Raw genomic sequence first — 69,397 nt, 5'->3', positions numbered from 1 at the left:
CCCCATTCTTTCTCCTCCATATATTTGGGCTTTTCTTCCTCAATGACAGGATCCATCGAATAACTCCACCGAGAAATTTGTATTTAACATCACCCTCCTCACCGGTCCAGATGAAGAGCTTGATGTCTCAACTGATCCGTATTTTGGCATTTTAATTATAACGAACAATATTCAATATCACGAACTGTATCTTTTCAGCAACGGAACCACCAGGATAACCTCAACCGAAGCTCTGATGCCAATTGTTGGGGAAATCGGGTTATTTCCCACACGAGCATAGTTTCAAAATTGACCTAAAATGTCAAGATCAAAACCACCAAAGGTTGCACAGCAGATAAATCTGTCAAACTATTGGATATTGAAACACAATGGAAAAACTGAATAAAAAACAATAAAGGAGAGAACACACCAAATTTACGAGGTTCGACGAGAATATCGTCTACTCTTCGGGCACCACACCGGATGATAACTTCACTATATCGCCAATATTACAACAAATGGAATTCTTTAGAATTCCCAAAGTGGGATAATGACGAATACAAGAGGAAGAGAAAACTTGTTTTTGGGATGATTTCTAATGGAAATACTTAGGCCTATTTATAGTTGAGTTTTAAGAACAATATGTTCAAAGTTTGGCCACCTACCAAAGAATTTTCCAATGTGTACAAGTTAGCCACCAAATATGAAATTCACATGTTCAAAGTTTGGCCACCAACCAAGATGAAATTTTCAACTTGTCAACTTAATTTCTAGACAAATCTAACAGTTACCTTACGCGGAGATAGCATAATTAGGGCTCCAGTAAAGTTGTATTGACTTTAAATTCCTTTTAACTTTTAGTTCCACGTTATTAACAAATAAAACCTTACATTCCACTTATATATCTATATAAATTAACACTATTTAACTTTTCAATTTATAGAGTCAATATATATTAAATTACATTTGAGATTCTTATAATTTATTTTTTTATGATTGATATGACGAGACAACCCTTATTAGAAAATATCTCATTAAAAAACCTCTCATAGTTATAATATCATCATCATCTTCAACTGATATTGCAGCATACGTGATTGGATTGTGACATATCATAAACTTGAACCTCATCCCATCAATTATAGCTTGTATTTTTCTTTCTATCATCTCCTTCATTTTTATAAATGTGATGTATATTTATAGGTCTTTTAGATTGAAAAACAACACCGACCTCATTTTTCATAATTTGTCCATTATAATAGACGATCATGAAGAATTTGTTGCTCATTTTTCTCTACATATGAAAAATATATATTTAGAACAAAAAATAAAATATTCTAATTGTTTTTTTATTTTAATCAAAATACTAAATTCTATTAAAAAATTATAGTAATGATTCAAAGTCAAATAAAAACTAAAAAATTACGAAACTGATATACACATAATAATAAATAGTAACACTTCAGATTTGATCTATTCATACTTACTTGAGAACTTTTCCCCCCAACTTGATTTTAAAAAAAAATATCTCGAAACAATTTTTTATTTACTCTTTAATATGCAAATGAACTCAACAATATCATTTAACAGAATATTATGAGGTAAAATATTAAACATTTATATAAATTATTTGAATACTTACTTTAGAAAAAAAAAAGAAAATTTTGTTAAAATTTTTCTCAAATGCACCACTGAATATTCCTTCCAATTTCTTGCTTCCTCTTTCAATCTCACTATTTTTCTTCCACTAAATACTCCTATGATTTCACTCTTTCACTCTTCGCTATTTTTTGTTCAATCTAACACCCCAATTCGTCCATATATACACCTAATTTATATTTTTTAATACAAAGTTGATTTGATTTCACACACATAGGGACATGGGCGTCTACCAGCATCGGGAATGAATGTTGAAGACGAATATAAATCATGGGGTTTTCATCTTCAAGACGCATCGAACACAGTGCATCTTCACCCATCGAATCCAGCCTTGAAGATGCACGGATTGCTCGGTGTGTTCACCCTCCACCCTTGAAGACTTATAGAGCTCTCGGCGTCTTCCACAAGCCACATGAATTACACGGCATCTTCAAGTTCCACTGTAGCAAACGGCCTATCCTGAGAAACAATTCAACAGGTACATTATTTGGGGAATTAAAAAATTGGGATACATTATCCCAGTAATTTGGCCATATATATTAAAAAAAATAAAGTTGCATGACTGAAAACAAAAGTGAGATACGCAATGAATGGGAGAAAACTATAATTCATGATAATGAACTACAAACCATCACACATATATAATTTAGTAGTGCCATAACTATATTTTGTTTGGGTTGAATTCGCAGGGTTAATTTGAATGTCATGATTGTTCAGGATAACTTTTGTATTTATTAAACTAACGAGTATTATGTTATTGTGAATCTCATTATCTAAAAAAAGGATATTGAAAATGACACGTGTCAGCCCATATGATCACCAGTAATTATTTGATCAGCCGTGAAAAACTAGTAAGTGGGTGAAATAGGGTTATAAAAGGAGGGGTCATTCATCCATAAGCTTCATCTTCACTACATTCTCCCGGCATTCCCATTTACCCTACAATCAATTCAATTCCACAAACCCCGAAATCAAATACCAACAAAATACCAAACGAAGCAGTCAAGCATTCGGGTAAACTGATCTTCACTCTTTGGGTAACTTCCCACTTTCATCCCACCTCTCAAGTTTTACTGTTCATTGATTCTTCTTACTTTCATTTGTTGATATGCTTATGTTTCACATGATACTCATGTTTTTCTGTTAATTAATTAGGATCTTAAGATTAGATTACAAATTGCTCGTCCAACACAGTTGGTAGAGCGCAAGCGCAAGGCTCTTAACCTTGTGGTCGTGGGATCGAGTCCCACGGTGAGTAATTCATAATTCTGATTGTCGGAGGTCTCCCACGGAAGTTGCTCTCAACCTGACGTTGGGGGTAACCTACTATCATACCTCCCTTTACCCCATTACACATGAGAATAGAGTCGGCTAAGTTTAAGATTAGATTACAAAATTAAAGCATACCTAACTGCCATCTCCCAAATTAGATTACGAGTCAAATCCGCCATGAAACTAAAACAATGCTTTTGATTTAATTAGTAATCTTTTATACGTATTTGTATTCCATTATAATTTATCATAATGATTTTGATTTTTTAAAAATTAAAATAATATTTTCGTATTAATAATATTAACGACATTACCAACGTGATTTCAATAATTTTTTTATAACGTGTGGATATTTTTTTTTCAAATTCGAGGGAAATATAGTGTTTTAAAATTTTAAAATAAATTTTATATTTTTCGATTTTAAAAATAGATTGACTCGTTCGTGTTTTATTTTTTTAAATTTATAATTTTCAAATTTTAAAACCACAAGTATTTAACAAAGTTGATTTTTTGACGCCGGGGTATTATAACCTTATCGTGTGCGTAATAATTTTTCAAGATTTTGTTTTTTTTTTTTTAATTTTATAGATAGATAATTTATAGGTGAAATTCTGAAAATGGGAAGATGCTATAAACCGCTCATAGTATAATAATTAATTATTATTTTGTATAGGCGAATTAAATATTTACTTTTAACCTTTTTAAAAATATTATTTGTTTTTACTTATGGTATATATATTACACAGTTTTTTATTTAACTTTTCTGCTTTGATCATTAAAATAAAAGAATTTTCAATTTCATCACTATTGTTTCCAATATGTTTTGATCAATCTCATTTATTTATTTATTTTCGTGAAAAACAATACAATTTGATTTTAGTTCTATATAATTCAATACATTTATAGATTTTATAAATTTTTAAATTTTAAAAATACATTTATTTTTCTTCTTGTTTTTGCAAACAACTTAAGCTCTGCTCTCAACTATCACTCCTTCTCGACAAACGACCGCCGCTTGCTTCGGAAGATCCAACGGTCCAAAAGTTATTAACTGATGTCTCCGGGAATTCCACCGTTGAAAAGTGGGATCAAAAGATTGGAAGTGATGCAATGAAGTAAGGCTCCGACGCGGTGGTCGACCACGGTTTTTATTTTTTTTGTAGTTGCTACCGTTTGAGCATCCTTGATTTTTTTTTTATATATATATATCTTGGGTGTTTGATAGGGATAATAACCCATTTTGCCAATGTTGGTTTCGAATCATAAATGATTGAAGTGATGGTTTTCCTTAGAACAGCACAACGCACAAATCGGGAAATAGAATGATCAGTACAATTGTTTCTCTGTTGCATTTTAAAGGCAATTAGTTAAAGGCAATTACAAAACGCTTCGTCCATCACTCAAATACAAATCAACCCAAAATTCAGAAAGGGTCGGATAAGGAGAAGCCTAAAAGATCGATGCTTGTTTCTAGGATTTTACCCCTTTTTTTCATACAAAATTATTCTCATACGTTCGAGGCAAAGCGACTGTTAAAATTAGGACTAAATCGATAGATAGAATATACAAGTGTTGAGTATCAAATATATTATTATATAAATTAAAAATGCATCGCATTAATCATTCTGTTAATTATGACCAAAATCAATTACTCTGTTAATTATGATTAAAATTATATTAATTTATGATATTTACTTTCATAGTTACAATAGAATTAACTATGTGTTTATTTTTTTAGAGTGATTACTGACTATTCTTAATATTATTGGGTAACAAATGAACTTAAGCACTAAAAGTTCTAGGTTGATTGAGCAGTAATTTTTTTTCTAGTAGTACATAAATTTAGAATATTAAAGATTTTATTATACGATCATTTTCATTAATTATTTAAAACTAATAGGTGATTAGAATTGAATTGATAAAAATAATATTAGTGACAAAATTGAAAGTTTTTCTAGTTCAGTGGCTAAAACATAAACAAGATAATAATTGGGTGATTAATGGTGTGGTTTAACGTTTTAATCAATTTTATAATTATATATTTATACTAGGGTCGGTATGCATTTAAATACTTCAATTTGAATTTAAAGATAAATTTGATATTGATTTGATTTTGTACAACTTCATACTATAATTTCCATCGAATCAAGGTTCATTTATAAAAGATTTATTCTCACAATTGAATAAATAATTTTGCAGAAGCAAACATGAGTTCACGGGCGATCAACTTGGTTTTGTTGCTGTCTCTAACCCTGCTTTCCGTTGCAACCGAAGCGAGTTTCTTGATACGTAAAGCCGATATACTAATCTACAATGACTTGAACGTCGGGATGGATCTCACCATCCATTGCAAATCGAAGAACGACGATCTCGGAGTCCACGTTCTAGCTTACCGCAACCACTTCGAGTTCAAGTTCCGCCCACACTTTTGGGGGAACACCTTGTTTTTCTGCAAGATGCAGTGGAACGGAGGGTCGCATTGGTTCGACATATACGAGCAGAACAGGGATTCCCGACACTGCAATCGTTGCTTGTGGAATATAACACCCAAAGGTCCCTGCATGTTCAATTCTAAAACCTCCCAGTTTGATATGTGTTACCCTTGGAACAGCGGTTCTTGATCGCTCACTGTCTACAATAACGCTTTTGTGTCTTGGAATAAGTTAGCCACATCTCCTATTGGTGCTGTATTTTATGCACCGGGATTGTTGTTTTGTTGTTCTATCGTTTTTAATAAAATTTGGTTACAATTTATTTGCATTTTTTTAACGTATTGTTTTGATTTCAACTAGTGCAAATTGAGGTTATGGATGGAACAAGAGAATGCTGCAGATTAGATGAGGCCGATGGGTACTTAACTAAGTAAATACTTCCTAATATCATGCAACTTTGTCAAGGTTTCTCTCATGGGTAAGCGATCTTTGGCTGATTGAGCTGCGCAACATAATCCAACTCCGATAACAGACGCTAAACATTCTTCATATTTCCGGTCGATGTGACCACCGTCGATGCTGCTATCACCGCCATTGCTGCTGTCTCTGGAGCTAGTGATGAACGAGCTTTGTACTGAACTTCCTTGGATCTTCGAAAGCCTCGGATCAGCTGTCTCAAAAACTTGATTTCTATCCATAGCTGAAGCCAGTATTTTTAGGCTTGATTCTTCTTTAAACATCCCATCAGTTGGTCTCTTGGCAATGAACATTTCGAGTAAAAGAATGCCAAAACTATAGACATCTCCACTGGTTGAAGCTTTGCTCCCTAGGCCGTACTCTACAGATAAATTCACCACAAAAGTTGACTGAACTTTTAATGTTGATAAATATGGGTTTTATAGTTTACTGACCTGGAGCAATGTAACCAACCGAGCCTTTCAATCCCATGGTGCTGTTCTCCCTTTGGGATGGACTTGGAGAAAGGAACCTTGCCAATCCGAAATCACCTACATGAGCTACCATATTTTCATCCAAAAGTACATTCGCAGGCTTCAGATCGCAGTGGACAACGGGTGGTTCGCAGTCATTATGCAAATAATCCATGGCAGAAGCTACATCTATGGCGATATTCAATCTTTGCTGTATGGTCAGAAAAGTCCCGGATTCCATGTCTTCTGGATACAGCCACTTGTCTAGGTTGCCGTTGGGCATGAATTCGAAAACCAGAGCTTTAAATTGATCTCCTTTATGATCGACACTCGAGCATGAGGTGATGATCTTCACAAGGTTCCAATGCCTAGCATTTCTCAAGGCCTCACATTCAGCAAGAAAACTTTGAACGGCTTTGGTTTGTTGCAGCTCAAGAACCTTAACTGCAAGTGTAAGGTTGTTGAATCTACCTTCGTAAACCAACCCGAAACCTCCCTTGCCGAGCAGATTTTTGGCTGCAAAATTGTTTGTAGCAAGCTGGATAGCAAAGTATGTTATCAATGGCGGCAACCCTTTCACCGAAAGCAATGATTTACCGCCTTTCACCCGATTTTTCTTCCTTCTGAATATCAAAGCCCACACAAAGCAGGAGACCAAACATATTAACAGACTAGCTCCAGCAATTGGAACTAAAATTCTGATCAAGTAATAATTCCTTTGTCTTCTCTCTGTCTTGCATTGAGGGAGTTCCAACTTCCTGGCAATTTCTCGATCGCTACTGCAGAGCTCACCGTTACCATGGATCGAGAAAAAGCTGCGGTTCGAAAGATGTTTCCTGTCGGAACTTCTCCTTCCAAATGATTGAAAGACAAATTCAGCATCTTGAGTGACTTAAGATTTTCCAAGTCATGTGGAATTGGCCCTGAAAGATTGTTGGAAGAGAGATCCAAGACCTCTAGTGGTATTAAACTTCCTAATGAATCCGGGATTTCACCAGTGATGTTGTTCATCGAAATGTTGAGATATAGCAAACTTGAACAGCCGCTGATCGATGAGGTTAATTCCCCGAACAAGTTATTCTCAGAAACATGAAGAACTTGAAGCTGCTTCAAGTTGCCAACTTCACTTGGGAGAGGACCCGAAAGCATATTATGCACCAAAATCAAGTAGTTTAAACCAGAAAGTTTGAAAATCTCTTCTGATATGCTTCCATTGAGTCGTTTCCAAGACAGGTCCAATGTTTGTAGCTGCTGAGAATCTCCAAGACTGATGGGAATTTTACCAGAAAACTGGTTATTTCCCATTGCAATCTCGGAAACTCCTGTTAAATTTGAAAAGATTTCTGGGATTTCTCCAGAGAACATGTTTTGGTAGACCAAAAGGCTCTGCAAGTTTCTGAGCGTACCTTTGCTCCTTGGAATATCACCTGGGAAAGAGTTGATCTCAACTGACAGAGATATCAGATTCTGCAACTTTTCAATCCCCTGAGGGAAGCCACCGGTTAACATGTTGTCAGAAATGCAAAAATGTTGGATATTGCTCGAGAGAGTCGCGACCGATGGAAATTCACTAGAAAGTCTGTTGGAATTGATCATCAGACGTTGAAGCTGACTACAGTTTGCAAGAGAACCAATGAACTGAAAATTCCGAGCAGTATCAGAAGAGAAGATTTTGACCAAGGTCCAGCCTTGTAAGATTCCTCATGTTGCCTAACGAAGGAATGGCACCATGAAATCTATTCCTAGACAGATCAAGAACTTCAATGCTCGAAGAATTAGATACATAACCAGGAACGGTTCCTTCAAACCTGTTCAGTGCCAAACACAATTCTCCGAGATTCGGGAAATGGTAATATCCTTCATTTGGAGGAATTGGAAGGTTTCCAGAAAGGTTATTTTGTGTTACAGACAAGAAAATCAAAGAGGACATGTTGAAAATGGAAGCAGGGATTTGGCCTGAGATTATTTTCAGAGAGCTGGATCTGTTGAAGGTTTCTAAGGTGACCAAGCTCACTGGGAATTTCACCGGTTAACATGTTTCGAGCAAGATTAAGATATGTTAAAGAGGAAATGTTTCCAAATGCAGAGGGGATTGAACCAGTGAGATTCTTGACAGCAATGAAAAGGGTTGTAAGTCTTTGGAGATTACCTAATTGAGGTGGAATATTTCCAGTAAATTTGTTGCCTTGTAATCTAAGTGTTTCGAGGTTATGGCAATGAGAAAGAGCAGCAGGAAGAGTTCCATTAATGGAGTTGTTTCTATGGTCAATATGTTGAAGGAGGGAAAGTCTGCTAAACTCCAATTGAAATTGGCCATGGAATGAGTTGTGGGAAAGATTGAGTGTGGTAAGGGAAGTGAGGTTTGGGAGAGGAGGAGGTAAGGTGCCAACAAGGCCGAGTGAACTGAGTTGGAGGGATTCAACTCGAGAACCATTTGTGGTGCAAGTGATACCAAACCAGTTGCAGTGAGACGAGTTGCTGGTCCAGCCTGAAATTGCAGTTTGGGGATCAGTGAGTTGGAGTTTGAATGAAGTGGTCAAAAGCATTCACTTTACAAAATTGATTGGATAGAAAATTCTTTGGAAGTGTTCTTTGCCATACAGATGTTGAATTATTCTTTGTCAAATTTTACGATTAATATTAAAAAAAGAATATAATAACCTTTATAAAAAAATTATTATCTTTGTTAAACGAAATACTTTACGGAGTAATAAATGAGTGATGAGCGAATCAAATTATCTCACAGACTGTTCCGTTACACAATTCTGATTATATCCTTAAATAATCTTTTACTAAAGAGGAGATCTGACCATACATGACTACTGACAAACCAATCAGAAAACAAATATCGTAAGAGTCTTTACACTCAATAAAGGATGAAACATTAAATCTCCTAAATAAGGTTTAGAGTTTAAATTATGACATAATGAACGGAACAAATTACGTTAAAAATTATCCTCATAATAGGTTCCTATAATATTCAATTAAGATTAATTAATCAATAAATCAAACATTGATGTTAATTGTGTTAATAAGTATTATCACCTTTGTGTTTGACTATTATTTTAATTTATATGAAATAAAAATAATGGTAAACTACACGTTTAATACCTCAACTATTAGTTTTATTTCGCTTTGATTATCTAATTATTTTTGTCAAAATCAAATTAAATATTTAGTTTTAATTTTATTCTAGTCATCTACCATTAAAAAAATAATAATGATGTTGACTATTTGAAGTTGACTGTTTTAAATATTATCTCAATTTATATATAATTTTTTAACAATAAATCACGATCAACCTTCGACTGTAAATTTCAACTAAGTGGGGTACGTTTGGATTTATGGGTGTTTGGATATGGGAATTAAATCCACATTCTTCCGTTTGGTTAGTCCGGGAATCCTATTTCCGGTAATATAAGATTACCAATAGTATATTTTTTGGGGTATATTATCGGGAATGTCATTACCTCCCTTTCTTTAGGTATTGTTGGATTACCGGCATTTTGGAATAAAATGCCCTTAATTTTTTTTCTTTCAAAAATATCATTCTTCTGTCATTGAATAATAAAAATTCTACAAAGGTTAAATTACAAATTTATCCTTAAACTATTTTAGATTTACAAAAAAAATCTATAATTAAAATTTAATATGAAGTTCAAGGGTTAAAATAAAATTTTACCCTTTCATTAAACATTTTTTATATTTTTAATTTTGTAAAAAAAATTATATAAATTTTATGAATTTAATTTTTTTAAAGAAAATATATAAATATTTTTCAACTTGTTAAAAAAATAAATATATAATAAGAACAATTTGATCAAATATACATTCCAATAATCTTTTATTCCTTTAACCAAACACGGTAATCTTACATTCCTGCTAAGCCAACCAAACAAAAAATACAACATTCTCAGTAATCATATTCTCTGATAATCTTACATTCTCACTGATAATCTTACATTCCGTGAACCAAACACACCCTTAAAATCAAAAAGTTGGCCTAAAAGTCAGCCTCTTAATTTTGTTTGTTTAACACATGTATAAGGTAAGACAATTTTAATATACAGTTGTTGTACATTAAAAAAATATCAATATTTTTTATATGACATTTCTTTAGTCTTATATTAAGATTTTCGTACAATACAACTACCCAAATATTTGATAATATTTTTAGTAAGTTTGGTAAATTGGTACGAAGTTGTATTTAATCATTATTTTCAATAAAAAAAATAAAGTTAGATCATACTAATATCTAAAGGTGAAGTGGTATATGATAATTTTTTTTTATTAATTTGGAGTAAATACAAGATATTATTTATCTGATAAATATTAATTTAATAAAAATAAAGTTTATTATACATTCATCTTAAATTATATTTGTATACTTTAAAATAATCTCGTCATTTTTTCCACTGGTTACGGTTCTACAACATGACTACTGTAAATATTATCATCAATTAAGGTCATGTTTAGTGTGATTTTTAAAAAACATTTTAAGTTAAAAAGTTCGTTTTGATCGCAAAATCAATGTCAAACAAGTTTATCTTATTTTTTATATAAAAGAATATCGTAAAAAGTATCCGGATCATAATTAAAAATTTGAGTTGTCATTTTCCAATTTCATTTCAAGAGTATTTTTGCACTAATTTACCTAAAAGATTAATTAAACCCAATCTCCATCCTACGATGAGAAAAAAAAACATAAAAATAATTTTATTAAATATGAAGAACGATGGATGGATATGCATCCGATCCATCACCAACCATATGTGAGCGCCCAATTCTGGAAATCAGAGCTAAAATAAATCCCCTCGGGAGCTGCTTTCCAGAGGCAATTACCTTTCTGTCCACTTTCCGCAACCTCATCCAGGACAGCGACATCTCTAAAAGCCTTGAATCCCCAGTAGAAGTTGCACACATTATGTGTTTTCTTAAACCATTGAGCGGTGAAGTTGAACTTGATTTCTTGGTCCTTCCAGAGAGTGTGGCGGCCGAGATCGTCTTCGTTCGACCGGCAACCGATCTCCAACGGCATAGCATTGTCCGGCATCCCGTTCAGGATGTGAACTTTGTATCTCCAGCGGAAAACTCTATCTACTATTGATTCTGTATGTGAAAATGGTGTTTCGGAAATCAAACTTGCAAGCAAAAGAATGCAGAGGAAAGCAGTGGTCTGGGCGTTATACCCGTAACACATTCTTGCTGGACTTTTGGTTTGATTGGATTAGATTTTTGGTAGCGTGAGATAAAGATGATAGCATCTAAAGGAATGAGAAAAAGAAGGATTTAAGGAATTAAATGACAACAACAAAAAAGGAAAGAGTGAATAATTATATATATATATATATATATATATATATATTGATTTCAATCTCATTTGCAGATCTGCTTAGGTTTATTATTTTGTTTTTGAGTTTTGAAATAGGAAATTTTCAATTTTGTTATAACCGTTTGATCGCGGAAAAATATTGTAAGATTTTAGTCGGATTAAGGATAAATTTTCGCCGTGAAATTTGAGCGGGTTAAACATTAAAAAGATTCGGGATATATATTTAATTTTTGGGTAAATTACATGTTTAATATATAAATTATTAATTTTGGTATGTTTTAGTATCTAAACTTTCAATTTTTTAAAATTATATCTAAAGTTTGGTTTTGGTTTTTTAGTATTTGTTCTAAATTTAACGATATGTTTTGAAATAAATTGAAAGTTTAGGTACTAAAACGGATCAAATTTGATAGTTTAAATACTAAACTTGTTAAGTTTTTTACAGTAGGGTACTAAAATAAAATAAAAACTAAATTTTTAGAATAATTTTTAAAAAATTAAGAATTTAACAGTGGGGTGGATGTGGGATACTCCTCCCTCTTTTAACTTCGCTATACTTGCATCGAATTCACTTTGTGTAATATATTTATAAGTATTAGTTTAATATATATTCTTTGAACTATCATCAAATATGTAATATTATTTTAATTATAACTTTTTTAAAAAAAGTTTAATATATATATAAGTGTTTTAAGTTATATTGTTTTTCTTAAAGTGGTGTTTAAGGTTTTTCAATCTATTCAGGTGTCTAACATTACAAACGTTATTACTTTAGATATTTTAACTTTAACGGCTCTTAAAAACTCATTAAGTGGCATATGTCATAATCTAGTAAATTTAAAATTTTATTTAAAAAACTTTAAAATATTTTATTTTCAAAAAGCCTATTTTTTTCTAAAATACCCAAAAAAATCTAAACTTTCTAAATCTCTGTTCCATCCCATATTAATATTTGGTTGACTGAAATCATTTTCGACGAATCCGATGACGACCGGAAAACGACATCATCGTCTATAGTGATGGATACAAGCCTCATTAGTGTTTCGATCACCGTCGCAGCACCCCTCACTGTTGCTTCTTCTTCTCCTTTATATTCCTCTCCCGTCACAACATTTACCCACCGGCTACTATATATTGTCGTCAAAGCTCACTCATCAATCGTCAAATTCTACTTCCGCCCACCAATTAACCTTTTACCTGATAGGGGGAGGGAGGAGTATGTGGAGGGAGAAGAGATGAGCATGTGAGGAATTATATTTTTTTTATTTATTTTTAAAATTAAAAAAAAAATGTGATACATTTCACTTAACAAGTTTTTTAACAGTTGTTACAGTTAAGGTACCTAAAGTGGTAACTTTTATAACATTACACATCTAGATGAATCGCAAAAACTTTTAGGCACCACTTCGAGAAAAATAATATAGGATATTGTTTTTATATTTAACAATTTTAAAAAGACATGGTGCCAAAAATGCTCACATTGTTTATCTAAATAATTACTTTAACATTTATTCTTTTTTTAACACTTTAAGTCTTTAATCCCTCAACATTTTATTTTGAGATAAAATAATATATATTTAAAGAAATTTTGTTAATTGATTAACTACAAATGTCTATAGTTGATGTGACACATTCACCTATACTAAAGTGTTAGACGTGATTTTCATGAGTTGATTTAGAAGTGTTAAAGATAAGTATTGAACCAAATTATATTTGTAACAACCCAAATTACGGGTTAGTAGTTTTGGATTTACATAAGCATCATAGGGAAAGATGAGAATTCTAAAGATGCTTAACATGGACTAACATAAACAATGCAGTAAAACTTTTGGATAAAAAATATAGAGAAGACCAATTAATAAGTCATGTCACTTGCAACAACCAACAGATTACTAAAAGCATATGACAACCAAAATGATGCACAAACAAGCATAAATGTTTCTCATAAACGTGCATGCACACAAAAGACCATTTTAAGTACTAAATACCTTCATTGAGATTTGTACAACCAACATGAATCAAGAGAGATCAATGAGGCATAATATGAAAACGTCAAACTGATCAAAAAAGGAGGGAGGAGATTTATTTACATTTCGTGTCTCAAAGGTTCAATTTCTACCCGAGGCAATGACATTACCATCCTTAACGAATATGCAGCTGGTCAACAGAGAGTACGCTGAAAAAAATGCATTTAATTTTGTATTAGGACCGAGTCATTGATTTAATAATAAAAAAAAGATAATTTAGTTTCAAACCAATAGTACAAACAAAGAGAATGAAGAACTATAGAAGTTAACCGACATCTGATAAACTATACAACAGGTTGAAATCTGAGTGTAGTAATAGAGGGATTGTGACATGGTTTGAAACTTGGTACTAAGTTACATGGGTGTTAAGAATTTCTTATGCTTCAATACACGCAACAATGAAGAACTTAATCAATGAGTCTATGACAAAGTGCAACCAACAAAAACCAAGCACTGGGTGATTATGTTTATTTACAAATCAGGTGAGACAAATTACGCTCTTGACAATGCTGTTTTCTTTTCATCTTAAGTTTATAGTTTATTCTTTTTAATGGTCAAATCATCATATTTAGTTTTACAAATTTTTAAGTAGAACTAATGCACCCAGTTAGAGAAGTCATATTACTTCTTTTCCTAATTGTTTAAATCTTTGAATTAGGTGAGCCTTTAAGGCAAAAATTGCAGTTCTATTGAAGTGGGCTTTTGTTTTGGCAAAGGTATCCCTCGAAGTTACTGAAGAATTGTTGCTATTGAGCTCGTTATCTCTAGCTTACTAGTCAGAATTCATGCTCAAGGAACAAAGAAATCAACTATCCCGAATTTTACTGCATAATTTCGATAGCTTTGAAGCAATTTTGAGTATAAGCAGCTACGTATATATTCAACTATTTTCTGTAATTTTTAGCTCTGATATGAAGTTAAGGATCATGGAAAACACAGCAATGTTCAATGGCGTTTTTGTTAAAAGGCAGGTCGGAGAGAGAGTACCTGGTTTGGCTGCGGCCGGTGAGTGACGGCGAGTAAAGAATGGAAAGTAAAACATATATCGATACTCTTCAATAATTTTCCGTCATCATTACAATCATCATGCAGAAATAATACCAATTTCACAACTTGTCCGATGAATCATTTATTTTGATGGAAACAAACATACAGTTCTATGAACCACAAAGTAATAACAAGAGAGCTTCAATGAAATTACTGAGCAAAACAGAAGTCTTAAATTCCCCACCTGCGACTCCTGCACAATGGAAAACCAAGAATGAAAGCTTTTCTTCACAAAGAACACCCTCCATACCAAATCAGATTTGTACAACAATACACTAAGTTCCCCAATTTCTACTAACAATTCCACAAGAATGTAACTCGGAAAACAAGAATCGAAAACATGAAATTCAGAACCTTGAAGAAAAGGAAAAAAGTACCCGAATTCACACAGAACCAATCAGGTCAGCGCCCCTCAGGAGAGGCTTCCTCTTACAAACAGGGATATCTTGGAACTGTTGGGCAGGCAAAGTCTTAGACAAAGATCCAACGAAGAACTGAACCGAATTCCCATCGACCTCAATCCCAGTAACAGGCAACCATAAAAATAACATCTTTGCCTGAATCCCAGATATACCGCGCACAGCCCCGTAACTCAGCTTCCCCGTGATGGTCTTGTCGTAGTAAACCAGCTCATCAAAGTGAACATAACAGGTGCTTTCCAGCTCTATCGTGAAGTCTCCAGTGGAGGAGAGGGTGTAGGACTTGACGTTGTCGGGAATGATGCCCTTTGGAAGATTGTACGACGGGAGCAGATCGTGGACATCTGAGGTTGAGCCGTGACCGGCGGTGAAAAAGGAAAGGAGGGTCAGGAGGAGAAGGTACAAGGAGATTGGAGATGCCATTTTTCTGCCTTGGGGAAGAAACAGACTTGGAATGAGTTGAAATTCACAAACTTGTCGGTACAAGAACAACGTGGAGAGTTGAAACTCGGTAAGGAACGTGGAAAAACCAATAATAAAGAAAATATTCTAAAAGATAATTCAAGTTGTCAATTTTATATAAATTAAGGGTAAATGTATATTTTGGTACCTGAAATTAGCTTTAGGTTTTAATTTAGTACCTTAACTTTTTTCTCTTCAATACTTGCACTTGGCTTCGGGGTTCAATTTAGTATCTAATTTCTTCAATCAAGGAGATACGTAAAATTGGTTTCTCGTTTTAAATTGATTTAAAAATTGTAAAAACAATTTTTTTACCAAAAAAAATAAATCCATGTATCAAATTGAACATTGAAATCACTTTTAGGTACTAAAATGAACCTTAAAACAAAGTTTAAGTGTATAATTGAACAAAAAAAATAAAATATCAATCTAAACATTGAAGCCACCTCGAAGTAGCAAAATTTACCCATAAATTTATTATCTTTTAAAATCATATTTAATATTATATATTTTTTTTATTTTTCAGTAATTCACCATTAAAAATATCAGGGATTTGAGTACAAGAAATGCATATATGTATGTATCAGAGCGAATTGTCCCACAAGAAAGCCTCCTCCATAGCTCTTATAATCGAGTTCATTTCTCTCTGGAGCAACTCATTTGCATTCAGGGTGTTGTTATCGGAAGACGGTGTCCTTCTAATACGATCGCTGAGCACGAATCTGCATACCGGACAGTGTCCGTGATCCTTCACCCACGGCAGGATACATTCCTCATGGAACATATGATTGCATGGAGTCACCATCACATTCTCTCTGGCCTCGAAATCTTCCAAGCAAACTGCACACCTTTTCCCATCTTCATCCATCTCTGTTCCCTTCTCATTACCCAGTTTTTTATCTCGGTAATTCGAATTCAATCTCTTCGTCATCTGCTTCTGCATCGGATTATAAATTTCCTTCTTCAGCTTACTTAATACTTTGTTTTCCTCCTCTTGATTCGATCTCGAATTCTCTTGCCGAGTACTCGAGGTCCTCGGAAGAGGCCCTGAAAACCTTGGATTAACTGATCTAGCGGGGAAAGCTTCGAACCAATATGTTTCTACCGGAGCAGGAGCACGTTGATAGTCTGTGAAACTAGAATATAATGTTTTTCTAGAGTTTATATTCAAGGCATCCATTTTATATATAGACAGTAAATTAGATAATGGCATATGTTTCGATTTCTAAGATGAGTGATAAATAAATGAATTTACCCTGGAAAACCGAGGGGTGGGTGTGGCATCTGCCATGGATGCCTTGAACCTCTAATAGGGTTCTGAAGGTACATCACAAAGATTAACAACCCAGTAAGATGATGCACCAAAGTGGGGGGGGGGGAATAACTATAAAGCAGTTCACGCAGGAAAAAATATCCAGGAAATCTTCCTAGAAATCTGAACAAATGAAACTTGGACAATTTAATACTGGCTAGACTAGAAAAGAAGCAACAGAAGTATGTACGCGTACCGCGGCGGCTTGGAAGGAAATGGGATGATTTAAAAAGGGTTCGAATCCGTCGGAACCGAAGTGGGGATAGGGAGCATCGAAGCGTCCATAGGGATTTACAGGACGCTGAGTCTGCCAAAACGGGGTGTTGTTCATGATATATTGGCTTCTTAGGGGGGTGAAACTGAAATTGGGAGTATGATTCATTTTATAGAATTGATTAAGTAATGAATATATCCTTGTGCTTTTATTTTGGTTTTCATGGAATATGATGTGAAGTATGATTCTTGCTCCATTCTGCAGATGCTTGGCCTCCTGGTTGATGAAAGATTGCAGCACTGGCTAAGAAAAGAATCATATTCACTAGTAATCTGAATACATACGCTTATGTTTTGATATTTCTAAACAAGCTCTGACTACATACGCTTATGTTTTGATATTTCTAAACAAGCACCTGTCATACATGGCTGCATCTCCATGTCATGCCACTAGTTGTTTGTATGTTGTGTTGGAGAATATCTTGATGTAACCTCCACCCTTAATGCTTGTTCCCGTTAATGCTTTATTTAATTTATGAAGTTATTGGTTTTATATTAATCATTCTAATTTATTTTTATTAATCTAGGGTAAGTACAAACTAATATCTATTCAAATATAACTCTTAATTTTTTGACATTGAATGCTCACATCCCTTACATCTATAATACTTAAACTCAAATCCTCAAAAAATAACAATCATTCATTATATCACACGGAAATGCAGTAGTGACTTTTTTTATGGGTCCCAAATGGCAAGTAGCGACTTTTTTATGGGGCCCAATTTTTTCTCTTCAAGTTTAATACAATAAGACATTTGATATTCAAGTTTACATTATTAATGGCACTAAAAAAATAGGGAAAAACCCTAAATGAAGTGGGCCGCGCTGCTTATCTCTGGAATTAGGATATCACATCATCGAAATGCCACGTGGAGCCTCCAAAAGTCGCTCGTGGGCTCATTTTATGAAACGCCACCTCATCGGATCCAGCCCACCTTTAGTGCCTCCTCTCTCCCGACTCCCGAGTCCCCGCCACCGCAACCATCTTTTATTCTCGTTCACAATTCACCGCAGAGACCATGACCGTCATTACACCCTCTGTACCACATGCGCCCTTTAGCGCCCCTCCCCTTCCCATGTCTATCCTGCGCCGACTCCCCTTCCGCTTCTTGACCCCCCGTCATCGCCTCCCTCGCCGTCGATTCGCTACTCTCGCCGCAGTTCGCCAAGACACCACTGTCTGGACCCCGTCACCGATCTCATCAATCGAGATAGCCGCCGAGTCCCTCTTCCACGTTAGCATCGACGTGTCGAACTCTCCTGACCTCGTGTCCTCGCATACCTTACCGGGACAGTACCTCCAGCTGCGACTCCCTGATGTGGAGAAACCATCTTTCCTGGCCATAGCGTCTCCTCCATCACTGGTGGCCTCAACTGGAGCTTTCGAGTTTTTGGTGAAGAGCGTGGAGGGGTCGACGGCGGAGCTCTTGTGCGGGTTAAAGAAAGGGGATGTGGTGGAGCTTACTCAAGCTATGGGAAACGGCTTTAATACTGATAAAATCGATCCGCCTGAGGATTATCCGACGGTTTTAATTTTCGCTACTGGGTCAGGAATCAGGTTAGGGTTTCTCTTTTATGTTTGTTTGGCTAAAAGGCATGTTTTATTCCGCGTTTACACTAATTAACTTTAAAGCTAAAGCTTTGTTCTGTTATCATGCTTTGTTTCTTGTAAAATTTGAACATATTGACATTGGAGTTTGCTCAATTAGGTGAAAATTTGTTGGAACATTTTGCAGTCCAGTTTTTGCTCTTATTCATACATTATATTCGAGCAAACCCCTGGTGATGCTTTTAAGGTTTAGAATGTACAATTGTGAGATGGGCATTCTCTGCGAAATGATTGTAACATTGTAAGTCTGTTGGCTTTCTGTGATAATTTGTGATGATGCTCTGTGGAGCTCAGAAGTTTGCACTTCTCTTCGCGCATAATCATGTATGGATCTTCGTTCAGTATATGGTCTCATATAATGTCCTTTGGACACTTCAAGGATGAACCGGTGTTTGTTGGCTACACAATTTTAAACTAGTATATTTTAATTGTTCAATTTTGTGTGGTTTTTGTGCTCAATATCCTTTATTCTTTTCGGTTTCATATTTTTAGTGGTAAAACCATCTGTTTGAATCTTCATAGTTTTCAGATTCAACAGCATGAGTATGATGATATCTGATAGGAAGTTTTCATGTCATGATAGCATATGATTGTTTAGTTTGTCAACTTCATCTGTGTTTTAAATAGAGATGGATGGAATAGCTGCCATGGATTTCTGGATTTGCATACTCATGAGATTTGTTTTATAGGTATGCTTTTCTTTTTGCAGTAACACCTTTCCCTTTCAATATAACAAAGCATAAAAAAAACCTAATTGGCTGATTTAGCTTGAATCGTTTTCAAAACCTAACCGAATTGGAAAATGAAGTTTGTTGTTTTATTATGGGCACACATGATGTGGAAATGTTATCATTCTTTATGGTGATTCTTATTTTGAAAGAAGTTTAATCCCATAACCATCTTTTTAGTTCAACATATCATGATAACATAGAGATTGTTAATTTAGAAGTATACTCCACCAGAAATCTCTTTTGCTTTAGCAACTGTAGCTTCTCATACAAATATATGCATAATTAGCTGGTAAGAATTGCTCTGGCAATTTTGCTTTCATATGTTCCCATATGCTGATTTTAAGTTTACCTTCAAGAATTTCCATCTGGGTACTGGTTCCTGGTGCCGCCTAGCATAAATTATATACAGCAACACTTCAATCACATGTAATATCACAGCCAGTGTTGTTTCTTGACCCCCCCTCTACGGTGTCCAACATGACATAAAAGCAAACTCTACTATTAACTCTTGGGTCTAGTTAGGCTCTAATACCAAAATTGGCGTGGATTAGGGGGAAATAGCTTTAAATCAATAGAATTGAGGCTGAAAAAGGAGTAAGATAGATGTTCAAATTCTTGAAAACACAGGATTATAAAAACTTCTACTTTCTGAAGAATATTAAGTGAAGAAAATAATAAGGTGGCTTAAATCTATAATACAGCTATTCATGTGAAGGATGTAAGTAAAGATTTGGTTGTAGCCCTTGATTAATACTCTAAAGATTTAATCCTTTCCTTATACCTAATAGTTCATAAACAAAACGGAAACAATTAATTAACATAAAAGAAAAATAATAGCTCCTGCATCACTTCCCTTTGTTGTGTATCCAAACGAGGTGATCCAGGTATAACTGATGTTTCTTGCCCTCTATGTGGGCTGCTTCCAGAATATGTTTCTCATTTGCTTTTAGAATGCAAAATTGCCTGGGGACTTTGGTCCCATTTTATTCTTTTCTGGGATATCTCCACTGCTCTTCCAAATGAGCTGTCTATTCTCTTGTCTGCTTGGGTTTCTTATGCTCCACAGTCTCGGATTTGGGCTTTCATCCCTGGGGTTATCTTCTGGTCATTATGGAAATTAAGGAATGCTATTGTATTCGAGGGTGACAGTGCTGATTTCCCGCCGACTTTGTTTTTTGGATAGGTGTCGTTTAGCTTATTGGTTCTCAGCTAAACATTCAAAGGTTCCACTTATGCTAGACTCCGTGATACAGGATCCTTCCATAGCCGATTACAGTGTAATATGCAAGAAGTATTCTCCGGCTATCTTGCCCTCTTCGAGGTGGTCTCCTCCTCCAGAAGGGTCCTTGAAATTGAATGTGGACGGAGCTGTTAGTAAGGACTGGAGCAAAGGAGGTATCGGGGGTTTAATTAGGAACTCTCGGGGTCAAACGCTTTCTTCTTTCTTGGAGTCCATTGATTTCGGCCCTCCAGCGTTGGCAGAACTTAAAGTGATAAGAGCTGGCCTCCTTCTGTTTTCCTCTTCGGATTTGGGTAATGAAGGTTCGTTAATTCTGGAAAGCGATTGCATGAACGCTATTGAGTGGATTGAGAATCCTATCGGATGCCCGGTGGCTTTGTTTCTATAGTCAAGGAGATTGTGGCTATGATTAGTAGGGATAAGATTTCTCTTCGTTACATTCCTAGGAGTGCAAATAGGGAGGCTGATGAGTTGGCTAAAGAAGGAATTGGTTGAATTAGGTTTTTCGAGGAGGTTTTTTGTAGTGCTCTGCTTTTGGTGTATGCTAATTTTCCTATTTGAAAAGTAGAGTTTTTTTCCATCTATTAATAAAACTTGAGGTACTCTTTTCCCCCTTCCACTTTTTGCCATGAATCTTTTGGTTTATGGCAATTATGAAGGGGGTTTAACGAGACCTCCAATTCTTATAAAAAATGTTGTTGATTGTAAAGATATATCCAAATGGGAATACAGGTCATATTACATGGCATTTAAAAGCCCTAAATTGTATACTTGTATGTTCCATGCAGCATTGTAGCTTACTTCTCTTCACTTTCTCATTTCCAGTCCAATTCGCTCTCTCATTGAATCAGGATTTGGTGCTGATAAGAGATCTGATGTGAGGCTCTATTATGGGGCTAGAAACCTTAGGAGAATGGCTTATCAGGTCTGGGGCTTACTTGTCCATTTGTTAGACTTTAGTTTTCTAGAATAAACTAATCCTATGTTTGGTTCTGAAGCTCTTGTTTGTGGTCTCCTATTAAAGGATAGGTTTAAAGACTGGGAATCTTCGGGTGTCAAGGTTGTGCCAGTATTATCACAGCCAGATGATGGTTGGACCGGTGAAAGTGGCTATGTACAGGTAGAGTGCTTATTCACAACTTCACATCCATGTCTTAAGATTGCTTGATGCCATAATAATCAAATTGTTGTAACCTGCTTTGACTTTTGCAGGCTGCCTTTGCTAGGGCCAAGCAAATTGATAGCCCTAAGGGCACTGGTGCCATGATTTGTGGACAAAGACAAATGACCGAGGTTTGTTGCTATTTTTTGCTAGTTGAACTATTTTCAGTAATTTCTTTGTTTAATATTTGTACTTATCTCGTGCGATTTTGCAGATGTCTATTAGTTGTTCGTTTCTAATTTTGTTTTTCCTTGAGATGCAAAGTTTTGAATGATTTCATTCATTAGAAATCAATTCATGCTTTCTCTGCTTTTAAAAATAGGAAAAAAAATTGCGTGACAATTAACTATAGCATGTGCTTTAAATGGTACTGCGGTCTACTAATCATTGTGTTGTATTTTTTTAATTTCTTGTAGAATATGAATTTTAAACCTTATTGAAATTATTCGAGTTGAACTTTAATCGATATATGCACTTGCCACTAAGCCAAATGCTTAGGGGCTGTTATATTCTTTCACATATAAAGACATATTTATGGAACATTTGGCCTGAGTTTTGCATTCTTTGGTTATTTCTAGCCTATGCGTTGAATGAAATAATCTTAACTGCTTAATGAAATTATGGCCGAGAGATGGAACTGAATGAGGTAACCATCTCTAAGGCTTTGCTTGGTTGGGTGGAAAATGAAAGGATGGAAGGAGGGCGTAGAAAAGTGGAAAGAAATAAGTTTTGAGTGTGCTTGGTAGGAAAAAGAAGTGAGAGGAATGATAATTTTTCATCTTTTTGTGTAGAAAACAAATCATTCGAATTTGGAAAGAAAATAGGAGAGGGATTTGAGTTAGTTCAAAATATGTATTTTCTAAAGCCTAATTTTCTTCCCTCATTTTTCAACTCTACTGAGTATTGAATGGAAAGAAAATTGCAAATTGAAACCTTCCTACTAAGTAAACTGATGGAAAGAAAACAAAATCACCTTTTCATTTTTTTACCCTTTTAATTTTCTATCCATCAAATTGTCTTTCCGCTCTACCAAGCAAAGCCCAAGGTTAGGGGGCTGACCTTGAATGAAAAGGTGAGCTGGCAAAGACCAAGGGAAGAATCTAATGAGACCCTGGCCTGAATGAAGAAGCTCAGTGCTTCTTGTAGGGTAAGTGATGCCATGCTATGAATCAGTCGAGCAGCAGCTGATGATAACTGAGGCTGTCCACTTTTTATGGCTCGAGACTGGTTTCTTCTATAATATCAGTTGTCATCACCAACATTTTTATACTCGAATACGCATCATCGTAAAGTAGTACTAGGGTGATCATTTACAGTTTACGGTATGGAGTTGGATAGGGTAACAGTTGGTGGTTTTTGCAGGAAGTGAGTTCAATACTTGTAGCAGATGGAGTATCCAAGGAGAAGATCCTAATGAACTTTTGAAGGCAAAATCAAACGCAACTTCTAATTATTTGTTGTATGATTGTGGAGGAATTGTTATTCTTTCTTACCATAAGCTAAGAGCGAAACCATGCTTGGCTAATAAACTCCTTATTTATTCTAGTTTCTAACGTTTTTGGTGAAAGCCAACTTTGACTTAAATTTTAGAGTTGAGAAAGAGGATACGTTTTCTTATGTCCATTTTTTTTATTAATTTGGTGTAATTACAAGGCAATATATGTTTTAAGATAACTTTTAACCTCTTAACATTGAACGTTTACACCTCTAACATTCTTAGTGCTCGATCTTGGGTCTCGAGGAACGATAATCGTTCTGTTATCATGATGACCATCCGCTTCATGCTTATGTCTATTTTTTTAATTAATTATTGGTATCAAATTTATTGATTGTTTACTTTAAATCGGATTTTTCATGGATCCATTGTGGGAGCGATACTTTCAATTCAATTTGTTTTATTTGCAATAGTCGGGATTTAAATCTCTGACTTTGTTTAAGAAATGTAGTGTGTCATTTTATTAGGTCGATCGATTGTTGATTTAACGATGGTTATAGATAAATTTTCTACTAATAACTATGGGTGAGTAAAACCCGATTCGACTCGAAAAATTGATTTTTTTCACTTAACTCGATTCGAAAAAACTCGACTCGAAATGACTTCGAGTTGTAATTTTATAAACTTGACTCGAAAAAGTTTGAAGTTTAAACCGAGTTGTAAATACAACTCAAATAACTAGTTTGAAATGATCTAATAATGGATAAATTGTGACAGTCGGCTTAACACAAAGAATTTGATGATAAAGAATTCGAAGTGGTTTTTGAAATGCTCTAATAAAATCAATGTCAATTACGTACATAATTCCTTAAAGAAAATATAATTTTGCCATTTTTGTTGAATTCAAGTATCATGAAACTTTAACGTCAGGATAATTAGTTTGAAATTGAACATGATAAATGTCGAGTTCGAGTGATCATTACACTCGTGAACTTTGAGAAGTATTCTTCTTCATAAATTTTGATCGGCATGATCAGTTTCAAAACGACCTCATTTTTATACGTATTTGATAAAAAGGGACTATTGAAATTGGACGTGGATAAAAGGAAAATTCCAAACATTAATATAAAAAACGGTCTTATTTTCTTAAAAAGATAACATATTTATTAAAAGGGATTATTAGTTTTTTAGCACGAACTTTGTGATTTTCGTGGTAAAAGAATTATTGTCATTTCTTTAGGATTTGGGTTCGAGGTGTGAACTATCAATATCAAAAGATTGAGGATTATCTTTGAATGAATATTGTCTTGTACTTACCCAAATTAATAAAAAAAACTATAAATTTTAAATTTAAAACTTTAATTCTTAAATATTAAAATATATAATTTTAAATTTTAAACATAAATCTTAAATTTCAAACATTAAAAATCAAAATTCTTAAACAATAATAAGACTTTAAATTCTAAAATAAATAAATAAAGGGACATGATCCAGTTACGCAATGTAAAATGAGTTTGAAGCAATTTAGAACCGTTGGATCAGTAAAAATAGATGACTCAGATTAACAGTAGGATATGTGAAGATATTCACTTAGAAAAAAACAAGGAATCAATCTAAGTCATCTATTTTCACTCATCTAATAGTCTTAAATATGTGTAAAACTAAAAAAAAGTTACATTGTGTAAGTGGATCTTAACTCATAAATAAATATAAATTCAAAATTGTACAAACTTATGCATCAAATAATTTTTGTTATAGCACGAACCAAGAGACTTTAACGATTAAGGGATTGTTGATATTTTTTTAGATTTCGAGTTTCAACACCACTTCTGTAATAATATACGAGTGTTTATCATCAAATAATTTAGAGTATTTTAAATAGATGGTTCAGTCTCAAGACTAATTAAAAAATAATAATTTTTATTATATAATTAAAAATGTGAATGATTTTAAAAAAATGGTAATAAAAGAATTTCCATAAAATTGTTGTTACTGTAATTTTTCCCAAATATACCGCATAATAAGCCCTAGAAAAGGGTTTTCATAACCAGAAGAGCCTAAAGGATCAGAGTACAGTGATGGGAAAAGCAGAGAAAGAACAGCTGAATCGGGCACTCACAGCCCATCTCAATTCCATCCATGAAACCTTACAGGTTCTTTCTTCTTCTTCTTTCCTTTTTCATAATTTTGTATGGTTATTTTGAATCTTTTTTTTATGCACTATTATAACTAGATGTTGGATCAAACTCCTTCTTCCATGGAGAAAGTGGCATGGGCTCAGGCTATCCAGATTGGTGACTAAGTTTCCAAGCAAGCTACTATCGGTGCGCCATATTTCTTTTCTTTATGAATTTTCTGTTTTGGGTCTGGGTTTTCCCCGCATTATTATGATCTGCAAATCATCAACCTATAACTATGATATAAGCCTGAGAAGACGGTATTTTTTTTGCTTCTTATTTGTTAGTGATTTCCAAGGTTATATTTTGTTTCATTCTGAAATGAATTGCTTGGCATACGGGTTTCTTTTGTTTTCCACCATAATTCTGCGTGGCACTTTGGATTGACTGAGATTAGGGATTGCTGCTTCTATTTGTTTAACAGCTGGAATGCTTTGGAATGGGGAATCACCTGATGCTAAACAAGTAGAGGAGACCACGAATTCATTTTTCAATGCGCTGCAGGGCTTCCTTTTACTCTCCCATGGAAGCAGTGTTGGTGCTGGCCCAACTCTCTCTTCAAGCATCCACGAATCCGTTAAGCACGTTGTTGATTGCAGTTTTAGGTTAATGAAGGAACATGTCTCGTTATATGGTAAACAGGTTCTCTCTCTTCCTTCCCCCCCCCCCCTCGAACTGCATATCATATCATAATATTTAAATCCCGACAAGCATTATAATCTAGGGTGAACTCTCTCTTCCTTCCCCCCCCCCACCCCCGCCCCCCGAACTGCATATCATATCATAATATTTAAATCCCGACAAGCATTAGAATCTAGGGTGAACTGTTTCATAGTTAATTATTTTCAGCCGAAGATGAAGTTTATGTAACACTTGGCCTGGCAACATTTCTTTTCTTTACTGAAATTTGAGAATCAAAGCAGTAGTAGTGATAAACGAGTAGTGTTTTCTAAAGGGATGTCAAAAGATGTGGTGCAGAACACTTGGGAATCAGTACTAAATCTAACACCTTCCCTATCAGAGAGTTACTAGTACCTTTATAAGGATACAGCCCCCTTTTAAAAAATGTCAATGTTTAAAGCATTTTTGAAGTTGTTTGTTTGATCCGATGTCCTGATGTATAAGTAATTATTTATACTTATCTTGCAATGAGTTCGGTTATAAATTTTTGACTGCTATAAACTGTTTATTACTTTATATAGTATGCAATCATCTGATAACCAATTGGGTTGATGGTCATTGATCGGACTGCTTCATAAAGTGTGAATGTCATTCTTTGTGTGACCTGTGTTTGTACATTTATTTATGTGTAGTAGGTATTTAGTTTGCACTCTCCTTAGCAGGGTTTCAAATCGTTTTCGTGGTCGCGTTTTCGGTCATTTCGTGTTTACCGCGATCGCGGCCATAGCAGGCGCTATTGTGGGTGTGGCGGGTATATCGGAAGGTAGCGCTACCGCTATTTCGTGGGCACTATCATGGTCACGGACTGCTATTTGAAACCCTGCTCCTTAGTTGTTGCAGTTCATTAGACATTAGGATTGCAATCTCAAAGATAAGAAAAATTAATGCAAAACTAATGGTGCATTCTATATTCCCGAGGCCTTATTTGCGTGCATCAGCTTTGTTTTTTAACAAAATCTGTTTATAGTCATCCAACGTGATTTATTTTGATTTTCTTCCATCCTTTTGTTCAATTCTAGCAGGATCTCGCAATGAGGAGAAGAAACTTTCGATGCCTCAGTTTGTTGGAGCAGTATGGGAGGCATGCTCTGCTCTTAAGAAGGTTCCCTCGACAAACGTGATAGCGATCGGGCGTGCAATGACACAGGTAGCTGTTTCTGTGAAAGATGTTGTTCGTGAGATGAATGAGCTCAAGCCCGCTTCCTCTGACCTCGGGAATGGAACCTATGATGACACTCCTAGCAAAGCTGAAAGCAAGCCTGAAGATGATGATTTAAGTGACGATGATCTAGACAGTGACTTGTCGCCTGAAGAAATGAAAGTTGCTCAACTAGCTCAAGGGGTCGTGTCCGAGACACTTGTGGTTATAAAGGAACTCATCCGCACTATCACTGGTATGCTTAAGCTAGAAACCCCAGATGACAATGGTAAATTTGTGGATTCTTTGGAGAAATTATTGAAGATATGTCAAGGTATTGGAGCAGAGATTGATGAAATCGGAGCCTGTCTTTACCCCCCTCAAGAGATTGATGCAATAAAACTAGCTTTGGAGAAAATATCGAGTAGCATCAATGGAATGCAGCAAGAGGTTGATAGTTTTCAAACATCTGCGGAGCCGTTTGTTGAGGCTTGCGGTGGATTGAGGAATGTGTTAAAACAAATGGAATCAGAACTCGATTGCGTCAGCACAACAGAGTTAACATATAAAATGCATAACGTTGTTGTCACTGATTAGATATATCTATAGATAGAGATGGATATGTGGAAGGAATATTGTTCTGAAATGCCTATCTTTAAATTCTTTTTGCAGAGTTCTTTGTATGTGAAGTCTTACTCGGTAGTCTAGTGGCATAATATATGAATTGCATGCTCATGCCTAGCTTAAGCTGAAAATCTTATGAATATATATAAGAAATACGGATGCGAAGAAGACTCACATTCCATGGAGAGCAAGGATGAGGGTTCGAAGAGTGCAACCAATGAAGACAAGAAAAATGTTGCCACGACTAAAGATAAACCCCCACCAACAGGAGTGATTGAGAAGAGGGTAATTTTCAATGTCTTCAACACTTTCAAATATGCTGAAGATTCTAGGGAGTGTCAATCGCTTCAAGATGTGGAATCTATGATGGAAGAAATTGTAGAATTTTGTCGCGGCAAATTTTTATACAATGATGATCATTTGAAGCTCGATAAAGAAGACGAAGAGGAACTCGAGGATATTCCGAAGGAGATGAGTCAGTCTAACTTACTCATAGCTAGACCAAGTACGAAATTTGAACTTTTAGATTTCATTAAATATACTCATCATAAACCCCAAGTAGTTTCTCATCTATTTAAGCCAGAAGTTATGAAAGAATTAAGGAATGAAATGGAGATCAGTAAAAATTCCCTAATGAGAAATTATTATTTGCCACGATATTTTCGTGTTATGTTGACATTGTCAATTTTCTTGTTAGTAGTATTCTGTTTCCTTACTTGAATAGCTAGGGAAAGAACAATGTCATACAAGATGTGGGCTACGTCATTGGGATGACTCTACCTCTTCAAAAAATTTGCTGTCCAAACGATTAAAAGTTTTCACAGAAAAGAGGAGCAAAAAGAGATCTCATTCCACTGTCATTCATCTTCATGCGGAAAGCATTTTAAAGGAGAGAGGATTACCGCAAAGGTCCTACAACACTGTCATATCAATTCAGATAAATTCTTGTCGTAGCATATTATTACTTGCTTCAGTTTTATAGAATTTCTTACCACACATTTTTCCTAATCACTTCACTCTATATAATTTATTGCCACGGCATAATTTTCCATTTGTTCATACTATTTCTTGCCACGACATAAATTTCCTCACTCTGCATATCCTTTTATATTTTTACTTAGTGATATCCTTTTGCTATAATATATTTTTAAAAACCCTTCAATCTATGTAGAGACGATACTCACTCACTAATATATTATATGGTTGACTATGTACACTTTCACATAATTACGTGTCACAACCCTATCTATTTACACACGATCAAGTTTTTTGTGTTGTCATTGCGAACCACTTTACCAATGGCTTATATACCGGAATAAACTTTTTTTGTAGTAAAGGTATGGCAGATCAGGTAATCTCACCCAAACCATGATCTTTGTCGGATAATCCTTCGCAGTAGAAAAGGTTCTACTCCACAGTTGTACAGTTAAGTAACTCCGTAAATCCCCCACGGGCCTCCTGTTAACACATGATAGAAATCCTCCTCGAGAGAAAACCAAACCAGAAAGTATTCATTATCGAGGTCGATAAGATTAATCTCACCTGCAATATTCCATAAAGCTTGGACTCTATTCAAAAGGGCTTTATAGCCGATTTTCTTTCCCAGTAGACGAACTAGTACTGAGGTGGTGAGTTTAGCATTAATGCATCATGGATTCTTTCCGAAAACCAGATCTTTGGCATATGACCATTGTTTTCTAGAAACACGTCTTCAGGCTGAACTTCAATTTCCGATTCATTAATGAACATACCCTGATTATTCTGCTTAGATACCCCCGTTACCATGTCGCAAAACGTGGGTTTAATATTAGGGTTTCCAACCACGCTAGTATTGGCATTAGGAGCTATGGGATCAGCGCCGAAAGTGTTTGCTACACTCGCCTTCCCTGTTACATCAGAACCAGCATCCACCACTTCCTCCATTAGGGTGTCAACGCGCACCTCATCTGTTGCTGGGGAAACACGACTCTCCCCTCCCAAAATAGTGATGTTTCTGCCCTTTTTCACCAGCCTTTGATTTGCAGCATCAATGAGGGAACCAGGGCGTTCAAGGGACAACGAGCTATCTACAGGTGAGATGGTGGAACTTCCACCAGGTGAGCGGGGTTGACGGTAGGGTTAGCGGTGGGGCTGACTACAGAGGTTACGCTAGGAAAGCCACTCATATTAGGGTTTTTACTGAAGTTTAATTCTTTAAACCAGAAACAAATGCATCATAACATGTATCATTTATAACTCATTTTCTTATCTTGTTTGATATTTTTAGTGTAACTTGTTATGTTACTACATTGATAGCTTTTTTTTATTCCAATTTATAATATTTTGTGTTCAGCTTTTAACATGTAAGATAAATTTTTTAGTTACATCATTTTAAGTTATTTTAAAATAGTTACAACCTAATATATTACATATAAGTTAACATTTTTAGTCGCACTAAAGTAATTTTATTAAGGTTTTTTTCAAATTTTGATTACGCCGATTTTTAACGTTATATCAGTCTGTCTTTCTTTAGACAGCCCATGTTTAATATTAATCATGTTCCAATGGTTATGCTTCGATAAGACTTAAGAGTGGATGTTAGTAAGGGTAATAATTATTATTATATGAAATGAAACAAAACCAATAAATTAGAGTTCATTAAGAATTGCAAGAAAAAGGTGGCAAAATGTAATAACAGTGGTACGCAAATTGTGGCAAACCATGAGTGATTAGAAGCATTTTTTTTATTAATCTAAGAGGTGATTATAAGGTAGTATTGTTGGAAAGATCCAACCCATTTGACAATGAAAGCTCAAATACCATTGATACACAATATTCATTTACAGTTTATGATAAAGTTATACGTATGTACATTGAATTGAAGGATGGGCGGAATTATAGTCTCTTATTGCTGCAACTCTGCTGCTGTTTTCATGACCAAATCACAACCAATAATATGAGAGCCAATCCCATCAACGACCAGAAAGTTACCAGCCATGAGGGCATAAACCTAACTTAATCTGATCTTATTCTTCAAAAAAAAAATTCGATCCAACTCAAATTCTAATTTTTAACCAAAAAAAATCAACCTTATTGAGTCGGGTCAAAACCCACCAGATTGAGATCAAATGCTCATCCCTAATATCATCTGTTACCTTTCTTAGTTTTTATTGTATTTAAATTTGCAGGATCCGGAAAGAAAAAAAGGTAAACATTAGATACAAATTTTAATTAGAAATGTTCTTTCATGCTGCTTTTCCAGAAAAGAGTTCAAGGTATTATGAACCGTCTAAACTCGATATGATATTCAAAATGACCCGGCAAACAAGCCTGCCCTGGATATGAACCTGTTTTGTTCACAGGTTCCAAGGGAAGTGGTTCAAGGAATGTTTTTTCTTCTACTCTCCCATGTAATTTATTCAACATCTCTAGTTTCAGGAGGAATGAAAATAAAAATTTAAAAACTTATCTGAAAGCAAGTAATCCTCACTCATAGAGCCGCACACAGCCAACCAAGCCAAAACAAAAAGAAAACGAAAACCAGAAATTACACTTGTAGCCGCTGTTTGCCCGAACTTAAGGGCCTAATAGGTATAGCCCTTAACAAACATGCCTTTCTTGGCTTCTTCACTTTCACCCTCAGCTGAGTATTTTCCGAGTTGAGCTAGAGAATTAGCCTTTGCACGCACCAAAAGAGCCTTCTGTGCGGCTTCAACGTTCTCAGGACGTCCTTGCCATGTCTTAAGCACAGTGTTTTGCAATGCACGTGCGTATGAGAATGATACGTGCCACGGGTTGGGGCTTTGGTTCATTGCATGCAAGTTCAACGTGGCTTCCACCTCAGACTGTCCTCCAGACAAAAACTGCAAGATAAACAATGCATACACCTTTTTATTAATCAAAGCTTCTCCATATGGAATCAAATGTGTATGTCACAAAATAGAAGAATAGGTCAAACATGCTTTAAGAATCACGGCATAACTCACATAAGAGCTTGCATCATGAAACTTCTAAAACTAAAGGCTTTAATAACTTTTTCATGTCATTTCACCCAAACATCATTACGATTTACTTGTGCATGCCAATATCAACCTAACAGTCTACACCAATGGGGCAAGTAACTGGTTTCTCAATTACAAATTAAAGTTCCATCTGCTTTTGCTATTTTTCTCTAATTTCCTTTCTCTTTTTTATTAAAAAAGTATTTCTTCATTCTTTTAGAAAAATAAAAATTAAAAGCAAAAACCTAAATTCAAAAACATCAAACAAATGTTAGCTTAGATATGAATAAGGGGTTTTCGGTACCATGATTCCTGGAACTGCTGGTGGAACTCTCCTTTTCAGCATGGTGAGTGTATATTTGGCAATAATCTCAGGAGAAGCCTTCTCTTTGTGTTCAGCTCCTGGGGTTACCATGCTGGGCTTGAGTAAGATGCCCTCAAATATAACATTGTTCTCAGCCAGGTAGTAAAAGACTTCTGCCCAGACTTTCTCAGCTACTTCAAGGGTCCTCTCAATAGGGTGGTCACCATCAAGAAGAATCTCGGGTTCCACAATTGGCACAAGACCATTGTCCTGGATATTAATTCACATTAACATACAATTGAGCTCTATATGAAAACCAACTACAATATAACACGAGAGCAAGTACCAGCTAAGCTAGCCAAGCCAAGAAAATTGAAAATTAATCTAATTTCCATTCACCTAATTCCAAGAACTTCGATTTTAAGTAGGGAAATAACGAGCCTTGCATTTGTTTTAGCGAGTTATAAGAAACTGATAAAATCTATTAATACCTGAGAAATGGCAGCATAACGTGCAAGTCCCCAAGCAGCTTCCTTAACAGCCAGAGCAGAAGGACCACAAGGAATGCTGACAACTGTTCTCCTGAATATTTTAATGAATACACCAGTTCATGAATGAGAACTGCAATACGTCATACGTGTATGTGTAGTTGTGTATATATATATAAACCAACCAGAACTTTCATTTAGCTTCATAAGGCACAAGTTAACTATGTAAAATTGACTTACCACTTGGCAAATCGAGCACCTTGTTTGTAGTACTCAGCCGATCTTGATGACAATCCATCCAAGCCTTGACACCAAGATTCATTGTTTGATCCAGGTAGAGGAACCAAACCCTGGAACAAAGGAATGTAAAAGATTGAATTAATGAGTAACAACAAAAAGAATTCTCAAATTGCATAAACGTGGAAATTCAGCAGTGCTACCTTATCTACTTTGATGCCAGGCACGATTTTCTGGTCATGTAAGACATCAACAAATTTCTTCCCGTCTGTTGTCGACTGGTAAAGTGTTTCTTCAAAAAGAATGGAACCAGAAATATATTCTCCGAGGCCAGGAGTTGTGAGCAGAAGCTGTCTGTAAGCCTGGCGGTTGGGCTCGGTGTTGTCTAAGCCAATAGAAGATAATCTCTTCCCACATGTTGCATTCGATTCATCAATTGCCAGGATTCCACGACCAGGGGAAGCAATAGTTTTCTACACCAATAAAGAATTAATTAAAAAACAATTCATCAGTCTCCTTCATCAAGCTGGCCAGCCCACAAAATTTCTCATAATTCTCCATTCATGAATTTAAATTACGATTGCAAATTGGTCAACGGCCTTCATCACAATTGCAAATGCAACGAATATTATTGTGATTAATAGCGGTAAATATCAACAGTTAACAAAGAAGGTTAAATAGTGATAAATCTTATCTGTCTATCCAGCATCAATGACAAATACATGCTATAACCCCAGACGGCAATCAATTTGCAAGTAAAAATCAAATTCTGATTTACAGATCAAAGAAAAAAATTGTACATAAGTTGATCTTAATCATTTCACGACAATCGATCAATCTTTAGCCACCAAAAAATCTAACAAAACGTCATATGAAATAATCTTCGAATTGAAAAGGAAAAGAAAAGAGAGATCGATGAAAACACTAACGGCGGTTTTGATGAGTTCATCGGTGTAAGCGCCGGCACGGATCGGGAGTGAGATTCTGCGAGTGGCGAGCCGAGTTGACGAGCCGGATCGTTGAGAGAAAGGATGCTGGCCGCCGATCCAAGTGGATGAAAGCGCGTTGAGCTTAGCGAAGCTAACACAAGCCATGGTGGTGGTGATTCGGCGGCGGCGACGTCGACGATAAGTTGGGAAAGAGAGGGAAATGGGTGTTCGATTGTTACAAGAGTAAGGGCAATTGAGTTAGGTGAGGGGGAGGCTTAGGAGTTTCTGTTATGAATTGAGTCACGTTTGGGCTTTCGTTTTTATATATAATGTTTTGGCCTAGGAAAGTCCGGAAGTAGGGAGTTGAACGTTTACGATGAGACATAAACAAGCAGCGTTACCAAACAGTCCATTAAAAACATAGGATTACTAGATTGCCCATCTGAATTAACGATTTCTGCCTTGTCCTTTTCTATTTAAATTCAAATTTTAACCTTTTTCCCTAACATAATAATTATAATTATAATTAATTAAATATTAATTTAATAATTAAATTAACTCAAAGCAAAATAAATTAAAAAATTTATACGTAATTTATAAATACAGTAGAACCTAAATAAATGAATATTAGATAATTTAATAATATCTCTAAAATAATATTTTTTATGTCCGACTTAGGTTCAAAAACTAAATTAATAATTATGATAAATTAATAGGGTAAAATTTTTCAAAAAATCCTTCTATAAATTTATGATTCATTCAATATTATATATAAGGGTAAATTATGCATTAAATACTTAAATTATCATTTTTGGTTTGTTTTAGTACCTAAACCTTTTTTTTCAAAATCATACATAACGTTTAATTTTTGTTTCATTTTAGTACCCGTCGTTAAAATATTATGTGTTTAGTACCTTTTGGTCCGTTTTAGACCTAAACTTTCAATTTCTTTCAAAAGTTAACGTTAAATTTTGAATGGATATTAAAATGAAACAAAAATTAAACTTTAGGTATATTTTTGAAAAAAATGAAAGTTTAGGTACTAAAATGAATCAAAGCTAATAGTTTAGGTATTAAACGTATAATTTACCCTATATATTAATAATTCTATAAAATTACAAATATAACTAGGATAACTTAGTAAAATATGATTCTATTATTATTTGCTTCTTAAAATTTAAATCTAATTGTATTTTATCTCTACTTTTTTTATTGCATCCAAAAGTTTCGATGTTGCGTTCACATATTGCAATAAAAATTTATGAATAATTGTTACCACTATGAGTGCCTCCTCCTTCGTAATTGGTTGCAAATGTTTAACTTGCATTAACGATTAATACAATTACTTATATAATTAAAATTATTTACTTTCAAATTCAATTACATTGTGACATTTAAACTCATCCTACAATGAACTCATAGGTTGATTTCCTTACCCTACATGATTTTGCATTAAGTTTTAGTTATTGTCATATAATACAATGAGCTTTGTTTTTTAGGGTTATGTATTATAATGATTTAGTCACTTTGTGCATGAACATCATTCAATTAGTCAATATAATGTATTTATTTTACCCATGAAGAATAATGTAAGTTTTGTTGAATCGAAAAAAAATCTCTTTAAATTAATAAATTATTAATTCATCGATTAATTAGTATCTCTTTAAATTAATAAAATTACGCGATCCCGATATTATTAATTTATAGATGTTAATATAAGAGGATAAACTACACCAGATACCACTGAACTTTAGCAGTTGTATCTTTTATACCATTAAGTTTTCAATTTTGTCAATTACAGTACTAAACTTTGATTTCTGCTTCAATTATGTCATTAGGCCATTAAAATCTAAATATGTATTGACAAGTAAAATACAACATCGTTTTGGTATAAATATTTATGCCTAAATCGACTATACTTTATCCTTCATAAAACTAGATTCAAATCTATTTAAAAATATAATTTTATAAGATCGAATTAGGTTGATACTAATTGAGTTCGATACTATATGAGTTCGAATTCTTTAATCACCCCTAACTATGATTCAATTAAAATATCACTTCTAAAACTTAGTGAGATATCCCTATTAGACGTTGGTCTATACTTTATTTTTCAATTTCTCTATTAATCATTAGCAGTTAATCGTTTCTTAATGATTAAAAAAATCTTATAATTATTATAACGGTTATCTAATCGTTTAGGCTAAGCGATACGATTAACTCCATGAACAAACCCTACCCTCAAATGCTCTATAACCTATCTCAGATGATACCCCTGCGGCGTTGGAGTCATGTTTCATGCCTTGAGGACTAAAGGTGGAACAATCGTAGATAATAATTTACAACTACACCATTTCTCAGATCATGGGACCACCTTTCAAATCTTGGATGTCGTTCTATCATTCAATTTTGGTGTCTGATCTTCAAGCGAGCTTCATTCTCATTCTCTCTGAGCTTCCCTCAGCTATTAGTGTATGTCTATGTATGTGGTTAATTGATTGAAAAAAAATTATACTTATGAAAATTTTCACTTAGATAGTCAATTGTGGATCAACATATTTACATTAGGTCATGATGATGCAATGCAAAAATGGCGAGAAATAACACAAAACTGAGAAGAAACGAGTTAATGGGTAAGGTAACTGATAAATAAGTGATATTCAAATATACATATAACACCTACCCCATCATGTTATCTACCCAAACATGCTTTTATTAAATAGCAATCTTACCCGGACATGCTTTCTAACCTTATATATTTATTTACTCAAATAAAACCTAACCGCAAAATATCTAGTTTAAATACTTTTATTAAAAATAATAAAGAAATTCATTATACAACTTTAAAGTAAAGAAAAAATTAGATTACATCCCTCATTTGTGTACATCTATTAGAGTACCTACAACGGATAGAGGTTCGGCATGGCTCTAGCTAGAGAGAGCATTCTATAGTCTCTATATGCATGGGTTTGGCTCAATAGGAAAGGTTCATCAAATTGTGCTTGATGTTGGTGCCCCTTGGGATGTCAAACTTTTGAAGGGGATCCACCTTCCTATATAGGACCATCGACCTAAACCGATTCATCATTTGAAGTGAAAGAGATCACCGATCGAAGTCGATCCACTCCCTGAGTATGAATTTTGGCTTTGATTGGATTATAACTCTTCCAACTGTCGTAGATCTAAGAAAGAACTTCTTGACTTCTTCAACTCTAGTGTCCTTCAAGCTTCTCGATGATCAACGTTGAAGATAAGCTCTCATCTAATTCTATTTCTTTTTTTTTTTCTTTTTCAAATGGCTCCTCTCTATATTCACTTTTTTTTTCAAAATGGTTACCCCTTTTAAACTTGTTTCTATTTGGCGAGGAGCTAGTAGAGGCTAGGGTAGTGGGGTATGGTGGTTTGGTTGAGACAGTATGGGCTCCTCAAATTTTTCGGGGAGTTGATCTGATTTTAGTTTCATTATAGTATAATTTGATTTTGATTTGGTTTATTCGTTAGGATTTGGAATCGATACAGGTGACCACGGTGATGTCAGTGATGGTGACAACTGGTAATAGTGAAGGCGGAAGTGGCATGCAATGGTGGAAGAACTAGGGTTCAAAAACCCTAATTACTTTGGGTTGTTGCGTGGGATTGCTGTGTTGGACTTTAAATAAAAAAATAAAAAATAAAAGTGTTGCAAAAAAAGTAACTGAACCTTCTTTGAAGCTGGATCCTCAAAGGTTACGGTAGTAACTGAACCGAGGATTTGGAGATGAGAATCAAACCAAGTGAAATCAGCAGCAGTAGACATCTTCTTTGAGATTGTCTCCCCATCTTCATAACTGAAATTGGCATGTAGTTAGAAACAAAGCATAACATAAACCTTGAAACCAGATACCAGAGGAATAAACTCAATAACAACGTTCAACCATTATCAACAAAGCAGTAACATCGCTGTATGATAAAGGGAAAGCTCACCCATCACGGTGTCTCTTCTGTTTTGTTACCCTAAGTACATCAATCACCTGCATCAAGTATGTGGCAGAAAGAACAATAATGAGCAGAGATACAATCAATAGCAAAACAACATTAGTCATTTAAGAGATTTTGAAACATAAAATGAAATTAAAAACCTTCTTTTGTGGTTCTATCGATCCCTGAAACAGATGTTTGAAATCAAGAAGACGTGGATCAATCTTTGCAGGGGCTTTATACCTTAGCCACAAAACATAAATCTCAGCTGATGCCAAGCGACTAGCACGTGGTTTACAAACTTCAACCTTCTGAAACAGCTGCAGACCAAACCAAACACGCGAGTCAAAGGGGGGAAAAAGCAAAACTTTACGGAGAGATATATTCTATGGTTTTGTTTATCACCTGCTTGAGACAATAGAGAACGGATCAATGTTTATCACTGGCCTTCAAATTGAACATTCAAATAATTCATAAATTAATTGATTTCCATAGTTTAAATAGTTTCTATCAATGGATCAATGCGTGTTTCTCCATGGCTTGACGATTTCGTGGAAGGATCCAGTTAAAAGGAGGGGCGTACAGGAGTTGGTGGCGGGCCTTCACAACAATGTCTTTCCTGTTATTGTACCTGTTGTTGATGCATCAAGCCCATTAATCATGATCTTGGAAGCAAAAATTAAAATATTATTAAATTTTGAATTTTAAAAAATTTAAAAATATTTGAGTTTACACTAAATTAGCTCTTAAACAATATAAAAATATTGAGAGTTACATTTTTAAAATGAAAGTAAATTTAAAATAAAATGTAAAAGTTTATGGTTAAATATATCATTATATTATTTTATCTAAAAATTAATAATCGAGGATTATTATGTAACTTTTGATAAATTTACAGATTATATTTTTTTCTTTTTTCTTTATTTTCTTATCTTTCATCTTTATCTTTTTAATAATTTTATCTTCATGACACGTTTTTTCCTTCTTCTTTTTTTCATGCTTTTGGTTATAGGTCATTTGATCGTTCTTTTTATTTATTATTTTCGTTGTTGAATTTTATGTAGTTGTGATTGAACAAGATGACGCTTATTTGTTATCATGTTGATCTTCCCTACTTTAGATCGTTGTATTAGATTTGGATACGCGGTTTACGTTCGTATATAATTTTCTCATGATGCTTTGGCCCGATTTGTGTTTCTCAGTGGTATTTTAGTAGTTTGGTCTCCTGTTGTGATTCGTTAAACGATGCATCCAGACATGCTCTTACCTATCTTTTGTTCGAAGATTTTTTAAGATGTTTTTACCCTGTACTTGTATGCTCATTGTCTGATCTCAAATGATTAATTTCTCATGTCGATTGTTATAAAAATGTCATAACTATGTATCCAATTTACAGATATGATTGTAAACATTCATTATAATTTTTTACATTTAATCTTTTTAATAAGATCAACTGCTCATATTGGCATAAAAGTACGACTAAATTGATATAATATACATGTTAATATTTAAATAAAGATTAAATCATAAAATACAACTTGTCAACTTAACTAACTCACTTTTTTTATTCAACTCATCTCGATTGAATACTTATCCCTAATTACATATACTTAATCAACATACAAGTGAATGAGTACTTTTCTTCCTTTCTTTCTTCTCTATAATTTAGATCATTTGATCGGATATTGATAGGTGTTAGTAATTACTATAATTATTGTAGTAAGGTTATTTTATCAACAATTCATAATTATTATATGTATTTATTTTTGTTTGTGTTTATGAATTATGATATTTATCTCACAACATCACTAATAATATTTGTTTGTATTTATTATTTATCTAAAATATAAATATGTATATAATATTATGCATAATGTTACAATAATAACACTAATCAATTTAAAACTTAATTAACACTATTTAGCTCTATGCATATATCTACTTATATTATATTTATATATGACTTTATATGAATCATCAATTACATTTTAAACAAATTAAATAAAATAATAATTAAAAAATAGATTGTGAAAGCTTTTAACACTTGATCAAACATGCCCTTCATTGTCACAATTCAAGTTTCAAATTACAATAAATAAAATAAAAATTTGTAAACTATGATTCAATCAGTTTTATCATTCTCTAAAAAAATTTAAATTCCTTCATTCCTAAAATTTTAAAAATTCTTTCACGAGTTAATACAGTATTATATTATGAAATACACTATTATGAATTAGTTCACAAGTTAATGCACTATTATGAGTTAGTTCACGAGTTAATTTGAAATTAAACATTTTAAAGAAATTTTTTTAAAGTTATTTGATTTAAAATTTAAGTGTTTTATTTATTGTTTGTTTTGATTTAATATAATGTTAATATACAAATGATTTAAAAAAATTACACTAATAATTTATTAAAACCCAATCCCTCTAGCATGCCGGAGATGGTGGCCAAACTACCCCTCCCGATTTAATTTTCACGACTTTTTTAATTATATCAATTTGCAATTAGTTATATGAAATAAATAATCACAAATTTAAATTTTATATTTTACTAACCGCCGAAAGAATAAGTTCACGTTTATTTATAATTCGATCAATTTTATTTTATGAGAGGCGCATAGATAGAATGTAAAAAATATTTTATTTTTTTATTAAATAGATATATTATATTTTTATGACAGATGTCAAAATTTAAATTCACATAAAATAAAATAGTTTAAACATCCTTAATCATTTGATAAATTAATAAATTTCATAAAAAGTTTAATTTTATTATGGGAAAAATATGTTTCGATGTTTACTTAAATAGGAAGGCTTGGCCGGGCAAGTGGACCAATCAAATCTCTGAAATTGTAATAGAAGTGTTGAATTTAGGTGCCCAAAGTTAATTAATTATCCACCCAAAACAACAAATTAGGTGGTGCAATGTAATCAACAACGTTGATAATGCAGATTCCAGGCTCTTCTATCGGCCTATCCACCTCATGCACGGATTAATAGGTTAAAATTTAATTATAATGACATTTTTGCCCTCACTTTTTTCCCCAAAAAAACGTTTTAATCTTTAATTTTTGACATTCATTTTTTCCTAAAATTGAATTAATTAAAATAAATAAATATTCATTAAATTAACATCAAATATGTTATTTTTTAATATTAACAAAAATAAATAATGTTATTCATTAAAAGATTTAAAATAAAATAATGACAAAAGGTTGATACGACGTGCTTATTAATAAAACGTGGTCGGCTTGACCTTAAAATTTGTCGGATTAGTAGAAAATTAATTGAATTTATCAGGTCACCGGCACGTAATTAACCCTATTACCTTTAAATCATTCATGTCATGCGTGGCTGCGTGCATAGTTTGTGTAAAAAAATCAACAAACTTGACATTTGAAGAAAAAGCAAGTTACACACACACGTTATAATATATATATATTGTATACGTAATTATTTATATTTAAAATTGAAAAATATTATTTTTGATTATTAGAATTATTCAATGACTTTATATTAATTATTATTTAAATTAATAACATGTTATTGCTTATCGAGAAAATAACTATGATGTATTTAAAAGGGGTGTATTTCTCTTTAAAGCTCTTGGATGTAAACAATTGCATATGATGATATATTCTATTATAAAAAAAAGATAATTATTCATTATAATGTAGATTATTGATTAAATTATATTAAAATACCATAAATAAAGAAAGAGAGGGTTTGAAGTCCACATTTCGGCTGAAGGTTTAGCAATAGCCGACATTCATATTAAAGTATAATAATAATTAGTAGTAAGAATGAGGTCTAAAACTATGCTTAATCTTTAGCATTATGTGCGCTGTTGTCTAAAGTGTGAACACACATGAACCTTAATTAATGTTGATGAATATAATATAAAGTGGGACTATAGATTATTAACGAACTTTTTGTTGGGACCGTCGGCGCATCCCATGGTGCAGCGGAAACAAAACTCGACGGTTTCACCAGCGATCCAAGTACGAAAAACTGAAATCGGGAAGAAAAGATGCGAATACTTACAGCGGGTTCCTTGAAAAACAGCAAGGAAAGCAGTGAATTCTGGTGGTGTAGATCGGTTCGAATCGTAAGCCTCCACGAAATCACATCTCGGCCTCTACTCAGTTCACCCGATTGAGAGCAATTTTGTTTTTCCCCAAAACAGTTTTTGAGAGAAAGTGGCTGAAAGTTTTGTGTGTGTGTTCTTACAAAAAATGGCTGCTAGACCTAACACACCTTTTTATAACCAAGTTACCCTAGTCATATTAGGGTTTTATTATTTCAAATTAATTAAATCTACATTTAATTAATTAGAATTTAATAATCCTTTTATATCCAAGTTACCCTAATCATATCAGTGATTTTATTATTTCAAATTAATTAAATCTATATTTAATTAATTGAAATTAAATATTCAGGATTATTAAAATATATACTTAATTAACTCTAGATATATTTTAGTAACGTACAACAAATTGTACATCTATGCTCATTTCAATCTTAGGGTGTGACCCTGTAGGTTCTTCTAACATTAGAAGTAATTATTAGAACAATTCTAATATTACATACAATGAGTGACATCTAGCAATATATCATTGTCACCTAAGTTACAAGAAAATATGATTCGACATATCATCTTGGTGATTAACACTTTTATGTATTATATCCTTATGTCTTTTATATCTAGAATAGACACAAGTCTTGGAATAGTCACACTTGTATAACCCATCTATTGTTTCTTGATTTCTAGAGTAGACTTTAATTAACGAATAGTTTATGATATCTCATATCAACTTATTCGAGCATGACCATGCGTTTCTAGTCTTACTCAATCAAGTGGCATGTGATATATTTCCTATTATGTAGGAAGGACATATCCTATCTTAATCATACACACCCACTACATATATTGAGATATATTCAATAACAGTCTTTATAGAGCAACCAGTTACGGAGCTTGTTTAGCTGCATCAAAACATACAACAATATATGTTGGGATAATATTGATCTCAACTCTGAGGATCATACATATAGTCATCACCATGAGCAATGTTATGACTGTCACATAATAATCCAAGACATATGCTCATGGTGGGTCAATCCAATACATTGTTCTCTAACAATATAATCATGTATCAATTCTGATATCTCTATGTCAATGAGAACTCGTTGTCATCAATCAATAACATGTTAGTCTTAAGCGTATTATTATTGTCCATGCCCATAATAATACTTGACTAGAGATCTTTTAATAATAACAATTATGTCATTATATGGACTTTATTATCTTCTAGTTTATGTTAAACACATATATATACCTGAAAATAATAGTGGCAATGCATTTATTCAATAAAATCGGTAAATAAAAATATTATTACAATCATCATATGATTGGTCTTTGGGCATACTCTAACACTTTTATATATATGGAATTAGTTGAACAAAAGGTAACCATGTCTATAGGTAATGGTGCAATGCATGTGCTTTTGATCTCCCACTTATAGGGGGGTCACACTCCCACCAGCATACATCTCTACGCCTTCCCTTTAGCTTCTTTTAGGATCACATCCCTCTAATCTTTTAACTCATTATAATGCATCCAACTATTTATAAAGACAATATGTATTCACATCACACCTTTTTCTTTATCCCCCATTGGTGCCAAACTTAGGGCGAAAGGAAGCCATGTCACATATACACACTTTTATAAATATGTGGTAAATGGATGCTTTTGATTTTTTTATTAAATTAAAGTGATTATAAAGTAATAATTGTTTTAAATATTCTCATAAATGTTTAATTACTCTGTTATAATTACTGGTGTTCGAACCCTTAACTTCATAAAATAATTACGATTCTTTTAACCACTAATATATTTTAAATTTTTTAAATATATATATATATATATATTACTAACGATGAAGAAATATTTTAAATGAATACAATCAATTTAGACTATTAAAAAATAATTCGAATAACAAAATTTTTAAAATGTATGAAATGAAAAGAATATATACAAAGTGGGGCCCACCACACATGGGCTTAATCTCCCATTTTTTAGCCTTTCCTCTCCTCTTCTTTTCCAACGTCATCTCTGTCTTCCTTCTTTCATATCGTGGTATATAAAATCTCCTCTTTTCCATTATCTTACACTCAGCCTTTTTCAATCCATACACACACAAACATATATATTCTCTATAATTTACTTCCCATCCAAAACCCTAATTTTTGTTTTCTGAAATTAAAAGGATGGGATTACAAAGCCAGCTAAACGACGTGTCCTCAGATTCGATCCCTCTTCTCCTCGTAGCCATAATCGCCAAGTGCGTCGGTTATCTCCGCCGTCTCCTCTCGGGTTTCCTCCACGCGATTGGGCTGTTCCCTTGCCCTGACCAGACCGCTACCACCATCGACGACGTCGGACTCCTGGGTTCCGGTCTTGCCACCCTAATGGTACTCGCGGAGCAGCTCAACCTAAACAAGACTTTCTCCTACAAATACCGCGGCGGTGCCGGGGGAGGAAAGGGCTCCGATTGTATCGTGTGCCTGTGCGGGCTGAGAGACGGGGAACAGGTGAGGAAACTCGATTGCTGCCGCCACGTGTTACATAAGGATTGTTTTGACGGTTGGCTGGATCATCTCAATTTCAATTGCCCGCTCTGTCGATTCCCTCTCAAAACCGATCATCAGCGCGTCGGTTGCACGCGTAGGCGCGTCGGTCAAGATTTGCTCTCCTGGTTTTCTTCAGCCTGATTCCTCCCCCCTTCTTCTTGGCGTACGATTCTCTATTTCAATCAACGACTGTTTTGAGAGGGTTGTTTGGCAACTTTCTTTTCTTAGAACTATTTTTAATTTTATTTTTTCCCTTCATCTTGGGTTTTTTTTTTTTTAATTTTCTATATGTATATTTTCTTCTTTATTTACTTTTGTACAATTAGAAAACAGTTATCTTTGTGTACAAATAAGTGATAAGGAAGGTGAGCTATTTATTTGCAAGAAGCAGTGAACGCAAAGATATTGTAAGGTAAAATTAATTTTATTATATTACCGAATAATTATTTATATATTTTTATTATTAATTTTTTTTAAAAAAAATCGATTTAGGAAGCATTATAAATTGAGATACAAGAAAATAAAAGGTAAACTACGTAAATAAATTATTAGTTTTTGTTTGTTTTATTATCAAAATTTTTAATTTTTTTAAATCATACTTAATATTTAGTTTTTATTTCATTGTTGTTAAAAATCTAACATATTTAGTACATAAATTATTAGTTTTGATTTATTTTAGTACATAAAATTTCAAAATTTTTTTAAAATTTAATGTTAAATTTTGAATGAGAGTACTAAAATAAAATAAAAACTAAAATTTATGTAAGATTTTGAATAAAAATTGAAAGTATAGATATTAAAATGGATTTAAATTGATAAATTAGGTACTAAATGTATAATTTACCCTATAATAAAACAAGAATAAATTACACCAATCATAACTGAACTTTATACACTCTCTTATTTCACTCATTTTACTTTAAATATGTTCACCTTTCTCATTGAATTTAACACAATTAACATTTTTTGTCACTCAGTCGTTTTCTCACTGAACGACGTTATAAATGAGTTATTATATAGATGTAAAACGATATTGTTTTGGTAAAAATTTTGTTTTTCTAAAACAACACCGTTTTAACGATGTTAAATATTTAACGACTGAGTGACCAAAAATGTTAATTGTATTAAATTCAATGAGAAAATTGAATGAATTTAAATATAATGAGTGAAATAAGAAATAGAGTAAAGTTCAATGATGCTTAGTGTAATTTACCCATAAAACAAAAAGAATATATGATTGTTCACGTCTCTCAAAATTATGAGCATCAATCATTTAAAATAACATAAATTATATGACAAAATTTATGAGATTAATATCTACTAAAAAATTAATTATTACAATATTATTTTATAAAAATTAGATATTTTTTATTACATAAGATAAAATGATTTCTTATTAAATACGTCTCTATATAAGAAACTCTAAAATCTTAATTATAGTCGAGAGTCTCAACATTCTTCTCATTGAATTTTTATAAAAATTAAGAGGCTAAATTTTTATTTGTCCTTTAATTAAATTACTTTTTGAAGAAGACGTTTTCTGCCGAGCATGTAAAAAAATAAATTAACTTACCCTATTTTCATATTCCGTAAAAGACTTCCAACAATTAAAATTATGAATTTTCCACATCGCCATTCTCTTTTTCAAATCCAGGGCCGTACTTGAATCTGGGCATAAGGAGCACCTGTCAATGGCCCATCATTGAAATATAGCTAAATTTTGGTTAATTTATATATATATATATATATATATGTGTGTGACTATTTTAAAATATATATATATATATGTGTGTGACTATTTTATTATTTTTTATTTTTATTATGACCATCAATTTTTTAATTATATCAATCGGACCATCTAATTATTTATTTTTTATCAATCAAATAACTTTTTGTTAACATTTAATGGAAGAGCTGACATGGTTATTAAAAAGTAATATAATTACACAAATAGTTTTTAATATTTATAATTTTTTGTTGATTTAATAGATTTAATCACCAATTAAATTCTAACACATATCATAATATGATAAAATAACGCTTTTTTAATTTCAATTGATTGATTTTATGCTTAATTATCACCCTCTAATTGGACGAAAAAATTAAGTGAAGCAAAAGCAAGTAACATGAGGGGAATTGAACTTAGGCATTGAGAAGATAACTTATCGTCTAAACAATTAAGCTAGACTCCTTTATTAGTTATGAGCTATAAGATTTTTTTTTGTTAATTTAGAATAAGTATATGATAATATTTATTTAAAAATAATTCAATCAATTAATATTAAATACTCATACTCATGACATTTCTAACACTCTAACTCGATGTGTAACAAAAATTATTTTATCACAATATTGATCCCTCGCCCTTGTGCTTTTGTGACTAATGTGTCACCCGTGTAATGTCACGATATTGCAACCTAAAACGTAAGCTGTTTATTTGAATTTTTGTTGATCATTCCTTTCTCGAACATTAGACCTGTTTTAAATGAGGATCTCTTTCCCCTTTCTTTCTTTGATGGCATCCTTTCTTTGAAAAACAAAAAATGCAGCCTAAAATGGGGTTGGAGAAATATAAGGGTATTGAAATCCAGGGGTGAGGAGAGGAGAATCCCTGACAGATTGAGGAGAAAAGGGGATGGAAAATGAATCCTTGTGCTGCAAAGTGCTTCAGATTTTATCTTCTTTCCTTTCAAAAGCAGAAAGAAAGTCAGCAGTAGTCAAGTCAAGCATCTTGCTTTGTGATCCCCTTCATGAAAACGACAACTCCCACTGCCCATGCATTCCCTTTCTTACAAATCACCAACCTTTTCAGTCCAACACATTTACCCCCTTTTTCTTTTCCTTTTTATCAGCCAATGATTAAGATAACAAACCGGGGGGGGGGGGTTTCTATTTACCATGTAACAATTGGGCAACCTCCTCAAATTTACTCCAATTAGTGAGTGCTATTAGGGACAGAGAAATGAGTTATCTTCAGTAATTTCAACTCGGTAAAAAGCAAATTACATGGTGGGTGCATGTAAGCAATGCATTCCCAGCAGCATTTTTATCTTCAAAAACTATCCGAACCCCAAAACCACTCTAAGAACAAAAGCTACCTCGTATGCATCTCTTACATCCTACATTCATCTCATAACCTAAATAATATATTTCATATATAAGAAAGAAAACATAAGCAAAAGAAACGTACATAACTCTAGATTAAACAAGCAAAAAAGAAAAGGGGTTATAGGACTAGAAACTAGAGAGTTAAGTGAAATCGGACCGCGACCCTCAATTCCCCGCAATGCAATGGTGGTATCTCCCTAGAAATTCTGGGAGTAGAGAACAATGCAAAGCCTTGTTTGTTTCTTTCGCCATTCTCTTTCACCCGTTTTTGAAAACCGGCCATTGGTCGTCATGCCACGGCCACCGGAACCAGCTCTGACCACCTCTTCCCTTATGTTTCCGGTTCGTATCAGCAGCTCCTTGGAGGCTTCCGGCAATCATCTTCGGTACAATCAATGGATATGTGAGGATCGTATATATGCAGCTAAAGATAAAAAGCAAAGATGGCAAGTAGATTAGCAAGGAAAAGAGTGTGTCGGTATATGCATTAGGGGACATGGTGGGTCGTATATAAAGGCGAGATCAAAGGTTTTTGCCTTTTTTATTCAAGTATTAAATATTTTTTTAATAAAGATGTTAACCTATAGCTTGTTGAAGTGAACGGTGAATAATAGTGTAAAAAAATATCGGATTCAACTAATAAAGTTGTATTTGTGTTTGTTTATTTTTTTTATGTATTCTTATTTAGTTTGTTTAACTTTCACAAATATATTCGTTTATATGTTCGTCAATATGTTGGTTTAGCATATGTAATATATTTATTCGGCTGTGAAATAAAGGGGAAATAATGAAATAATATCACTAATGCTTAAACTCATTAGACTTCACATTTTATATTCTAAAGTTTATCATTTGTTTAATTTAATCTTTAGGTTCACCAATATTTATAATATAAAAAAAGAAAAGAAAAGAGAGAATCGAGTAAATGAGCTTATAAACGAGTTTTTTCTTGAATATAAACGAATCGGACATACATTTATTTGGGTCTAGAATGGATCGAACTTCCCTCGAGAGAGAAAGAAGAACGCGTTTGCGGCAACTCTTTTCTCACCTCTATTCCCTCCTCAGCCAACCAAGGTACGTACTCCACCAGAATATCACGTGTTTTTAGTATGAAAACATATTGAATGGGATGGAATTAATCATCGTAGATGTCTATTCACCAGAATATCATGTTTGTTTGACTGTAATTGGTTTTTCAGAAAATGAATTATTGAAATTTGAATTACTGGAACTGAAAAATGAATTACTGGAATTTGAATTCTGGAAAATGAATTACATTTATAAAAAACGTTTTCCGGAAAAGGTTTTCCGTAAAATGAATTACATTTTTCTGAAAAACATCTGGAAAACGTTTTATGATGTTTGGAAGATGCTATTTAAATCCTTTTTCTACTAGTTGAAGAGTTTTATAAAAATTATTTATTACAAATATTAAATATAATAAATAATATTATTTATCATAAAAATTAATATTATTATTTTAAAATATTAAAATAATTTATTTATTATTAAATATTATTTTTATAATTTTATTAATAAAAATAATAATTTTTGTATATTTTAGTGAAATAAAATATTATAAATTATATTAATTATTTATTAAAGTAATAGTGTTATATTATATTTTAAAAATATTAATTAGTATATTTAAATATCTTTATTAAAATATTATTTAAATATATAAATAATATTATTCATTATTAAATATATAAAAATATTTATTATATATTATTAAAATAAAAATATAATATCTTATATTATTATAATATAATTGATTATTTTATATAATATTATAAATATAATATTATAATATTATAAATATTAATATTAAATTCATAAAATAAAATTATTTTGAGTATTTATTCTTTGAAGTGAAAAGTTCGGAAAATGACTTACGGAAAATGAATCCGTAAGTCATTTTACAGAAAACACAAATAAAATTCTGTTACTAGGAAAATGAATTACATTCCGGAAAACCAATTACGTGAAACAAACACGGGAATTCAGGGAAAACCAATTTCCGTAATTCCAATTACGGCAAACAAACTTAATAATTTATTTATATAGATATATTGTATTCATATATATAGTAAGGATCTCTTAGTGATCCATGGAGAAATTGTTTATGTAAATCTTGTGTGTTAATGTTGGGTGATTTGTAGTAACCATGGAGTTTCCTATAATTGGTTTTTTGTCCGTGATATCTAATGGTCAGGGTAGCGTGATTCCATTCATAGTTTTTGGTTCATTCTCTGTTCTATACTTGGGTTTTTTGGACCTTTTAGTTCGTTTGCAAGAGCGTTGATTCTTTGGTGATGTTCCTTCTTTGTTGGAGTACGATCATTCTTGGGTGGAGTGCGATAGTGTTTATCGTTTGAAGCTTGTTAATTATAGTAACATGGTGTTCTTTCTATTTTCTGCTTTCACCCACAAGTATCACGTGAAGAGTATCAAGGCTATTTGTATGTCAGGATCAATAGCGGATCAAAGTTCGAACAGTTGGTGGGGCTTCAACGCGATTAGTCTCAAAAGCGAGAGGATCGGATGTAAAGCTCGGTGGTGGTTATGGTAAGTTTTGAGGTTGTCTCGGAAGCTTATAGGGACTTTTGCTGTTGCTGGGTTAGAATTGATCTGTAATCTGTTTATCAAGCGGCATTGTACTCTTTTCCCCGATTATGATTACTCCTAACCGTAATACTTTCGACCAGATGAAGTGGCCGGCCTTGTGTCGCCAGAACAGGGTCTGTTTCCTTTGTCGCAAAACAGCAGATTGACCCAAGCCTTTGTCTGATATAAACTCAGCGACAATCCACCCGTAAATTGGGCTCTTTTTGCTGCTTCTTCAAATTAATAAGATCTGAGCCCAATATTTCAAGTACAAATCCAATCCATTTAAGTATTTTATAATTACATGATTGGGTTAACGCAAAAATAGGAAAATGAAAAAAATTCAAAAGTTTAGGAGAATATTATTGGTCTCAAAAAAATATTTTGGAGTCAAAGTTGTCAACAATTGTCTTATTTCAATTTTTTTTAATATTTTTGGAATTCAAATAAATAAAAGTAAAATAATAGGGACCAAAATGAAAATTATAGAAGTTGAGGCATTTTAGAGTAACGATACGTATGATGCAATTTCAATCATGCTGTTCTTTTAATTATAAGTATATCATAAAAATTTGAAAAAAAAATTATAGTGACGAAAATGAAAATTTTCATAGTGGGATGAAAATTTAGAAGTTTTTTTTTTTACAGAATAATAATAATTTTAGTTTCTTTCTTTTTAAGTAAGATAATATTCCCAAGTAGTGATAAGATAATTAATGTCTTATGTTTGAATTTAAGAATATAGTAAGATAATTAATTTCTTTTTTTTTTACATAGGAATTTACAGATTGTCCATAAAAAGTGACGATGGTAGGATTCAAACTTGAACTTATAAGTTCAAATTCTTGAATCTTGTACCAACACTCGTTGGCATAAATCTTTGAAATATTTAATTTAAATCAATTAAATTATAAATTAAATATTCTAAAATTGTATGTATACATATATTAAATAATGAATTTAAATATAAAATAAAATTAAAATAATTGGCCTTATAATAAAAATTCTAAAACATAAACATTATTAGTAGAAACAATATTCCAACAATTATTAACCGTATCCAATAGGGTCAATCACCTTTCGGAACCCACCATAGGTACCAACCTTCTGTAGTGTTTTGTTATCTACTTGATGTCTTTATCATATTTTTTTTTAAAAGAAAAACAATCCTTATTTTTCAAAAGATTATCTCTTTAAGAAAACTTATTAAATAGTGTAGAGAAGGTAAGTACATGATGTTGCATTAGCATTTCATTAGAATATCATCAAGTTGTTCAAGATATCGTTTTTAAAGTTACGTCCTTCATAAGACAAACTTCAATTTTCTGACTTTGGATCAAATTAGACAACTCCAATACGAACCACTTAAAAAAAAAAGACAATATTTTCCCAAGGAAAATCCGAAGATGAACTGAAGATAGAGTTAGATTACGATGTCACATGTTGAGGATTTGGGACATTGGTAATGACAATACCGATAACTGTAAGGAAAATCCAACAGAGGAAGGTTTCTTTTTTCCTCTTCAAATCCAGCAAAAACCTTACGGGGAGCCATTTGATTGCCTGCCTTTTAGTCCATTCACCGTTACCAAAAGCAAGCCAAGACACCAACGTTTAAACAAACCACCTAACACTCTATACTAATCCACAGGAGAATATCTTTTTATTCCCGGAAATAAATTTCACCTCCCTTGACTGTCCTATTATATTTAATAATTGCTCTGCTCTGCTCTTTTTAGTTCGAGTTTTTTTTCTTCTTATCTTTTCCTGAAAAAGAAGGGATCTTTGGAAGTGGGTATTTCAGGGTTTTTGAAGATATGACAGAAGAAGATCGGATTGAAGAGGGTAGCAGCAGCGTGAGACTGAGGGGTAGGACTCACAGTAGTGAGTCAAGGTGGGTGGATGGTAGTGAAGTTGACTCGGAGTCACCTCCTTGGTCGTTGCTTGATGAAAACGAGGAGAAACAAGGGTATGGATCTTTCAGGAGGAGACTGGTTAAGAAGCCTAAGAGAGTTGATTCCCTTGATGTTGAAGCCATGGAGATTGCCGGTGCTAATGCTCACCATCCCAAGGTGTTTATTTTCTTTATCTCTATTTTCTTGGAAGATAGATGGTTGCATATAACAAGGTTTTAAATCGCGGTGACGGTCGCGTTTTCGGTTATTTCGCCGTGATTGCGGCCGTCACGGGCGCTATGGCAGCGGACGCTATTGCGGCCGTCGCGGGTAACTCGGACAGCGGTGTATAGTGTCACTTTGCTATCTTTAATCATTCCTTAGGATATTGGGAAACCGGTGTAAAAGTTCATGCTTTGAATGACTCTTTATTATTGGTGAGAGATTCATTGGCTTAGCAGTGCTGTGATTGAAGGGTCTTCTCCGTTTTTGTTATATTCATTTAGCACAGCTCGGCTCATTTATTACTCTTTATGATGGCTTACAAATTTGGGCAAGTTCTTGTTGTTTTGTAAGTGTGGAGAGTTGATTTTCTTCCATGGTGATTGCATTCCATACTGAGAAGTGAGAATTCATCTAATTTTACCATTGAAAGTGAACTACAGACCTTATATTGTCTTCAATAACTCAAAAGAATTGTTTTATCTCTTTGACTAAAGAACTTATTTCTGACAAGCTAAAGTATATTCTCGTACTAAAATGTGATATTTTCATTACTCAGGAGCTTTCCACTTGGTCCATGCTTGCATTGGCATTTCAAACACTTGGGGTTGTGTACGGTGACATGGGCACGAGTCCTTTGTACGTTTTCAGCGATGTCTTCAGCAAAGTAAAAATAGAATCAGATGTGGATATCTTGGGGGCTTTATCACTGGTGATGTACACGATAGCTCTAATCCCTTTGGCGAAATACGTGTTTGTAGTGCTTAAAGCCAATGATAATGGGGAAGGTAAGGCCTTTCCATAGTAATACACTTATTCTCCGTAGTTTTGAAGATGCTTTACATGTTAACATATAAATTAATGCAATTGCAGGGGGAACGTTTGCACTGTACTCACTGATATGCAGATATGCGAAGGTCAACATGCTGCCAAATCGTCAGCCAGCAGATGAACAGATATCAAGTTTTAAGCTCAAACTGCCTACTCCGGAGTTAGAAAGGGCTTTAAGCATAAAAGAGACTTTGGAAAGGAGACCGTCCTTGAAGACCCTCCTGTTGCTTTTGGTTTTGATGGGAACTTCCTTGGTCATAGGAGATGGTATTCTGACCCCAGCAATTTCAGGTAGTTGCATTGAAGTTAACAATTTCAGGTTTTAAGCAAATACTGTTGTGATTGATGACTTTTCGTTTCTCAAGAATAGAAGAATGGCATTAGATGCTTTGAACCTGAGTGTTGTCTCCGGTAGTTGCAGTAAAATTTGTCTCACAACTATTTAGAAGTCAAGATGTCTTAAGAATACTGTCTTTTTTCTAATTCATATGGTCCTTGAAATTGCCTTGTAACGCATGGTTGTAATAATTTGACGTTTCAGTTATGTCCGCTGTAAGTGGTCTTCAGGGTTCCATTGAAGGCTTTGATACAAGTGGGTACTTTTTGTTTACTTTTGTTCCCTTATTTAAGGTCTATCGATAGAGCGTTATTACCTTTTTCATTTATTTATGTGTCCACAGCTGCGGTGGTGGCTGTTTCGATTGTAATACTGGTGGCATTGTTCAGCATACAACAATTTGGAACCAGTAAAGTTGGTTTCATGTTTGCTCCTGCGCTCGCTTTGTGGTTCTTCTCTCTAGGTTCAATAGGAATTTACAATCTAGTGAAGTATGATATTACAGTCATCAGGGCATTCAATCCAGCTTATATCTATTTTTTCTTTCAAAAGAACAGCAAAGGTGCATGGTCTTCTCTCGGAGGCTGCGTTCTGTGCATTACAGGTGCAATGTGCTTTTAAACAGCAGACCTTTAGCATTGAAACAATGTTCATTGTCATAACAGTCTTGCATTATCACGCATGATCGAATGTTGAAATTCTCAAAACCCCTTGATCATACATCGAGTCTGGACGAAATTATGATGCTCTAATGGGATGCCAAAGATGGACATACTAGTGTATATATCACAATGCAGGGAACTGTTGCGTGAAATCATTCGAATTTGTCCATTTATATGAATATAGTTTTAGAACCTGCAAAAATCTAGCTTAATACTTTTCATTAAAACTTGTCTTCACAGGAGCTGAAGCGATGTTTGCTGATTTAGGACATTTCTCTGTACGAGCCATACAGGTCAGTTCTTCCATTAATTCATCTTCAGTAATTCCTCGAGGAATGACCTTGGCTTTTTCATTCACTACGTGTTTCTGATAAGTATTTTTTATATTCCCTTCCTCAGATTGCCTTCACCTTTGTAGTGTTCCCCTGTCTTCTCTTTGCATACATGGGCCAGGCCGCGTATCTTACGAAATTCCCTGATTCTGCGGGAAGAGTTTTCTATGATTCTGTTCCAGGTTACGGTTGCCGACATGCTGCTTATCTTCATCCATTTCGTTAATTTTTCAAAACTTATAATCAGCAATTTTTTCTTGTTTTACAATGCTGCTAGTTTTGACTTGTTATAGTTTTGCTTCTTATGAACAAACAGATAGTCTTTTCTGGCCAGTTTTCGTGTTAGCTACCATCGCTGCCATGATTGCCAGCCAAGCAATGATATCTGCTACATTTTCATGTGTCAAACAGGCTATGGCTCTTGGTTGCTTCCCTAGATTGAAGATAATTCACACCTCGAGGAAACTGATGGGCCAAATTTATATCCCGGTGATAAATTGGTTTTTGATGATCATGTGTGTAATCGTTGTCTCCATCTTTCGCAGCACTACTGATATCGCCAATGCATATGGTTAGCTCTACTGGTGCCCAACTTTCCATAAAAAATAATGATGATTCGTGAACGAGGAGCTGATAAAGCTAATAGCTTCCACTCTAATCTTGTCGTGGTCGCTTCTCTGATGCCCGTCTAAATTGCTTTTTGCAGGCATAGCTGAAGTTGGTGTTATGTTGGTCACGACGACGTTAGTGACGCTAGTAATGCTTCTAATATGGCAGACAAATTTGTTTCTGGCTTTGTGTTTTCCGCTCGTATTCGGATCGATAGAGCTTATCTATCTCTCTGCTGTTCTTTCTAAACTCTTAGAGGGAGGTTGGCTTCCACTTGTTTTCGCTATTTTCTTTCTCACCGTCATGTACATTTGGAACTATGGCAGTGTGCTGAAGTACCAGAGTGAGGTCAGAGAGAAAATATCTATGGACTTCATGCACGAACTCGGCTCCACACTCGGGACTGTGAGAACTCCGGGGATCGGTTTGTTATATAATGAGCTTGTCCAAGGTATTCCATCGATATTCGGGCAGTTTCTACTCAGCCTACCTGCCATCCATTCTACTATTGTATTTGTTTGCATCAAATACATCCCTATCCCTGTGGTCCCTCAGGAGGAGAGATTTCTTTTCCGAAGAGTTTGCCCGAAAGACTACCACATGTTCCGGTGTATTGGTAGATATGGTTACAAAGACATACGAAAGGAGGATCACCATGCATTTGAGCAACTTTTGGTTCAAAGCCTCGAGAATTTCTTGCGGAAGGAAGCTCAAGATCTTGCCTTGGAGAGCAGTTTGTACGAAATGGACCTTGGTAGCGTTTCGGTGAGCTCGCGGGATTACAGAACCAAGGGTGATGTCGGTAACGAGGAGCTTAGAATCCCATTGATGCGTGACACAAGTTCAGAAGCGGCAGAAACATCTAACCCAGAAGCTTCACCAGCATTGCCTTCTAGTGTCATGTCGTCGGATATAGACCCGGGTTTAGAATATGAGCTTTCGGCATTGCGAGAAGCGATTGATTCCGGGTTTACGTATTTTCTGGCACATGGAGATGTGAGAGCCAAAAAGAACTCATTTTTCCTCAAGAAACTCGTCATAAACTACCTGTACGCATTCCTAAGGAGGAACTGTCGAGCTGGAGCCGCAAATATGAGCGTCCCTCACATGAATATCCTGCAAGTAGGTATGACATACATGGTTTGATTTTTTTCCCATTCCATCAAAGAGCCGTCATTTTTCCAGTTCAAATATTGCTCATCAACTCTCACTAAGTTTGAGGATTAAGCCAAGAATGATAGAATATTTGACATCATGATTGGCTGTCAATTAAAAAAATTACATTGAACATGTTAGTTTGCGAACAAGATATTTGTGTTCATAAGGTATTCGGTTTCAGCTTGGTGAAAAAAATCAAATTCGATCCAATTATCGTCGAACCAAGTTCGAGTTCAGTACTTTTTTCCTAGTGATGAATGGAATAATGTAAAAGGTTATTTATGTTGAATATGGAAGAAATCGAAGATGTGATATCAGTCTATTTGGGAATTATTTGGAAGATTTTCAGAATCAAAGAGAAGAGAATAAAGGATAAAAAGGAAAAAGGGGTATCAATTGTTCAACGTCGAGACAAAGAAGAAAGCAAAATGGAAAATGGTGTTACATCAGCCATGTCGGGTTCAACCTAAACCCTATATCAAAGCATGTCCCATGCATCAGCTTATAACTTGCTGTTTAATGGCTATAAGACGAGGCAATAACTTTGGCACAAAATACATTTGTTAAACCTCCAACGCTACAACATAAATCTCCCCAATCATCTTTTCAAAAACATAGCAACCATGAGACCGTTGCATTTTTATCACCAAACTTTTTAAACTTACAATATAATGTCATTGAACTTTTAATTTGCTTTCACTACCGTCACTATCGTCAACTACCCTCAACAGAAGCTAACGTGGCACATTAAACTCTTATTCCCAAAAAAGAAAACTCTAAAATCTTCTTTCTAATCGGCAATCGTCAGTCTCGTTTTGAGTTAAAAATTCATTGACTGTATTGTAAGTTTTAAAAATTCAGACTAGAATGTAAATACTTTAAAAGTTTAGGGACCATTTATGTAAAGTATCCTAAATTTTAGTGCAGCACAATTTGTTGTTTAAGTGATAAGTTATAGTGATTTTTGTAGCTATGAGAAAATTTTAATGACTTGATTGGGGAAGTGAGAGGAGATGATGGAAAAAGGAATATTGGTGTCGGCAATGTGTGCATTGACAAACAATAGGAAGATGAAAGTCACCAACTTCAACTTGGCACATGCCCTTCATTCATTTTCACAACTTGCAATGGGTCACCCCAGCCCTACCCATCCATATCTGTAAAAATTTCCATATCTAAACAATTTTAAATTCCAATAAAATCAAAATTATTAAAAGGATCTTTTAATTTAAAAATAATTAAAATATAGTACAACCAATGACAAATTTAAGATTAATTCTGAGAATAAACACATATTTATAAATAATTATCTAAGAAATTAAATTTTAAAATCACGTTTTGATAGATAGGTCACTTAATATGACTATCAAATATGAAGAATCTCAAAGAAAAAAAGTCAACCACCCTTATCACGTAGCTTGTCCATGCATGGCTTAATTTACATGTATTAGGCCCTTATACAAAGTAATTCCATGCCTACTTTTTTAAAAATATTAAACTTAATTTAGTGTATTAAAAGATGAAAAAATTACATACTTATTTTTTTAGGAAAATTAAAATAAGAATTTTATTTTAAAATTTTTAGATCTATCACATGAATCCCAAACACAAAAGTGAAACTGCTAATGTGGGTTAGTCCATAAAATTAAAATAAAGAATGTGAGGTGGTTTATTTGAATGCTTAATTCTCGCGCTAATATATCAACCGAATTCCTTTTTATTAAATTAATTTTGGACTGTGTAAAGGTAAAAGTTTTAATTTAATCGGTCTAATTAAATAACTAATTTATAGGAGGAATAAAAACATATGTTTTTCATTTAATCAAAGGGTTAAAAGATTTAAGTCGAAATTTAATATTTAGGTGGGACTAGAAGTGACCATATGGGAAAACGCTCCGCAAGCAAATGGATAAAAATATACAAATCGTATAGAGATTATTTGGCTAATTTTTTTTTGAATAATGTAATGTAAAAAAATTGCTCGAATAATGTCGAACGGAAATTATTCGTTAAAATAGGCGAACGTACCATGCAAGACGGATGAATTACCATGCGACACCGAGGTGCATTCATGGCAAATGCATGGATTTACATGCGTTACTTTTTTTTTTTACCTATGACACTACACGTCGCTCGAATCATATCATGTTACCCTAATTAAGTTGCTCAAATCATGTCCTACTAGCTTGATAAAATTTCTCGAATCATGTCCTGCTATCAAATTGCTCGAATCATGCCCTGCTATCAAGTTGCTCGAACCATACCCTGTTACTCCTACACTACAAGTTGTTCTTCCTGCTACTCGATAAAGTTGCTCGAATCACTACAGCAAAATAGAGTTTTCGTAACATTTTTAGTAAAGTTTTAAGAACAAACGCCACTAAATTTAAACATATCACGACATTTATGGGTAGAACGTCATAAAATAAAAACATTAGTGCGCTTACGTTAAAGCACCACAATAAGTATACCGTAGCGGCATTTTTAACGACAAACGTCGCCATTGAAGAATATAAAGCTGTATTTTTTTCTTTTACAAACGCCACGATCGACCTTTACTTTAGCAGCATTTGATCGATCTGTACTTTAGTGACGTTTTTATTATAAACGCCGCCACTGTCTATACCAAGCGTTTTGTGGAAAACACTGTATTTGCACCAAACTTTAGTGGCGTTTTTGTACAAAAACGCCGCGAGTGTAATCCCTTTAACCGATTGGGGTTCCAATCCCTAATTTCTGATTTACCATTTTCCTCTCAATGCAATTACTGTGAAATTGGAAGCCATCACCACGACTGTGCATCACGCCTCAGATGGAGGAGATAACGACATCAACGACATCGGAGAACAACAATGTGAGCCGCCACCCGCCGCCGATGACGGAAGCTAAAAACATGGCTTGGGTACTTCTTAATGGTCGATGATAACATGTCGGGTCCGAGCCTGGATTTGGACAACAATCACAACGAAACCGACACTCGAAATGCCAATGCTTTGGAGAACAATGTCACCGGTGTGGGTTTTACCTGTGAAAATGAGATTGAGACCAAGAAGCCGGAGAGGCCGGAGAAAGTGACGGCAATGGCGATGGCTATGGAGATGAATGATGTGAAAGGGAAGCAACCGATACAGACCAAGCATTCAAAAACTGCTCCGGCGGATTTCAGGAGAGTGGTAAAGGTCGTTTCTGGTCTGAAATTGATGTCGGTTTTGAATGAGATCGATGACCATTTCTTGAAATCCTCAGAGAATTCTCAAGAGGTTTCTAAGATGCTCGAGGCTACTAGGTTGCATTATCATTCCAATTTTTCTGATAATCGAGGTAATCTTCATGGTCTTTAAATTACTTTGATGATTGCTAATTTGCTAATACATTTTTTACCATGACAATTTGAGTTTTCGATGGTCGAGTTCGATAAAGGTAGCTTAGATCTTTATACTTAATGTGAAAGCTTGAAGCTTGAAACCTTAAGCAAAAGAAAATTGTGTTTTTGAATGATCTAATGGACTTTTTGTCTAAAAGGTGGCTTTACATTTAGATCTTGAAGTCCTTTACCTTTACATGTTAGAATCTGGCCTTGACCTAGATCTTTATACTTTATTCTTTAGAAAAGAAAAAGCTGCAATTTTTATTGGGTCAAATGGTGCATAATTGAACAGTTGTTTCTTCTTTTGTGTTATTTGGAAGGGTGATTGACACCGTGTTCCCGGTAGAGAAATGCTTTCATGTATAATGATCGGATACATATTAATCACGGTAATAAGTCGGCTGATTGCAGGACATATTGATCATTCCGTGAGGGTAATGCTTGCCATTACATGGAATAATTCTTTCAGAGGTACGAGACTCATGCTACTGTTGTGGATAAGTTGCTAGCATGGGAAAAGAAACTTTACGATGAAGTAAAGGTATGCCTTTACATTTTTGGTTTATCTGTTATGTGCTTTTCGATGGCAGGCTGCTTTCCATGGCAATCTGTGTAGATGATAGACATGTTAATATATATATATTTGGCATAAATATTGTTGAGCTATTCTTGTTCTTGTAAAATTTGGTACCTAATGTAGCAAGTATCAAGTAAGTTGTATATTGATTCTTTCATTTCTATGTGACATCTTTTCTTCATAAACTTGTCTGTTACTTTTAGTGTTGCTCGAAGTATCGGATTAAGAAACTGACTTATTGTTTACTCTCGTTGCACTTAAGTATTTGAACGTCATGAACCAAATCCAATCATGACCGCAAAAGTCGACATCCAATTTTGCAGGATGGCGAACATGTGGGCAAGCATGTGCATACATCATGATGCAGAAAGAGGCGAAGACGAGAACACCAAGGGTCCCGTCTCCGAAAGGCAATTCGCAGTCGAGAGCTTGAAAAAGAGGTTGGAAGAGGAAGTCGAAGCTCACAGAAAGCATTGCATTCAGGTACGTGAGAAATCTGTAGGAAGCCTTAAAATCCGATTGCCGGAGATATTCCGTGCTTTTTCGGATTATTCCCATGCCTGCTCCGGTGCTTATGAGAAGCTGAGGGCTGTCACTCATTCACAAAACACAAATGGAGCCCCTTTATGATTATATATATATATATATATATATATATATATATATATTGAACCGCAGCTCTTAGGCTGGATTATTGTTCTTGGCAATGCAATGTAGTAATCTGTTGTTGAATGTTGAACTACATTACATTTCACTTAATGTTGAACTGTGTACTTGAATGTGTGTAAATTTCGATTTATTTATATTGTTAAGTATTTTTTTACTTAATTTGAGTCGTATCAAAGTTGTTATTGGAAATTGTTACTACAGGATACGTTAAATTTGGGCAATAAATCAGTCTCGATTAGCTGTGTTAAAAATTTGGGTAACGCATGAAAATACATGTGTTTGCCATGGATGGATGATGGACCATGGTACTGTATCATTTGCCCTATTCCAGCAAATGATTTTCGTTCGATATTATTCGAGCAGTTTTCTTTTACACTGTATTATTAAAAAATTATCCAAATTATATATATATATATTAAATTTTAAAACTTAAAACTCAAAATATTAAATTATAAACCTTAAAGCATAAGCATGTAATCTATAATAAAACTTCTAAACTTTAAAACAAATAAATTAATATATTTTTAAAAAATTAATCAAATTCCGATAATAAGGTTAACCAAATACACATTCTCTCACTAAAGAAATTAAAAATAGTCATTATAAAGTACATTTCTTGACTCATCAGTTCACATATAAACGAAGGACGTGAATGAACCAAAATATTAGCGGCGTTATGAACTGTGGTGGATCGATTTGGTTCCAACTTTTATTTTAATTTTTTAACTATTTATTTTAATTTAACTATGTTTTGAAATATCTTTAAATAATTTGTTTTTACAATACTTTTAAAAATTAGTTTTTATAACAATTTTAAAATGTAATCAAACTTACCCTTAATGTATCAAATGATTATATATATAATAATACAAATTTATATGAGAAATAAAAGAACACGTAAGTAATTTTTTTAAAAAAATTTTATATGTAAGATTAAACAATATTATATGGTAAACACATAACTTATATTTTAAAAATTTATGGAAAATGTACCTCGTTAGTATCACTTTGATATGAATAAGTCGTTAAAATTATGGTTGGTTACTGGTTAGTATGATACCGATGAGATTTTCATCTCATTCGAACTAAAGATATCATTATATTATATTGGCTTAATATATTTTTATATGTTTAAATTATACTTTAAATTAATTTTTAGTGTTTAATTTTTTTTGCTAGAAATAATTGTATAATATTTTTTCTGTTTCACTTTTAAATGCCTACAGTTAAAAAAACCGTTAAATGATACGTGTCATGTATATTTTTTAAATTTTTTTAAATTTTTTTTTTAAATCTAAATGTGACACATGTCACTTAACGATTTTTTTAACATTAGGCACCTAAAAGTATACCGGAAAAATATTAAGTACATATTTTTAATAAAAAATATTTAGACACAAAAAATCATTTTGAAATATAGTTTATGTACCTAAATGTATATTAAGGTTATTATATTAAAAAAATACCAATATATTATTTTTTTTAAGAATTTAATATAATATTTATAATATATAAATTCTCTCTTACACATAAATAAAAAATAAAAAATAAAAAATATTTAATTATACTTATTTTGCATATTATTTCAATGATATTAATAATCAAATTAAACTCCATCTACAAAAATATATGTAGTTAAATTCATGTCCTCTTTCTTATTTAAGCATGTTCGATTTTGTCTTTTTTACTTTACAAATTATTTATTATTATTAATTTTTATGATTTTTTTTTTCTTCCTTTTATTGTCTCCTTCCCTTTCCTCTTCGTCTACACACCAGATTACTCTTCACTCTCACCCTCTCAAAAAAAGAAAGAAAACTAACAACTTTTTCTATTTTCATTAAAGAAAAGAGAGAAAAGAACACCCCCCCCCCCATGAAAAGCACACTGTTTTACTGTTGATTCACTTGTTCTTAAAAGACCCGTATTCCAAATAGGGTTTTGCATTTCTTCTCAATGCGTAAAGCTTGAATATCTTTTCATATCTAAGAGCTCTTTGCTGCTGTGTTGTTTGTGTGTGTGTGTGTGTGTGTGTGTGTTGGAGTGAAAGTGGCAATGGGTAAGAATGTGCTGATTTTGGGTATTGTATTTTTTCTGCTTCTTCTTTCTGAAGGTGTCACTTCAGCTTCTACCACTTCTTCACCTGCAAGTAAGCTTGCATTGATTTTGACCTTCTTCTAGATTTAAGCTTAAATCCTTTGCTTTAATGGCTAATGAGATTGGTCCTGTTTTTGTTCTTGCAGAGATCGTTAGTGGGTTCGTCTCTAATGCTTTGTCCCCTTCAATGAAATGGTTATGGTCACTCAAAGCTAACACTAAAACAGGTCAAGATCTCTGACTAATAAATTCAGATTTGAAAACCCACATTTCCTTTTTCTTCTTCTTTTGGCTTTGAGATTAGCATCTGACGTAGTGGTCTTCATGGGATTTATGCATGTACAGCAATTACAGGCCGTCCGATGATGAAGTTTGAGGGTGGGTACACTGTGGAGACTGTGTTTGATGGAAGTAAGCTTGGGATTGAGCCTCACACTGTTGAGGTTTTGCCTAGTGGGGAGCTGCTGATTCTGGACTCTGCTAATAGCAACCTTTATCGGATGTCTAGTTCTTTATCTCTGTGTAAGCTGGGTTTCTTCTTTCTTATAGTATTATTATTCAAGTGGTTGGCTTTGTTAATTTTTGTTGCATTTGCCTTTAATTATTCAAATTGTTCGCCTCGTTTGTATAATGCTTTGGTTTTCCAGTGTGATCTTTGCTTACTGAATGTTTCCGAGGCTTGTTATTAGTGGAAGATGAATGAGGTATTTGCATCTGTTGGCAGTGAGTCTTGTTGCTGAACTTGCCTCATAAATGACATTGCATGTTCTGCTGAGTTGGCATACCTTCCCCATTGTTTCTACTTTCAAGAATTTTAATGTAATTCAAATGCATTTTTCGCTTAATTTATTTGAATTTTTCAGAAGTTAGACTGGAGTTGTAAAATTATTTATTAGTTTGAACTTAGATGAGTGGTGCAGATCTACCAATATTTATGAATATTATTTCATTCTTCTGCAAATAAAATAGCAACTAATAGATCTTTCACTAGAGCATTTCCATCATTTGGTGAGCTAAATGGAATGCTAATTGTGCTCCTTCTCGGTTTCATTCTTATTAGGTTGCACTTTTCTCTCTGTACTGCTTGCTTATTAATCCTGTGAAGATTGATTGCTTGTACAATTATGGACCTATGGTATTCACCAATTCAATTCTGCAGTTGTGTGATTGTCTTGATTTGTCCATGGACAAGTGTTTTCTTGTAATTATTTCATTCAAATTATGGGAGAAATGCAGATAGTAGACCGAGGCTGGTTGCTGGTTCCCCTGAAGGATATCCTGGACATGTAGATGGCAAGCTGAGAGAGGCAAGGATGAACCATCCGAAAGGACTAGCTGTAGATGACAGAGGGAACATTTATATCGCTGACACTATGAATATGGCAATCAGGAAGATAAGTGATTCAGGTAAGCAATGTAATTACTCGGTTATTTATAGGATCACTCTTTGGCAAGCTTAGTGTTTGTCATCATGTTCAATTCTTGCAATGTCTTAAAATGCTTGAAGAATTGCTAATATAAGTGAAATGAAATCCTCTTCAGGTATTACAACAATTGCTGGTGGGAAATTGAGCCGGGGAGGGGGACATGTTGATGGTCCGAGTGAAGATGCAAAGTTTTCTAATGATTTTGATGTAGTCTATGTCGGAAGCAGTTGCTCTCTTCTCGTGCTAGATAGAGGAAACCGAGCGATTAGAGAGATTCAACTACATTTTGATGACTGTGCCTATCAATATGGAAGTGTCTTTCCACTTGGTAAACAAATCCACCTAAATAGGATCTTATATTATTTTCCGATATTGGAGGTTTACACATTACAATATCTGTCATTGCAGGAGTTGCCGTTCTCGTTGCTGCTGGCTTCTTCGGTTACATGCTAGCTTTGCTGCAACATAGAGTGGGCACGATTGTATCAACCCAGAATGTGAGTATTCAGTGTTATCATGTATGTAGAAGTTCTTTACATATGTTTCTCCTCTATAATATTTTAACTTGTGCTCTGGTCGAGTATTGTATGTAAAAATATCATCTCGAAAACTATTCTGGTCAAACGTAAGCCCTGTGATCAAAACTTGACTAGTTTAGGTTCCAACATCTTCTAAAATAGTTATTATTTTTTAATGTTTGTTCTTATTGCTCTTGAAGGAAGAGGATTCGGTTAAAGTAAATGCTTCTGTATCGAGTCCATATCGGCAGCCCCTGAAACCGGTGAGGCCACCTTTAATTCCAACAGAGGATGAGCAAGAGAAGCAAGAAGAAGGCTTCTTTGGATCCCTGGGGAAGCTTTTTGTCAGTGGTGGTGTCTCTGCTTTGGACATTTTGAAAGGCGTTTTCCCCAGTTTTCAAAAGGAGTCGGTAAGCTATCAATATCAGATCCAGCACCAGCAACAACTGAAGCAAACAATGCCTTGGCCTGCACAAGAGAGCTTTGTGATACCCGATGAAGATGAGCCCCCATCAATTGATACCCAAGCCCCGACTCCACGCAAAACATACCCTTTCATGTCTAAAGATGCAGACAAAATCCATCAGTTGCGCCAAAGCCGGGCCTTCTACAGTGGATGGGATGTTGATACGCAACAGCAGCAGCAGAAACCGCAGCATCATCACCATCGCCATCAGTGATCCGGCCCGCATACTTACTATCAGCGAAGTGATGAGAAAACAGATGAGATTATCTTCGGGGCAGTTCAAGATAAATATGGGAAGCAAGAAGCAGTGGTTGTAAGGCCGATCAATTATGATCATCACAATTTCCGGTTCCGGTCAAATTCGGGTTACAGTCATGGCTACTAAATTACAAAACAGAGATTTTGGAGTTTGTTACCTCAATTCAAAGCTTTATGTTGGTCCATAAAAAATAACTTAAAATATAATACTAGTTAAGATTTGTGTCTGGTGTTTTAGAGCAGCTTAGTGTTGCTTAAGCTTTGCACTCTCAGCTACCGCCATTACGTTTCATTAAATTTTGTAAGATTTGTGCACTGGCACTGCACGTGATTGCATATTATTTTAAGGAATGGGGGGGAAAATAAAATAATATTGTGTTGTGTGCTTACTGCATAGAACAATAATTGAAGATCCATAATGTTTGAGTGTTTGGGAAGGGGTTATTATTGCGTGTAGCTCAAAATATTACAAAGTTACAGTATGATTTCAACTAAATCCGTTTACGACTCGAGTTCATCATCGGAATCCGACTCCGGGAAACTGTTGCAACCAGGAAGTTTCTTGCGCATCAAGTGCTTACGTCTCTGTAATGTGAACAGGATGAAGATATTGTCCGTCCGGACAACCTCGTAACCTGCTTTCAGGTACATGTTGAATGGAGCCTCGTCAATCATTCTGCAATGCAAGTACACCTCTTTCGAAGAAGCCATTTCAGATATCAGTTCCTCACTCGCCTTGAGAAGATGCCAACCAATGCCCCTCCTACATCATTCAAAAACCAGACACCAAGTCGTCAAAAAAAAAAAAACAGACACCAAGATTTCAATCGCAAACAACACCATCTGTTTATTTACATGTCAGATTTTTTTTTGATCTAAACAGACCTAGTTGAATAAGATTCGTTATTTGATTGACAGTAAACATATGCTATTAACGTGATATTTTTACATGTACTTAATTAATTATGTGAAACATAATACATCATCGCTTAAGTAAAATAACACATATTATGTCATCATTTTAGATAACATAACATATGTTACATTTTTATTTGATTGACTAATATAATACGAATCGTCACTAATTAAGTACATATAAAACTATCGTATTAATAATATATGTTAATATTTGGTTAATTAATTATTTTTATTTAACATAAATTATTTCGACTAAAAATTAAATTATTATAATTTAAATATTTTTTTTAAAAAAAATAAAAATAATTATTTAGATAAAGATTAAGACTAAATTAATGATTATGTCAAAAACAAAAAAAAACGAAAGTACCTTCTAAGGTGCTTTGTGACAGTCATGTTACAGATATAGGGTGAACTGTTGGGAGGCAGAGGTGTGGGTGGAGAAGCATTAGCACCCCTTTCATCAAAGCAAACTTCAACAGTGCCGGCAAGTTCATTTCCCTTTTCTCCGTTAAAATACCCTACCAAAGTGACAGCGTGTGGCATCACAGCTCTCCTCTCCATCAAATACTGTTTCACCAAAAACCTCATCAAAACTCCATACCCCAAAGGCATCAACATTGACTCGGCGAATGACTCGGCCAACAACTCGGCGGTCAAATCCATCTCATCCGTCCTCATTACCCGAACCGACAACGACCCAGATTCCAAATCCTGGAGGTAAACGAAACACTCCAGGGCCTTGAGATTTTCGAGCTCCTCATTGGATAAAAAACGGGTTCCCCTAAACGGGTCGTCGTGGAAGGAGGAGTAGTGAGGTGGAGTGACGGAGTTGGTGGTGGTGGTGGAGGAAGAAGAAGGGAGAGAGCATCTGCAATTGAAAAGGTGGAGTCTTTGAAGAGAAAGAAGAGGGTTCTTTCTAGAGGAAGGAAAGGGAAGAGCTTTGGTGGGATTATGGAAGTGTTGGTGTTGTTTATGGTCTAAGTAAAGAGTTGGCGAAAGTGGTGGTGCTGCTGCCATAGAGATAGGGTAGTGCTGGTTTTAAATCCGGTTTGATATATTTACGATTTTATCGGGTTTTTTTTTTTACAAAAACTTTTATAGATTTTGAGTTTAATTTAGGGTAAATTACGTGTTTAGTACTTAAATTATTAATTTTGATCTGTTTTAATACCTAAATTTTTATTTTTTTTTCAAAAACATACTTTCATACCTAAAGTTTAGTTTTTATTTTTTTCATTTTAAATCATGTTCAAAACTTAACGTTAAATTTTGAAAAAAGTTAAAAATTTAGATACTAAAATGAATTAAAATTGATAGTTTATGCATTAAACGTGTTAAGATTTTAACGGTTCGGTACTAAAATGAAAAAAAATTAAACGTTAGATGTGATTTTAAAAAAAATAAAAATTTTGTACTAAAATGGATCAAAACTAATAATTTAAGTAGTGTAGTTTACCCTCTAATTTATGAGGTAAATTACAATGGTGGTCATTAAATTTTAATGATTCTTTCACTTTATTCACCAAAATTTTGAAACTTTTAATTTACTTTGATTACAGTCACCGTTAGTTTCCATTAAAATAATAATAATGTGGCACGTTAAAGTATTTCTCCCTAATAAGAAACATTTAGTTTTAGTGATTTTAATTTAAAATAAATAAATTGTAGTTTTTAGAAACTGAGAGTCTTTAAAGAGTGGAGTCAAACATTCGTTCAACGTGATTATCTCACGTGATTAAACGATGTGTTTCTCTATCGTTTTAACACACAACATTAGTATTTCATTACCCTCAATAACAACGGTTAACGAGGAGTGTCCAATTTATTACAAATCAGTGTCCAATTTATTACAAATCATCAGGAATCAAATTATTACATTTGAAATGACGGTGGGGATTTATGTAGTTTACCCTATCAATAATATAAATTATTTTATATATGTTATAATATTAAATTTATATTAACTTTCACTAACATTTTTGACCATAAATTTTTGATGAAGCCCAATATTTATTCAGTCTTCTCAAGGCCCAGAAGTTAACTTCTTCACAGCATCTTTTAAAACTGTCCGAGAGAAAGAAGCTGCTGCCAATAGCCATTAGCCCATTATCCTACGTTTCATGCAAGTCCTAATAATACGACGTGTCTCTTCACGCGGAAATGTCAAATATATCGGCCTCGAAATTAAAATGGCATAACACTAAAATTAGCCCTCAATGTTTATCAAAATTTTCATTTTGGCTATTGTTCTACTTTTTGGAGTATTTTGATCTCTAACGTTTCATTTTAGGGCAACAAGTCCCAACATTTGACAGAACAATCACATTGGCTCTTATTCTTTTTTTGTGATTTATGATTTTGGAGTAAATTTATGATTTATATTAACTTTTTGGGTAATTTAATATTTTTTTATTAGTCATAAGTGATTATAACTTATAAGGCAATGTTTGTTTGAAAGACTTTCAAATCATTTGACAATGAACGTTCAAACACAGAACCTCTTAAGATAATAATCACTCCTTTAACCACCGACTCTTTGACTATTGAAAACTTGATTCGTATAACAATTTAACATTTTTTTAAGTGTTTAAATTATTATAATATTATATAATTAATGTTTGATTTAAGATTTAATGTACTTATAAGACACAATTTTATCCATCATCGGTACATTAATCGATGACATTATCTAAAGTAAAATTATATAAATTTGTAAAACTTATAAATCATTCAAATATTACGATTTTTTATTTTTTACGATTTCTTTACTGACCTAAACAAACTAAAAAGAGATAATAGACAATAATAAAATGATTTTTTAATAATCTAAATTAATTACAAAACATTATGTATTTAAAATATC

The 69,397-nt window shown here is 33.7% G+C and overlaps 11 protein-coding genes, 1 long non-coding RNA gene and 1 pseudogene across 12 annotated transcripts; 6 read left to right on the top strand and 7 right to left on the bottom strand.

Moving 5' to 3' along the window:
- Positions 1-5,764: 5,764 nt before the first annotated feature.
- Positions 5,765-7,780, bottom strand: LOC120130428 (receptor kinase-like protein Xa21). Its single transcript, XM_039147660.1, has 3 exons — positions 7,164-7,780; positions 6,254-7,122; positions 5,765-6,180 (listed from the first exon to the last, which is right to left on the bottom strand). Exons 1-3 carry the CDS (start codon positions 7,778-7,780, stop codon positions 5,765-5,767), a joined length of 1,902 nt encoding a protein of 633 aa, XP_039003591.1.
- Positions 7,781-11,030: 3,250 nt separating this feature from the next.
- LOC120130427 (S-protein homolog 5-like) lies at positions 11,031-11,471 on the bottom strand. The gene has a single exon (XM_039147659.1). It carries the CDS (start codon positions 11,469-11,471, stop codon positions 11,031-11,033), a length of 441 nt encoding a protein of 146 aa, XP_039003590.1.
- A 3,186-nt stretch (positions 11,472-14,657) lies between these two features.
- Positions 14,658-15,602, bottom strand: LOC120130447. Its single transcript, XM_039147678.1, has 2 exons — positions 15,055-15,602; positions 14,658-14,870 (listed from the first exon to the last, which is right to left on the bottom strand). The coding sequence occupies exon 1, from the start codon at positions 15,517-15,519 to the stop codon at positions 15,061-15,063; it is 459 nt and encodes a 152-aa protein (XP_039003609.1). The 5' UTR covers positions 15,520-15,602; the 3' UTR covers positions 14,658-14,870; positions 15,055-15,060.
- A 449-nt stretch (positions 15,603-16,051) lies between these two features.
- On the bottom strand, positions 16,052-17,220 carry LOC120130445 (RING-H2 finger protein ATL33-like). The gene is made up of 3 exons (XM_039147675.1): positions 17,067-17,220; positions 16,814-16,875; positions 16,052-16,694 (listed from the first exon to the last, which is right to left on the bottom strand). Exons 1-3 carry the CDS (start codon positions 17,199-17,201, stop codon positions 16,142-16,144), a joined length of 750 nt encoding a protein of 249 aa, XP_039003606.1. The 5' UTR covers positions 17,202-17,220; the 3' UTR covers positions 16,052-16,141.
- Positions 17,042-27,930, top strand: LOC120130442. The gene is made up of 6 exons (XM_039147673.1): positions 17,042-17,052; positions 21,186-21,193; positions 25,392-25,473; positions 25,554-25,644; positions 25,922-26,131; positions 27,201-27,930. Exons 5-6 carry the CDS (start codon positions 25,927-25,929, stop codon positions 27,911-27,913), a joined length of 918 nt encoding a protein of 305 aa, XP_039003604.1. The 5' UTR covers positions 17,042-17,052; positions 21,186-21,193; positions 25,392-25,473; positions 25,554-25,644; positions 25,922-25,926; the 3' UTR covers positions 27,914-27,930.
- Positions 18,083-23,344, top strand: LOC120130444 (fruit protein pKIWI502-like). Its single transcript, XM_039147674.1, has 5 exons — positions 18,083-18,701; positions 21,549-21,648; positions 21,748-21,843; positions 21,936-22,016; positions 23,248-23,344. Exons 1-5 carry the CDS (start codon positions 18,163-18,165, stop codon positions 23,308-23,310), a joined length of 879 nt encoding a protein of 292 aa, XP_039003605.1. The 5' UTR covers positions 18,083-18,162; the 3' UTR covers positions 23,311-23,344.
- Positions 27,931-31,197: 3,267 nt separating the features above from the next.
- Positions 31,198-34,160, bottom strand: LOC120130440 (fructose-bisphosphate aldolase 3, chloroplastic). Its single transcript, XM_039147671.1, has 6 exons — positions 33,879-34,160; positions 33,153-33,422; positions 32,953-33,062; positions 32,716-32,806; positions 32,225-32,494; positions 31,198-31,782 (listed from the first exon to the last, which is right to left on the bottom strand). The coding sequence occupies exons 1-6, from the start codon at positions 34,041-34,043 to the stop codon at positions 31,504-31,506; spliced, it is 1,185 nt and encodes a 394-aa protein (XP_039003602.1). The 5' UTR covers positions 34,044-34,160; the 3' UTR covers positions 31,198-31,503.
- A 3,523-nt stretch (positions 34,161-37,683) lies between these two features.
- On the bottom strand, positions 37,684-38,273 carry LOC120130448. The gene is made up of 4 exons (XR_005516836.1): positions 38,241-38,273; positions 37,997-38,155; positions 37,842-37,888; positions 37,684-37,705 (listed from the first exon to the last, which is right to left on the bottom strand). It is a non-coding gene; the product is annotated as an uncharacterized LOC120130448 (long non-coding RNA).
- Positions 38,274-43,991: 5,718 nt separating this feature from the next.
- Positions 43,992-44,706, top strand: LOC120130446 (E3 ubiquitin-protein ligase RHA2A-like). The gene has a single exon (XM_039147676.1). The coding sequence runs from the start codon at positions 44,108-44,110 to the stop codon at positions 44,609-44,611; it is 504 nt and encodes a 167-aa protein (XP_039003607.1). The 5' UTR covers positions 43,992-44,107; the 3' UTR covers positions 44,612-44,706.
- A 6,982-nt stretch (positions 44,707-51,688) lies between these two features.
- Positions 51,689-56,370, top strand: LOC120130439 (putative potassium transporter 12). Its single transcript, XM_039147670.1, has 9 exons — positions 51,689-52,260; positions 52,865-53,093; positions 53,179-53,427; positions 53,678-53,728; positions 53,817-54,077; positions 54,376-54,428; positions 54,535-54,649; positions 54,784-55,038; positions 55,174-56,370. The coding sequence occupies exons 1-9, from the start codon at positions 52,006-52,008 to the stop codon at positions 56,220-56,222; spliced, it is 2,517 nt and encodes an 838-aa protein (XP_039003601.1). The 5' UTR covers positions 51,689-52,005; the 3' UTR covers positions 56,223-56,370.
- A 2,791-nt stretch (positions 56,371-59,161) lies between these two features.
- Positions 59,162-60,817, top strand: LOC120130426 (annotated as a pseudogene).
- A 2,283-nt stretch (positions 60,818-63,100) lies between these two features.
- LOC120130441 lies at positions 63,101-65,944 on the top strand. Its single transcript, XM_039147672.1, has 6 exons — positions 63,101-63,171; positions 63,290-63,466; positions 64,181-64,351; positions 64,487-64,699; positions 64,780-64,868; positions 65,090-65,944. Exons 1-6 carry the CDS (start codon positions 63,132-63,134, stop codon positions 65,567-65,569), a joined length of 1,170 nt encoding a protein of 389 aa, XP_039003603.1. The 5' UTR covers positions 63,101-63,131; the 3' UTR covers positions 65,570-65,944.
- Positions 65,945-66,046: 102 nt separating this feature from the next.
- LOC120130456 lies at positions 66,047-67,576 on the bottom strand. The gene is made up of 2 exons (XM_039147686.1): positions 66,902-67,576; positions 66,047-66,376 (listed from the first exon to the last, which is right to left on the bottom strand). The coding sequence occupies exons 1-2, from the start codon at positions 67,549-67,551 to the stop codon at positions 66,115-66,117; spliced, it is 912 nt and encodes a 303-aa protein (XP_039003617.1). The 5' UTR covers positions 67,552-67,576; the 3' UTR covers positions 66,047-66,114.
- Between the last annotated feature and the right edge of the window lie 1,821 nt (positions 67,577-69,397).

This window comes from Hibiscus syriacus, unplaced genomic scaffold (assembly GCF_006381635.1).
Source record: "Hibiscus syriacus cultivar Baekdansim isolate YM2019G1 unplaced genomic scaffold, ASM638163v2 tig00110547_pilon, whole genome shotgun sequence".
In the NCBI taxonomy this organism is placed as follows: domain Eukaryota; kingdom Viridiplantae; phylum Streptophyta; class Magnoliopsida; order Malvales; family Malvaceae; genus Hibiscus; species Hibiscus syriacus.
This window is presented reverse-complemented; position numbering and strand designations above follow the sequence as displayed.

Coding starts and splice junctions, on each gene's coding strand:
- LOC120130428 (XM_039147660.1), bottom strand. CDS start 7,780: ATGTTAACCGGTGGCTTCCCTCAGGGGATTGAAAAGTTGCAGAATCTG. Junction 7,123..7,163: donor CATGACTTGGAAAATCTTAA/GTCACTCAAGAT, acceptor ATCATTTGGAAG/GAGAAGTTCCGACAGGAAAC. Junction 6,181..6,253: donor GGTTGGTTACATTGCTCCAG/GTCAGTAAACTA, acceptor ATTTATCTGTAG/AGTACGGCCTAGGGAGCAAA.
- LOC120130427 (XM_039147659.1), bottom strand. CDS start 11,471: ATGTGTTACGGGTATAACGCCCAGACCACTGCTTTCCTCTGCATTCTT.
- LOC120130447 (XM_039147678.1), bottom strand. CDS start 15,519: ATGGCATCTCCAATCTCCTTGTACCTTCTCCTCCTGACCCTCCTTTCC.
- LOC120130445 (XM_039147675.1), bottom strand. CDS start 17,201: ATGAACAACACCCCGTTTTGGCAGACTCAGCGTCCTGTAAATCCCTAT. Junction 16,876..17,066: donor TTTCCTTCCAAGCCGCCGCG/GTACGCGTACAT, acceptor ATGTACCTTCAG/AACCCTATTAGAGGTTCAAG. Junction 16,695..16,813: donor CCACCCCTCGGTTTTCCAGG/GTAAATTCATTT, acceptor ATTATATTCTAG/TTTCACAGACTATCAACGTG.
- LOC120130444 (XM_039147674.1), top strand. CDS start 18,163: ATGACCGTCATTACACCCTCTGTACCACATGCGCCCTTTAGCGCCCCT. Junction 21,844..21,935: donor GTGAAAGTGGCTATGTACAG/GTAGAGTGCTTA, acceptor TGACTTTTGCAG/GCTGCCTTTGCTAGGGCCAA. Junction 22,017..23,247: donor GACAAAGACAAATGACCGAG/GTTTGTTGCTAT, acceptor TGGTTTTTGCAG/GAAGTGAGTTCAATACTTGT.
- LOC120130442 (XM_039147673.1), top strand. CDS start 25,927: ATGCTTTGGAATGGGGAATCACCTGATGCTAAACAAGTAGAGGAGACC. Junction 26,132..27,200: donor GGAACATGTCTCGTTATATG/GTAAACAGGTTC, acceptor CAATTCTAGCAG/GATCTCGCAATGAGGAGAAG.
- LOC120130440 (XM_039147671.1), bottom strand. CDS start 34,043: ATGGCTTGTGTTAGCTTCGCTAAGCTCAACGCGCTTTCATCCACTTGG. Junction 33,423..33,878: donor ATGAACTCATCAAAACCGCC/GTTAGTGTTTTC, acceptor TTATTGGTGTAG/AAAACTATTGCTTCCCCTGG. Junction 32,495..32,715: donor GTTATGCTGCCATTTCTCAG/GTATTAATAGAT, acceptor ATTAATATCCAG/GACAATGGTCTTGTGCCAAT.
- LOC120130446 (XM_039147676.1), top strand. CDS start 44,108: ATGGGATTACAAAGCCAGCTAAACGACGTGTCCTCAGATTCGATCCCT.
- LOC120130439 (XM_039147670.1), top strand. CDS start 52,006: ATGACAGAAGAAGATCGGATTGAAGAGGGTAGCAGCAGCGTGAGACTG. Junction 52,261..52,864: donor CTAATGCTCACCATCCCAAG/GTGTTTATTTTC, acceptor TTCATTACTCAG/GAGCTTTCCACTTGGTCCAT. Junction 54,078..54,375: donor CTGCGTTCTGTGCATTACAG/GTGCAATGTGCT, acceptor TTGTCTTCACAG/GAGCTGAAGCGATGTTTGCT.
- LOC120130441 (XM_039147672.1), top strand. CDS start 63,132: ATGAAATGGTTATGGTCACTCAAAGCTAACACTAAAACAG. Junction 63,172..63,289: donor CAAAGCTAACACTAAAACAG/GTCAAGATCTCT, acceptor ATGCATGTACAG/CAATTACAGGCCGTCCGATG. Junction 63,467..64,180: donor GTCTAGTTCTTTATCTCTGT/GTAAGCTGGGTT, acceptor GGAGAAATGCAG/ATAGTAGACCGAGGCTGGTT.
- LOC120130456 (XM_039147686.1), bottom strand. CDS start 67,551: ATGGCAGCAGCACCACCACTTTCGCCAACTCTTTACTTAGACCATAAA. Junction 66,377..66,901: donor GTCACAAAGCACCTTAGAAG/GTACTTTCGTTT, acceptor TGAATGATGTAG/GAGGGGCATTGGTTGGCATC.